The sequence below is a fragment of the Lepidochelys kempii genome, chromosome 16, assembly GCF_965140265.1.
Source record: "Lepidochelys kempii isolate rLepKem1 chromosome 16, rLepKem1.hap2, whole genome shotgun sequence".
Lineage (NCBI taxonomy): Eukaryota > Metazoa > Chordata > Testudines > Cheloniidae > Lepidochelys > Lepidochelys kempii.
Window position 1 is genome coordinate 8,068,971 of NC_133271.1, and position 70,909 is coordinate 8,139,879.

General features: G+C 51.9%; 2 protein-coding genes across 2 annotated transcripts; both read left to right on the forward strand.

Moving 5' to 3' along the window:
* The first annotated feature begins 1,496 nt into the window (after window positions 1-1,496).
* Window positions 1,497-11,642, forward strand: LOC140899123 (uncharacterized). Its single transcript, XM_073314008.1, is given in 5 exon segments — window positions 1,497-5,057; window positions 5,577-5,717; window positions 9,022-10,092; window positions 10,095-10,165; window positions 10,167-11,642. Coding segments are annotated over 4 exon segments (1,590 nt in total). The 5' UTR covers window positions 1,497-5,057; window positions 5,577-5,644; the 3' UTR covers window positions 10,542-11,642.
* Window positions 11,643-61,319: 49,677 nt separating this feature from the next.
* RNF208 (ring finger protein 208) lies at window positions 61,320-66,611 on the forward strand. Its single transcript, XM_073314536.1, has 3 exons — window positions 61,320-61,818; window positions 62,162-62,286; window positions 64,046-66,611. The coding sequence occupies exon 3, from the start codon at window positions 64,896-64,898 to the stop codon at window positions 65,715-65,717; it is 822 nt and encodes a 273-aa protein (XP_073170637.1). The 5' UTR covers window positions 61,320-61,818; window positions 62,162-62,286; window positions 64,046-64,895; the 3' UTR covers window positions 65,718-66,611.
* The last annotated feature ends 4,298 nt before the right edge of the window (window positions 66,612-70,909 follow it).

The following is a 70,909-nucleotide window of genomic DNA, read 5'->3' on the forward strand; positions in this document are numbered from 1 at the left end:
AGTGCCCGCCATTGGGTGCCATCCCAGCAGGGAGGAGTTGTAAGGAGGGATTTGGACAAGGACATTGGTGGCTTTGTGGAGAGCACCTACTATGCAAGGGATTTGGTCTGGTCCTGATCCTGGCTGCTCTGGAGGGTTCTGTACTGATCACTAGGGCCCCCCACTCTTCTTGTGTTCTGGGAGTCTCTGAGGAACCATCTTCTGGAGCAGCAGGATTGCATTCAGGAGGTGATTCCTCATCTTTCTGCTGCTTGCTGCCTCCTCCCTTGGTGAGGAGGAGGAAAATCTCTCTCCCTTGGAATGGGCATCATGCTAAGCAGCTTTCCAAATATATTTGTGTCTGTAACTGGATCCAGGGTGGTAACCATGTTAGTCTGTATCAGCAAAAACAACAAGGAGTTCTTGTAGCACATTAGAGACTAACAAATTTATTTGGGCATAAGCTTATGCCCAAATAAATTTGTTAGTCTCTAATGTGCCACAAGTACTCCTCGTTGTTGTAACTGGATCCTGATCCTTCACAGCTAGAGGAACTAGTCTGGGAGATCACTTACCTGTTCCAGGTAACCTGAGAAGGCAAGTGGAAGCCAAAGGAATAAGAATCAGAATGGGTGCTGGGTGCAGGAAGATGGTCCCAGGGAAGTGACTGGGAGGGAGAAGGTGAAGGAAGGCCCAGGCCGTTATTCTTTTAAGGGCCTGGGACCTTGAGCCTTGCAGGGTGGGTGAGGAAAAACTCCCTGTGCTGGTTCGGAGAGATGTTTGGGGCAATTAGACCCTCTCGGGAAGGGTCAAGGAGTGATCAGGTGGGTGACAAAAAACAGGCTGAGAGGCTTAGTCAGAGACTGCTTAGTGAAGAACTCAGCCAGGGCCCAGCTGCAACAAGAAGGGCTGTGAACTCCTGAACTTAAAGGGAGAGTTTGCAGGCCTTGCAAGGGATTGTGGAGCCCCAAACCTAAGGGGTGGGAATATCAATTGGGTTCTTTTGGGAGCTGGATGTTGTTTAATACAGCGGACACCGGGAGAGGGGGGACACTGTTTAATGACAGGGGGTGGAAGTAGGTTATTCCTGATACTTGGTGGGAAACTGAGGCCAGGGCTGGCGGTGGTGAGCCCTGCCGCAGGTGGGCATGTCCGGAGACCGCCCCGCTCTCCTGCAGGGTGACTGGTGGGGTTGGGCAGCGAACGCGCCCCTTTAGCCCAGGCCGCCTGGGGCCGTCGCCTGCCCTCTGGGGATGTGGAGGCTGGCGGCCTGGAGGCTCCCTGCCTCAGCTGCGGCCGGCGAAGGGGGCCGGGGCCGGGGCCTAGGGCGCTCCCCAGCGGCGGGGCCGGTGTCACGGCTCCCCGGGCCGGCCGAACTACGTTTCCCACAGGCCCTTGCGCCGAAAAGCCGCTTCCCCGGCGCGTCCCCGGGCCCCGCGCACCCTGCGGCCCGGGCTGGCTGCGGAGCGGGCTCAGGTGAGTGCTGTGGCCGGGCCAGGGGGCGTGGAGCCGGCCAGCGCAGGCGGGCCCCGCGATCCATCGCTGCGTGCCCCGGGCGGCCGGCACGACACCGCCGGGGCCGGGGCCTGGGCCGGGCTTGGGGGCCGGGGGCTGGGCCGGGGCCGGGCGGCGCGCTGCGGCACATCCCGTCTGGCTACGCTGTGGTGTTCGGAGCGGCCAGCCCGGCCCAGTGGATGGGGCTCGGCCCGGGTCTGCCACTGACCAGCTGGGTGACCTCAGGCCAGTCACTTTGTGCCTCAGTTTCCCCACCTGCCCCACGGCTCACGCGAAGGGACGGGTGGTCAGCACTGGTCTAAGGCAGCCCTCACCTGGCTGCGTAAGGGTGGGAGGTTGCCCGGTTCTGCTCCCATTGAAAGCAAACTCCCACTGACGTGAGAAGCCTTGTGTCACTTCACAGGTGTAAAGATGGTGGCCACTTTTCCCCTATTCCATTTCCAGCTTGTTATATTTTGCCTATGTAAATTTATCCTCCTCCTCCCCCCCCCCGCACCCCGCACTTTCAATTGGATATGTGAATTTTGCCTTTCTGTCCCAGTGTTGCTGTGAACAGTAGTTGCTGTGTTTCGCCTCAGAGGTAGCTACACTGCTGTATAATGGGGTCTCTAAAAATATGGACCAGATATATCAACCCCGCATCTGGTGGTGGCCTTGCCTGCTCTAGGGAGAAAGGGAACCAGTCTGTCCTTCAGAGCTATGTTGGCCTGCTGCAAGGACTACACTCACCACTTACAAACCCCTGGAGCTTTCTCTCACAAGAAACATGCCCAAAGCCCTTTCCCTGGATAGGTAGGTAAACTGTAGGCCTAAGAAGAGCGATTCATGGATTCTAAGGCCAACAGGATCCATTCTGACCCAATCGAGGAATATCAGCCAAATCACCCAGTCTGTTAAAGTTGTGGGCCAGCAGTGAAAGTGTCACTTCAAAAGGTAAACTTTGCAGCTGGTGCAGAACATTCCCTTTTAAGTAGGGCACTTACTATTGCCTGTACATGTAATATGTGTTTTTTTTTATGTAAATGCTTCCTATGCAACCTCCTGTTCTCTGCTCAATAATGTGCCTCGGCCCTCTCCAAGTCAGCCCAGTGTATCCAGCCACTCACAGTACTGCAACTTTCTGATGCAGTGGGTTCTAGCCCATGAAAGCTTATGCCCAAATAAATGTGTTAGTCTTTAAGGTGCTACAAGGACTCCTCATTGTTTTTTCTAAGTAGAATTACTTGGAAAAAAAAATTCTCTTTAAAGCAATAGACAACCAGGCTACTCAGGTCCAAAGCCATGCATGCTTACTGCCTAAAACGCAGAAGGGCATGTTGTACCCATTAATAACTGCTGTTTAAAATCCTCCTGAGATGATATTGGAATAAAAAGAGTATCATCATCATGAGATGACATCATTGTTTTTTTTCCACAAATACAGAACTGAAATATTTATTAAACCCTTCTGGCTTTTCTGCATTATTATTGATACTTCTACCATTTACATCTACTAATGGACCAATACCATTGTTCTTTTTGTTCCTGATATACTTTAAAAATTCCTTCTTATTGTCCTTAACTCTGCTGGCCATAGATTTCTCCTTGTGTCTCTTTGCTTCCCTTAGCAGTTTCCTACACTTCCTAGCTTCTGATTTATATTCAATACTATCCATTTCCCCCTTCTTCCATTTGTTGGCTTTTTGTGCATCCAGTAAAGTGTCTTAAACAATTCCCAGTTGTTTTTCACGTTTTTCTGATTAAATTCTTCCTCCCAGCTGATTTCTCATTTGTTTGCAGATTTGTGAAACTCATCCTTTTAAAGCATTAAATATATATATTGCTGTTTTGAACTTTTTGCACATTTAAAATGTGATCAGGTCGTGATCACTTGCATCTAAGCTACCATTAACTTTTAGTTCCAGATGAGAGGCTCTGAGTCATCTTGGGGGAAAGTAAAGGCAGCCCAAGGCAGAAGGCGTTCTTCTGAGACAGAGCTGGCTGGCAGCTGGAACTATGTTTTTGGGGCAGTGTGTATGCATTAATAACAGTGGGGAATGTGACTGCCAACTCAAGGTGCTGAGATCCTGAGCTGACCTGCTTTTAAATCTGCCTTCCAGGAAATCTGCAGCTCATTCCTCTTGTCCTTTGAGCCTGGTCTCCCTTCCTCTCACCCACAGCACTGAGAATACCTCCCTTTTCTGAGGTTTTGCTTCACCAAGGGCAGCCCAGACTTTACAGGCTTCTGTCCTTATAAGAGATGGGGCACTGTCTCCCCATGTCCTGCGCCACACCTCTCCCACTGACCCCTCCCCAACTCCACACTCATTGGCAATAAAGGTGCTACTGTCCTTTCAGGGGGCTGCCCTCTCTCCATAGCCTGCTGCAGCCCAGTCCCAGCCCAGCAGGCCCATCTCCTAGGCAGCCTCTTCTCTGGGCCTTGGTCCCAGCAGCCATTTCTCCCCCCGGGTTCCTTCCTACCCTCATCCTTCCTCCCCCGTACTGCCTATGCTCCTGCTAGGATATCTCACCACCAGTGCTGCCAACCTGAAGAGAGAAAAAATCCTGAGATGTTCTGGATGACTGTGTTGTGTTGTAGGGTTGGACTGCCCTGCCCACCCCTGAGGGCAGGGGACAATCAGTGCTGCCATGCTCCTAGCTGGATTGGTTGAGGGGATTTTGGCCCCTGCTGCAGGAGCTCTTGCTCCACATCTGCCCATCCCTGCCCAGCAATTAATTCTGCCCCAATCTCTGCTCCCCCTGGGCTCTTCGACCCCTCTCCCAGGCCTGGGGGGGGGGGCTGCAGAGGGGTCCCCTCTACACTTTCCAGACTGGGGAGTGGATCCAGGGGTTCAGCCCCACCCCCCACCTCAGGCTGGGGAAGGGGGAGGACATCCCAGTGGCTTTGGTTTGCTGAGGGGAGAGGGAGAGGGAGAGATCGACTGCCCGCCCCTTTGGGCAGAATAACCAATCAGAAGGCTCAAAATGACCTGAGACCATGGCACTAGCTGGCCCTGCTGTGCTAGGCCTCTCCCAGCCAAGGCCAGGCAGTGATTCGCTCCCCTGTGCCTGCGGGATCCTAGAGATGTCTGATTGCTCCCTCCAAGAGCCCCCCGGCAGTAGCCCCCGGTCCCCATAGCTGGATGCCTGGCGTCCATGCCATCTCTCCAGGGTCGCCCCAGGAGAAGAAACCTGGGTAGTGAGTTTGTAGGTGTTAAATGCAGGGCTCAGCTGCCCGGAGCAGGGAAAGAAGCTGGTTGCAGTGAGGCCTGGGCCCTGGGGGGCTCTGGCACTGTCTTCCTGGCCTTTTGGCTGCATTTTTGGGACTCAGCCTGGCCTCAGTACTCCAATTTCAAGTGTGTTTTCAAGCTGCTGGCTCTGCTCCTCCTTCTCCATCCCTGGCCCAGGCACCTGGGGCCAGGGGCAGCACTGGGGGAAGATGTTGCGTGGGGCTATCTGTTGTTTCAGGTGCTGCTGGTTTCGCTGAGATGCCTGTCATTCTTGGAGGCTGAGTGGGCTGTTTGGCCAAAGGGCAGAGGCCCTCTCCATCATTCAGGAGAATGACCGGACTCTGCTCTCTCAGGGTAGGGGATTGATTTTACTCAGACCTCTTCTCAGTGACATGCATGGGTCGACTCCAGCTCATACATCTTCCCTGACTCCTTACGTTTTGTGGTGATATGTGCCCGTAAGAGCCCCTGGAGACTGGGGGGGTCTGACGCTGTCCCATCAGTGACATTAAGCTTTGGGCTCACTCAAGGATGGTAAAGCACCAGGAAAGGGTGTGGGGGCCATAGATGTGACCCCTGAACAGAAATCCCTTGTGCTCACCTTAGAGCTTCCTGGGGAAAGGCCAGGTGTGTATGTGTATCGGTGTTTTCATGCTCCCGTTAATTCCCTTCTCCCACCCCTCAGACTCCAGGTCCCCTGTCCTGGGGAGGGCCTGAGCTCTGGGCAAGGTTAGAAATGAGAAACCGACTAATAGTGGTGTTCTGCTGCGTGTGGGGTCCCTGTGGGACTTAGCACATCTCCCAGCAGGTGCCTTACTTTTCCTGACGTCTCCAAGCATTTTCCCCTCCATTCAGGCTGCATTTCTCCTCCAGCACAGGATTTGGAGTTTGTAACCTGCTGCCCATTTCCTTTCCCCTGAGGAGGATTTGTGATCTCCTGGATGGAACGAGAGGAAGAGCTGCAGGTCCTGGATCCCCAGGACTTGGAGAAAACAGATATCCCAAGGCTCACAGGTGAGGGCTAAAAGCTAAATCAACTCAGGAACCATCGGTGCATGAACCCAAAAGCGGGAAAGCCAAGAAGAGCTGAGCTGTCACTTTCCTGCCCCATCCCACCAGTCTCTTGTGCAAGGGCTGAAGCCTGCCATCAGAGTAAGGATCTGGCTGTGACACTTAGCCACCTTCCTGCAATGGGGCTTTTCTGCTTGATTAGACATTGTGATCAGCCTGGAATTAGAGAATCACAGATGAAAGCCTCATTTAGTGGCAGGTCTGGTTCAGCAACCCAGTGTTCACCCATGAGAAACTTTACAGAAACAAGAGGTTAAGGGCAGAGACTGCTACATTCCTGGCCATCATCCCGTCACATACGGAGCTCTCTGAACAGCCCCTCCCAAATGCTATACAAGGCTCTTCCCCTTCCACCTCCAGTAGATACCTCAGAGCAGCGCTTCCCCCAGCTTCATCCAACTCCCGCTTTACCACACAGCTTTCACTCCAAGCCTGGTACTAAGAGACCTTCACACCATCCTGTGGGTAACTCTGTTGTGCCTGAACGCTGCCCAGGTTGTATGAGAGCGCGAGCTGGCTGGTGAAGGGGGACGTGCTGCTTTTCGGTGTCTGATAGAGGTGGACGGGAGCGCTGGACAGTGCTGCTGACAGTACTGTAGTGAGCCTGAGTCAAGGACAGGGAGCGCTGTAGTTCATGTAGTCCCCTTAATGCCGGGAACAGGGAAGAGACATCGGTCTTCCTCTTTATTCCTATCAGAGATGTCATGATTTTGGTTGGAAGCCAGCTCTGCCCTCTGCAGGGGTTGGGAGGAAAGGTCCTCCGACAGTGCAGAAAACCAGCTGTGTATTCTCCACCAAGTGAGCAGCACCATATTGGAAGCAAAAGGCTGGACGGCTTCTGTCAGGAGTCAGTCTTGCGAAGAAAGTGGGGGATGAGGAAGGGAACAGCCAGCTGGCCCCTTCCTCCTGAGCAGGATTTTCAGGGGGAGAGGTTTTCATGCTGCATCTTCTGGGTTGACCATCTTCTGGCAAGAACCTCCATACTCTGCAGTGCTGCCAGGAAGGGAGGAAGAAGGGGAAGTATGGAAGGGGGGAAGAGAAGCCTAGGGGGTGAGGGAGATAGGGGAGGGGGTAAGAACAAAGTGGTTGAAGGGCAGGAACTCGGGTTGGGGAGGGTAGCAGGGGGAAGGGCAGGAGCCATGGCAGAAGAGGTGGGTATAGGAGCAGAGTTGGGGGACAGGGCAGGAGCTGGGGAGGGACAGAGACCATTTGAGGGGACTGAGGCATCGGGGATCTGTGAGCCCTATAGCATCCCCAGGAGCCCTGAGCCTCATCCCATTCTCGGTTTTCACGGGACCTCAGCCTGTCAGAGCACAGGATGGACAGTCCTGTCCCTGCCTCTGATGCACAGTTCCTGTGTGATGGGCAATCAGATAAACCAGCATTTTCATAGGTGGCCACTGTTTGTTCCTCATTTTCTGGGTGCCCAATTGAGACACCTGGGGCTGGAGCTGCAGCAGTGCTGAGTACCCCCAGCTGCAGCTGATGTAAATGGGGGCTCTGCCATGAACACACAGTGCTGTAACTTGCTGAGTACTCTGAAAAATCAGGCCCTCGACATCCCAAATTGGGCACCCACAGTGAGTTGACATTGACACCTTTGGTCTCCGTTCCCCAGGTGTAAAATGGAGATAATTCCTCCTACCTCAGAGCTAGTGTTGTACCACCATTCATGAATTAAGGCAGTCCTTGAAATCAATGGACGTTTGGCGCCTAACTACCCTTGAGGATTGGGCCTAAGCTGCTGCCATGAGAGCAACCTAGAGAAGCTTGTGAAGAAATGAATAATTCTATATTTGGGCAGGGTTTGGACGGGGTCGTATAGTACTGCATAGGGCCACACACTGGCTGATGAGGGAAAGAAGAAATACTGAAGTACCTGTTCTCTGAGCACCTTCTGTCCCGCACACTGAATGAGGCAGGATCCTGTGGGAAAAATAGCATTGGGTCACGTAATTAAAGACTGTCTCCTAGTGCATACGCCCCAGGGGGCAGGGTAAGGCTGCCAAGCAACCTTCATTCTGCCATTTCCTAACTTCTGTGGGGTTGACTTGGCAACCTTAATGGTTTGTTAATGTAGTTTAGACATATTTATAAGCCCTTTCCAGGTGCCCTGTCCCGATAATTAGAACACATTTTGCACAATACAGTAGGAAGAGCAGCTCATCATTCCAGGGCTGACTGGGGACAATAAATAAATCTCTCTCTCCCCAGAAGCCTGGAATGGAGACAGGCATTGCAGGCTCGCAAAGCCAGGCTCTGGTGGGTCCCAAAGAGAGCAAGGTCCAGCACTGCTGGAGGCCATCCCAGAGGTTCCGTCAGCCCTTCCTCCTCATCCATATTGAGGGGCTCCACCTGCAGTGCCTGTGTGCGTGGCTCTCAGCTACGGCCCTGTGGCTGCCTAGGGCTTTAGAGAGTAACGCCACCCCTCAGATTCCAGCTGGAAGCCTGATGGAGCAGAACTCGAGAGATGGGCTAGTGCTTCTCAGGGGTGGAAGCTGCCAGGAGAGGCAAGGGGAGGGCCAGGAGAGACCATCCCGAGGTGTGCTGTAATATCTGGGGCATGTGTCTCAGCTGGATGGGAAGCGGGTGTGTAATTGGGCACAAGAAGGCAGCTTGCCTTGTGTGGTGTGGGCACTTCATGGCGCAGAGGAGCGTGCACAGGAGGCAGGGATCTCAGGACTGAGCAAATGTTGGGGCAGACATTCCCAGCCTGGAATGAGCCTGTTCCAGAAGGAAGGTGAAAGGGGCTTGTTGTTGAATGTCTCTTCGACCCAGAGCTCTTCCCAAGTCCTGAGGGGGCTCTGGGAGGACTCTCATCCTTGCTCTGGGTGTTAAGACATGATGTTGGCCTGTGCGCTGTCTTGGGAGGCTGTACAAATCAGCTGCTGATGTTCAGTCTTCTACACTAGGAAGTTGCTGTGTGTTCACTTTAGGAGTGAAAACCCATTTAGTGAAACTGGTGCAAACTCCTGTGTGTGGACGCTCTGATTTTGCTTTGAGTGCCTTAAAACCTATGCCTAGTTGACTTAAGCTAGACTGAAATAAGCACATTCACACAGCCTTTGGCACAGGTGTGACCAAATAGATTTTGGATCACATCTTAAGTTAGACAGGTGCCACTCTGTGTGTAGACAAGGCCTCAAACGGGCTGAACCCCCTTGCCTGTGTCTGCATGCTACCCCTCCCCCCCCCAAGGTTGCCTTGGCACATGGGCTGAGTCATGGCCAGATTCTCTTTGTTCCAGCAGTAGATGGATTTTTGGGTGACAATGTGGTGGAGACGCCTGATCCTGAGAAAACTGATCTGCATGGGACACTGCTAGGGGGATCCAGCGGGGCCCTTCTCCAGAGTCCCAAGAGTGACTGCGAGGCAGGCTGGGAATGGCAAGGCCCTCCGAGCCAACACACCCCCGGTGAAGGAGCTACAGGGAATCACCATGATGCTGCTGCCCCACCAAGAGCCTTCACAGGGGATAAGCCCTATAAATGCAGCAAGTGTGAGAAGGGCTTCAGCCAGAGCTCTGACCTCATCCGGCACCTGCGCACCCACACGGGCGAGCGCCCCTACCAGTGCCCGGACTGCGGCCGGGGCTTCGGCGACAGCTCCACCCTGCTCAAGCACCGTCGCGTGCACACGGGCGAGCGCCCCTACAAGTGCACTGAGTGTGGCAAGGGCTTCATCCTCAGCTCCTACCTCATCCAGCACCAGCAGGTGCACAGCAGGGAGAAAGCCCACAGGTGTGCCAGCTGTGGGCGCTGCTTCGGCCAGAGCTCGGAGCTGGCTCAGCACCAGCGCGCCCACCTGGGCGAGCGCCCCTACCAGTGCAGCGAGTGTGGCAAGGGCTTCAGCCAGAGCTCGGACCTCATCCGGCACCAGCGCACCCACACGGGCGAGCGCCCCTACCAGTGCCCGGCCTGCGGCAAGGGCTTCGGCGACAGCTCCACGCTCATCAAGCACCAGCGCACCCACACGGGCGAGCGGCCCTACGTGTGCCCGGCCTGTGGCCGGGGCTTCGGCGAGAGCTCCACCCTCATCAAGCACCAGCGCACCCACACGGGCGAGCGGCCCTACGTGTGCAGCGAGTGCGGCAAGGCCTTCAGCCTCAGCTCCACGCTCTTCAAGCACCAGCGCACCCACACGGGCGAGCGGCCCTACCTGTGCAGCGAGTGCGGCAAGGCCTTCAGCCTCAGCTCCAACCTGCTGCAGCACCAGCGGGCCCACTCCGGGGAGCGCCCCTTCGCCTGCACCCAGTGCGGCAAGCGCTTCGCACAGAGCTCCAACCTGCTGCAGCACCAGCGGGCCCACTCCGGGGAGCGCCCCTTCGCCTGCGCCCAGTGCGGCCGCCACTTCAGCCTCAGCTCCAACCTCGCCCAGCACCAGCGGGCCCACTCCGGGGAGCGCCCCTTCGCCTGCGCCCAGTGTGGCAAGCGTTTCGGCCTGAGCTCCAACCTGCTGCAGCACCAGCGGACCCACACCGGGGAGCGCCCCTTCGCCTGCGCCCAGTGCGGCAAGCGCTTCGGCGACCGCTCCACCCTGAGCAAACACCAGCGGGCCCATGTGGGGCGGTGCCTCTATGCCAGTGCACCGTGCACCCAGGGTTTTGGGGACAGCGCCACGCTCCTGCAGCAGCCGCACACCCACCGGCATGAGCAGCCCCGCCAGCGCGCCCAGTGCAGCAAGGCCTTCAGCCAGAGCTCTGGCCTGGCCCAGCACCAGCATGCTCACAAGGACTGGCCCCTCTGTGCCATCGCGCCCTGCCCCTAACCTCAGCCATCAGGTCCTGGGAAGCGCCAAGGGGCCCTGCCCCCAACCTTGGCCGTCAGGCCCCAGGGAGGGAAACATCCACCCAAGGCCCTGCAGCCCTCTGGCAACACCATAGCAGCATGGGACAAAGGCAGACCTCAGGCAGCCAGCCTTGGGCTCAGTGTCCCAGTGACTGTCCCCATGGGCTGTGCCCCCATTGGCTGGCATGCACTGATCACCTGCAGGCTACCAGCGGTGCACTCCCAGAAGCTGTGCAGGAGCAGAGGGAAGTTCAGGCTTCAGCCATGCAGAGCTACTAACTCCTGCAGAGCTGGCTGCGAGAGAGGCCCGACATGCAGCAGCACATCCTACTGCACATTGCAATTCACCCCGGGGCACTGCCCCAACCAGACACATCCCTCTAGGAAATTGGGTAAGAACCTGTTCAAACGCTGTGGGTCTCAAAGGTCGACTCACGCACAGACATCGGCATTGGCTTATGAGAGAATGGACAGAGATCATCTAGTGGAATGAAGCAGGCAGGGTGAGACTAATTCCCACTTCCCAGCAATAACGGGATAAAACTAAGAAAAAGAAAATCTAGGCCAAACACTGGGGGAAAACTTTTGCCAGTGAGATCCGTTAGGCTGTGGGTCATTTCCCCAGCTAGGGGGCTGGGGCCCCATCTCTTGAGTTATTTAAAACTGAACTGGATAAAAAGAGCTTTCTTTAGAAGTCACACACACAAAATTGTCTCTAAATGCAGGGAAGGAATTAGGCCAATCCCACACGGCATGACTCAGGATGGCAGCTGCTGTCCACCTCCAATGTGAAACCCTTGTAGGGTGTCAGAAAGGTCAGCAGAGTCGGGAGAGACTATCGTCCAGTGGCATTTTGGTAAGAATTGGAAAGGAAAGGACCTGCTCATTCATGTGCAGTCAGTGAGGTGACACAATTTGGGCCGGAGGTTTCTGACCTGGAAGTAAAAATTTGTTCTCTTTATTCTCATTCTTTTTCTGTGTCCTTCCCAGACAATGTGTGGTTCTGTGTGAGATGTTTCTGTGAGGTCTGCATTAGAGCTGTTTAATGTATATACAGTAAAGAGACTTGTTACATTTTAAAGCACAGAGCTGATTTTAATTTTTCCCCAGTACCTGGGAATCCTTTCTTTCTATCATCTCCATCATTTATATTCCCTGAGAGCCCCAAAGTATGCCAGATATATATGTCAGACCTAGAAGAAAACAGGCCCCTTCCCCAGTGAGTTCAGAAGACTCTCTTAATAGCTCTGACCCAACCCCCAGAGCAGACACCTGGCCTTTGGACCCTGCTGGGACACTGGCTCACCAGTATTTCTGGGAGTTGCTAGAGGAGGTGGTGGTGAGAGTAAGCAGGCCATTTGGAGGATCCCTGCTGCTCCAGCCAGTGAAAGTGTTATACCAATAAAATAAAAACCAGCAGGATCTTATTAAAGGGGAAAAGACAAAATACCACATTTATTGTGAATACAGAAAGAATCATAGTAAGCAGTTAGTTATAGCTATAACATTCCATTCAATCTCATATTTATTCACACACACACATGTTATCATAGTTACCAGGCTTAGAGTTGCTCATGCCAAGCCACTGGCCAGGTGGCCTGGACATGAGGAGGGAGCAGGGCCTAGTCAGATGCACATCTGATGCTCCTGGAAGTTGGTTTGCAGAATCAGACCCCAAAGTTCTCACTTTCCAGAGTCCATTTTTATAGGAATTTCTTCCTATGTCAGTCTATGAGAATTGCTTCATCGTGCTGTTGCTGAATCAATCAGCAGATGGCACATTCCTGACGGCTCTGTGCTGCCAGATGTTATCTTGTTCTTTGGTTCTCCCATTCTTGAGGCTGTTGGATGGACTCCAGTCTGCCCTCTGGGGGTCCTCTGGTTATTTCCACTTGACGCCTTCTTCAGCCGATGGACGCTGGATTCTTAGGCTGGCACCTCCCTGATCATTCAGTTATTATCCACACCAAGCATCCATCCACATACATACCTCCATCTCTATTTTAATCACAATTGTTAACAAAGCGAGATGAATACAACAAAAGGGCGGGGAGTCTCTGGGTGCTGTTTCTGTTGTTACAGAGTATTGGTATGAGTCTCTCTCTGTGTGAGTAGTTGTTACAAAGAATTGCTTTGAGAACAGACTCTGTCTTAGAATGTACTAACACAAATAGCAGCTTGCAAGTTTCACACATAGAGGGAGAGAAACAGTACCAAAAACCAAGAGACCTTTTAATTAGTAATACCCTGGAATTTAAACTATGGGGAATCAAACTCATTTGTGATTTTAATACAGAACTTCTTTAATATGATCCAACAAAAGTTTAACGCTCCCTGGGAGTGGCTGAGTAGCTGGATTAGGACAGACAATAGCAGCTGGGAGTGTGCACTAATGGAAACAGCACAGTTGGGTGAAAGGTGCCTGCATGCAGTGCAGGGGCAGGGAGCTGCCCCAGAGGCCAAGCACCAGGAGGGAGCTGTGCAATAGGACTGGCGTTGGGGAGTGGAAGCTGGTAGGTAAACCTACCCTCAGAACCCCCCAGATTCCTGAACATTACTAGAATGTAATCATTTCACGTCTTACAGATGGTAAAAAAATTGGTCCATTCTGTAAGTAATGGGATGGGATATTTAGTAGCGCCAGGTAATTCCATGTGATAAAATTGAATGATTTAGTCTATGGTAGAAATGTCTAAGTAAATCAGTTACTTAGAAAACACAACCCTAATATAACTGATGTGAATTACTGAATATCCTTAAAATAGACAAGTCACAAGTAACCTTAAATCATTTATTAAAGTGCAACCAATTAATAGTTCAGTTGACTAGGTACCATAAAATGAACTCCCCAAGCCAATATACGTGCTGGAGGTCTCATGCAGTCAGTAGTAAAACAGCATTAAAGTTTCTAAAACTTGTAGATGACTGTTTTCTGACACAAATGGGTTTGCAGCAACACATGGTAGGTCTGTTTCCAGGTAATGGCATGGTAACCTCTCACACCAAGGATGACCCTCCAGGGGAAGGGACCACATTATTAGGAAGCGCCAGGTAATAGTACTATAGGTAGCTGGGTTTGTGAGGCGCAGAACCACATGGCAAATCGCCTGCTGGATGCAAAGACTGCAAACCTCTTGAGACATCTAGACAAACATATATGCAGTGCTGGGGAAGAGCTGGTGGTTGTATTACATGTAGGTACTAATGACATAGAAAAAGGCAGGAGAGAAGTCCTGGAGGCCACATTTAGGCTGCTAGGTAAGAGACTAAAGTCCAGGACCTCAGTGGTAGAATTCTCTGAAATGCTACCAGTTCCATGTGCAGGGCCGGTTAGACAGGCAGAACCACAGGGTCTTAATGTGTAGATGAGATGATGGAGTTGGGAGGAAGGATTTAGGTTTATTAGGAACTGGGGAACCTTTTGGGAAAGGAGGAGCCTGTTCAGGAAGGATGGGCTCCACCTAAACCAAAGTGGAACCAGATTGGTGGCAAGTAAAATTAAAAAGATCATACAGGAGTTTTTAAACTAAGGGCTGGGGTGTGGACAGGGGCAGAGAAGCACACAGTACAGACACACACATCCTTTAGGGAACGATTATTAAAGGGGATAATCTATATCCGTAAAGAGGAGAGGATAGATACTGATAAAGAACAGATAGAACTGAAGAGAGAGAGTCAAATGATGATGATTTAGTTGGGGATTGGTCCTGCTTTGAGCAGGGGGTTGGACTAGATGACCTCCTGAGGTCCCTTCCAACCCTGATATTCTATGATTCTATGAAATAAAAAAAAGTCTCATTGAATTACATTGCAGGAAGGTAAACAACTAAATATTGACAAATTTGTAAGTGCTTGTATACAAATGCTAGAAGTCCAAATACAAAGATGGATGAACTGAAGTGTCTGGCATTAAATGAGGATATTGATATAATAGGCATCACAGAAAGTTGGTGGAATGATGATAATCAATGGGATGTGGTTAATACCACAGTACAAAATATGTAGGAATGACCGAGTAGGTTGTGCTGGTGGGGGAGGGGCACTATATGTGAAAGAAAGCATAGAGTCAAATATAGTAAAAATCTTAAATGAATCAAACTGTACCATAGAATCGCTATGGACAGAAATTCCCTGCTTGAATAATCAGAGTATAGCAATAGGAATATACTGCCAACACCTGATGGATGGTGACAGTGCACGTGAAATGCTCAGGGGGATTAGAAAGGTTACAAAAACAGAAAACCCAGTAATAATAGGGGATTTCATCTATCCCCATATTGACTGGGAACATGTCACCTCAGGATGGGACACATGGATAAAATGTATAGACACCATCAATGACGGCTTCTTGGAGCAGCTAGTCCTAGATCCCACAAGGGAAGAGGCAATTCTTGATTTAGTCCTAAGTGGCGCACAGGATCTGGTCCAAGAGGTGAACATGCTCAGTAATAGTGACCATAATATAATTATATTTAACTTCCTTGGGGGGTGGGATACCAAAGAAACCCACCACAGTAACATTTAACTTTGAAAATGGGAATGACACAAACATGAGGAGACTAGCTAAACAGAAATTAAAAGGAAAAGTCACAAGGGTGAAATGCCTGCAAGCTACATGGAGACTAAAAACACCATAATAGAGGCTCAAACTAAATGTAGACCCCCAAATACTAATGATAAAAACAAAAACACTGTGAGGACAAAAAAGTGCCACCATGGCCAAACAGAGTAGAAGAGGCAGTTAAGAGGCAAAAAGGCATCCTTTAGAGGTTGGAAGTCAAATCCTACTGGAGAAAATGGCATAAACTCAGGTAAGTCACATGTAAAAGCACAAATAGGTAGTGTAAAAAAGAATTTGAAGACCAACTAGCAAAAGATACAAAAACTAACAGCAAAAAAAAAAATTTGAAGTACATCAGAAGCATGGAGCTCGCCCAACAATCACTGGGGGCCACTGGACAATTGAGGTGCTAAAGGAGCACTCAAGGAAGAAAAGGCTGTTACAGAAAAGCTCAATGAATTCTTTGTCTCATAAAAATGGCCATTCTGGGTCAATCTAGCCCAGTATCTTTTGCCCTGCTTTTGCATCACTAATTCTATCCCTGCTCCTCGTTTAAAATAGCAGCTTTCAAGGCCATCTGCTAATACAGTGGTGGGCAAACTACAGCCTGCGGGCCACATCCGGCCCGTAGGATCGTTCTGCCCGGCCCCTGAGCTCCTGGCCCCCTTCCCACACAGCTACGCCACCATGCGGGCAGGGGTTGCGAGCTCCTGCCGCTCTGAGCAGCATGGTAAGGGGGCGGCGGTGGTACATGTGCAGCGGTGGGAAGGTTGGGTAGGGGGTCCCGGGGGGCAGTCAGGGGACAGGGAGCATGGGGTGGTTGGATGGGGCGGTCAGGGGTTGGGGAACAGGGGATTGGATAGGGCGTGGGAGTCCCGGAGAGCCTGTCAGGGGGTGGGGGTGTGGATAGGTCGAGGCAGTCAGGGGACGGGGAGCGGGGGGTGGGGTTGGATAGGGGGTGGGATCCTGGGGAGTGTGGTTTGGAGCAGGGGGTCCCAGGAGGGGGCAGTCAGGGGACAAGGAGCAGGGCGGGTAGGATGGGTTGGGGGTTCTGAGGGGGACAGTGAGGAGGTGGGAGGGAGCGAATATGGAGCAGGGGCCAGGCTGTTTGGGGGGCCACAGCCTTCCCTACCCAGCCCTCCATACAGTTTCGCACCTCGATGTGGCCCTTGGGCCAAAAAGTTTGCCCACGCCGTGCTAATACATGTGGCTTTTGAAGCACTTTGAAAAACAGCCTGAAACAAAGCCTGATACAACCCTTAACTATGGTGTGGCTGGGTGACACCCCTATGCAAGGTACCTGCCCCCATCCAGCCCTGGGCCTCGCAATGACAAGCTTGTGGGAACAGCCACGTTCTGTGGGGTGTGTGTACGTACAGAGCCCAGTGGTGGGCCAGGGCAGTTGGTGTCCTGACCCTGTCTCAGAGTGCCCCTCACTGGCTCCAGAGCCAGGACTGCAGGGTCCCATCCCGCCCCCGTGTGGCCTATGCAGTGTAGTGCCTAGAGGCTTTGGGAGAGGCAGAATTGTGGGGAAACAATCCACCCCACCCTCAGCTAGGCCTGCGGTGTGTCATAGACTTTAAAGTCAGAAGGGACCATTATGATCGTCTAGTCTGACCTCCTGCACAATGCAGGCCACGGAATCTCACCCACCAACTCCTGTAACAAACCCCTAACTTATGTCTGAGCTATTGAAGTCCTCAAATCGTGGTTTAAAGACTTCAAGGTGCAGAGAATCCTCCAGCAAGTGACCCATGCCCCATGCTACAGAGGAAGGCGAAAAACCCCCAGGGCCTCTGTCAATCTGCCCTGGGGGAAAATTCCTTCCCGACCCCAAATATGGTGATCAGCTAAACCCTGAGCATGTGGGCAAGGCTCACCAGCCAGACACCCAGGAAAGAATTCTCTTCAGTAACTCAGATCCCACCCCATCTAACACCCCATCACAGGCCATTGGGCATATCTACCGCTAGTAGTCGAAGATCAATTAATTGCCAAAATTAGGCTATCCCATCATATCATCTCCACCATAAACTTATCAAGCTTTGTCTTGGCCCATCACCCCATCCTGCTCCCTCACCCCTGGGCCTGTGGGTAGGAGTGAGGTAGGGGGGCCACATGGGCAGCAGTGTCTCTTGGCAGCTGCAGCCCAGCCCTCCCTGCCCGGAGCCCTCCTGGCTCCAGAACTGGACTGCTACCTCCCTGTGTGCCCTTGGGCAAGTCTCTGGGCCTCAGTTCCCTCTCTGTGCAATGGGTATATTGGCAAAGCTCTGCTGCCCCTGGGTGTGTGAGGAGCTTAGAGACCGTAGCCAGGCGGCCCAGATAAGGACCATAGATAGCTAGGCTCTGCGGAAACCAGCCTCCACTGCCCCATGGGTCAGTGAAGAAGCTCCTTGCCATGGGGCCTGGGAGCAGCCCACAGAGGACCTAGGGACTTAGTGTGGGCTTGTATCACTGTCCCCCTCGCCCTGTCAGCCAGGCTAGCGGAGCTGGCCGCCAGTGGTGTGGATGGAGTGGGCTCCGGGGAAGCCGCACATAGAAGACATTTATCTTTAAGGAGCCCTGGAGTTGGTAAATACTGTTCCTGCTGCCGCGTCCATTCCAGAACCACTGAGAGCCACGGGCCGGGGACTGAGCGTTGCCCTGTGGACAGTGGTGGGAGGAGCAGCACAAGGAGAGATTGCTTTACAAATGCAGTCCCTTGGTCGCCTCCCCCTGCGTGGTTACCTCGGGGTGCAGCAGGGACCCCATGACAGCCACTATTGCCCTAATAGCTCACACACAGTGAATTCACGAATCAGCCACACTCCCTTCAGCCCCCTATGGGCCTGCCCTGCACTCCCCCCCACCCCCAGCTGAGGGACAAGCATGGTATTGCAGGAGGGCCAAGGGGCCACAATCAAACCACTGGGACAGATTCTCCAGCCTGTCCCGCTGCCTTTGAGCTACGCGAGTGACACGGGGGAGGAAGCTATGTTGGGGTGGGGGATCCCCAGCTGGTGCAGAGCGGGGATAGCCAGCTCTCACCCCTGCCCCCCCGGAGCCTCTCCAGCAGGGGACATGTCAGGGATCGGGGCAGGAGGAAGGGTAGTGAGCTGCTCTTTGGTTATCACATGGGCCCTCAAGGTAAGCTAGAGCAGCCTCCAGGTCCTCTGACCTGGGCCTGTTCTGGGGCAGAGGATCAGGGACCTGTAATGTGCGGGGGCTCTCAGCTGAGGGGGAAGGGAGCCTTGCTTTGCTAGGGCCTTCCTGAGGCTCAGGCAGAGCCAGAGAAGCCCCTACACTCTCCCATGTCCTCCTGGAAGATTTCTGCAGCACCTGCACCCCCAACATCAGCCTGAGCTGGGGGGTAGTCGCCTTGCTGAGGATCCTCTCGAGTTCATCGCGGAAGGGGCAGGTCCTGGATGCTACCGGAGCTGCTGCTGTGGCCCAGACCTGTGAACTTGCGCTGGGTTCAGTTTAGGAGTAGCCAACACCTGGCACTGCCTTCCCAGCTGGGCCAGGCTCTGGCTTTCCTTCCCAGAGCAAGACAGGTGCTTGTCATAGTTCCTGGGCTAACTGCCCCACTGAGCCCTCCTGGTGTCTCCGAGAGCACCCCCACTCAGGCCTCGGGCCTCACATGAGGGTAGGCTCACGCGATTCCCTCACTCTCACACTGGACCCTGGTTGCAGTCCCCTGTGCTCAACTGGGATTACCTCAGCAGGTCTGTTTTACGTCCAATCCCGGCAGTGCTGCTGGCTGCAGGAGCAGCGTCAACAGTACCCAGTGACCAGCCTCCTTGAAGCAAAGTATTATTTACTCAGGGCCAAAGTATTTCAGATATCAGAGATCTTAAAACTAGGCCACTGTGCTGGAATTGCCTCCCAGTGTTTCCTGGGAGGCTGCTTCCCTTGTGTTGCCTCTCTCCAGGGCCTTGCACAAGTCTCACCACTTCACCAAGTCTCCTCTTCCCACCCCATTCCCTGCATTTCGCACCTTGGAAACCCCTAGCCCTCAGTGGCTCCCCGAGACAGCACAGCCTGAAAAGGGAGCCTGGCTCTGCCCTGCCTTTGTGCAGCCACACTGCAGCTTGGGTCAACATTTCAAGCTTTTCTTTGCAGCCACGAGGGCTAGAAACTTGCTTCTTTGACAAATGAAAGCTGAGATTCTGACATAATCACATGCTCCGGGATCTGGTCCTTGGCATGGGGCTACAGCACCTTAACACAGCCCTGCTACGGAACAAGACTGACAAGGTATTTAACAGGTGGGAGAAAAGCAGGAGCCAGGGAATCATAGAATCATAGAATATCGGGGTTGGAAGGGACCTCAGGAGTAATGGTCTCAAGTTGCAGTGGGGGAGGTTTAGATTGGATATTAGGAAAAACTTTTTCACTAAGAGGGTGGTGAAACACTGGAATGCGTTACCTAGGGAGGTGGTAGAATCTCCTTCCTTAGAGGTTTTTAAGGTCAGGCTTGACAAAGCCCTGGCTGGGATGATTTAACTGGGAATTGGTCCTGCTTCGAGCAGGGGGTTGGACTAGATGACCTTCTGGGGTCCCTTCCAACCCTGATATTCTATGATTCTATGATTCTATGATTCTATCTAGTCCAACCCCCTGCTCAAAGAAGGACCAATCCCCAACTAAATCATCCCAGCCAGGGCTCTGTCAAGCCTGACCTTGAAAACCTCCAAGGAAGGAGATTCCACCACCTCCCTAGGTAACCCATTCCAGTGCTTCACCACCCTCCTAGTGAAAAAGTTTTTCCTAACATCCAACCTAAACCACCCCCATTGCAACTTGAGACCATTATTCCTTGTTCTGTCATCTGCTACCACTGAGAACAGTCTAGATCCATCCTCTTTGGAACCCCCTTTCAGGTAGTTGAAAGCAGCTATCAAATCCCCCCTCATTCTTCTCTTCTGCAGACTAAACAATCCCAGTTCCCTCAGCCTCTTCTCATAAATCATCTGTTCCAGTCCCCTAATCATTTTGTTGCCCTCTGCTGGACGTTTTCCAATTTTTCCACATCTTTCTTGTAGTGCGGGGCCCAAAACTGGACACAGTACTCCAGATGAGGCCTCACTAATGTCGAATAGAGGGAATCCCTAGTCTGTAGCGGTGCATGGGATTCTTCCATCCTAAGTGCAGGACTCTGCACTTGTCCTTGTTGAACCTCATCAGATTTCTTTTGGCCCAATCCTCTAATTTGTCTAGGTCCCTCTGTATCCTGTCCCTACCCTCCAGCATATCTACCACTCCTCCAAGTTTAGTGTGATCTGCAAACTTGCTGAGGGTGCAATCCACACCATCGTCCAGATCATTAATGAAGATATGGAACAAAACCAGCCCCAGGACCGACCCTTGGGGCACTCCGCTTGATACCGGCTGCCAACTAGACATGGAGCCATTGATCACTGCTATTACTGTTATTATCAAATGAATCCTGCAGTGGCGCCTAGAGGCCAGAATGCCCTTCTTCAATCAGCTAGCAAGTGACGGTCCCTGCCCCACAGCGCTCACAAGCCAAACCCCAGGACAGAGCAGGGGGATGAGACTGACGCGTCACAGCCCAGGAACATGGTCAGGTCACTTGCTTAGAATCTGGGGGCAATCCCAGGACCCCGGAGCTTCGTGGTCTCTCACCTGTCCTGGGTTGCCATGTACACTGGTTTGCTCATGGCCTTATTGGCATCCTCCGTGCTGCCGCCCACCCCCCAGCTTGTCCACCTCAGGTGATGGGAAGGACGCCCACTCTGTCAGTCTCTGAGGACAGGGTCCTGCCTGGAACCGCACCTGACATAGGTGACACTCCGGCCGTGCCAGCACCCGAGTGCTGGGACATCACCATGTGGCAGGCTTTGTGTTGTGTTGCAACCTGGCACCCAGGCCTGGAGCAAGACCCTTTGTGCCAGGCACTGTGGAAGTTGTCCCAGCTGGCCTTAACGGGCTTCAGATCGTTCTCTTCTTCCCTGCCCGTATGTCTGTGACCGGCTGCTCTGGGCCCGGCGTGGGGCTGCTTTCTGTCACCGTGGACGGGGCCGCACTCGCAGACTGACACACACCCCCGCGCCCCCCCCCCAGCGTGGCTGTGCCCATTGCCTCAAATGTGGCAGGTAGGCCCTGGGGGCAGCGGTGGGCGCGGTGGCACCTGGTGCTCGTGCAGATGCCAGTCCTACCCCGCCCAGGGCCCAGGGCCCGATTGCTTGATTCCTGCTGGCTGATGCTGGGATTTGCCCCTGCAGTCAGGGAGGTGGGTCTGGGCCCAGGCACAGCCGTTGGCTCCTGGTGGAGAATGTGCACCAGTGACTGTTGGCAGGACCGATGTGCTCGCTCCAGGGGAGGGCAGGCTGCCGTGGGCCCTAGGGAGCTGGCCTGTCGTGTGGTAACACTGGTATTTTTGCAGAGCCTTCCCCGTGGGGGTGGATCTCCTCTCCTGGGAGCATGGGGCCTGTCTGTATCCCACAGGGAATGAATTGGGTGGCCCCAGCCTGAGCCCAGCCCCAAAAGCCGGGGCAGAATCAAGCAGATCTCCCTTCTAAAGGGCTGGAAAGGGGCCTGCGCCTTGGGTGGCTTTGGGCAGGGTCTTCTGCTCATCTGGAATCAGCCTCCTGCGCCAAGAATGCAAAGTCTGCCCCCCTCCCCCACATTCCCAGCCCCAGAGTCCTGGGATAGACGGGGGGGCGGGGGGCAAGAGGCAGCAATGCTCAGGCTAGAAAACAGTGCTAAGTCCGCCATGTTCTCTGTGGGCCATGCTTTGTGTGGTCTGTGTGTGTGAATGTGTATGGGGGGGGGGGGGGTTGTGTGTATTTCTGTCATGTGCGGTGGGTGGTGCTATGTATGTCTGTGTGTGTGCAGTGGGGAGGAGGGGAGGGTACGTGCTGTGTGCTCATGCATCCCAGCCTTGGAGCCTGTCTCTGGCCCAGGCGGGGACATGGCTGCATTCCCTGTACATACACACTGTCAGATAAATAATTCAGAGCATGAGTCCCTCTGGGCTTGGCCTGGGCTCACTGTCCCCCTTGCTTTCTGCTGGCCTGCAGGCACTGGAGACAAACTGATTTCCTTATCACCCCGCCCCCAGTCCTGTCCGAGCCCCTGCAGATGAAGGCTAGGTCCGTCCAGCCCTTGTGTCAGGCAGGGCCTTGGCACAAGTGGTGTAAGCGTGCATTGTGGCTGCCCACTGTGTGCCTGGCTGGAGCAGAAAGCGAGGATTTCCTGTCTTGGAGCAAGTGCTTCCCATCTCCTCCCCAAGGGCTGTGTGCTGGCAGTAGGCTGCCAACATCGTATTTGAAAAACATGGAACAGACCTCAGATGTCCCCAGTCTTGACGTGAACCACCGGAGGCAAGTCCCTCTCTCCCCCGCCCCCCATGCTTCCTAGAATTTCTCTGGCTCCAGTGCTGGATGCTGGGAGCAGAGGTGACAAGTAACTGTTGATAGTGTGGGGGGATTCAGCTGCCCTCCTGAACAGCTCATTTCACAGCCCCTTCCAGGCAGGCCCCCCCAGCTGGGGGCTCCTGCACATTAGTCACCCCATGACCCTCCAGGTTCCTGTGCGAGACCTGAACAAACACCAGGGCAGGTGCCTGGCCCCACGGGCCAGCGGTGACCCCACGGCAGGCCCAGTCCTGAAAGCCTTGGGCAGGAGTAGAATTTACTCCCTACCCACAGCCCTGGTGGCCTGGCTGGAGAGTCACAAAAAAAGAAATTAAAATGTGAACATGGGCAGAAATCTGGGAGCACATGACCCCGCATGCTCCCCCCCCCCACACACACACACTGCCTCTGCCGAGAACCCAGGGCCTCAGGTGCTGAGCTAGCGGCCGCTGCGACTCCTGGTCAGGGTCTGCCGGGGAACCAGGAGCCAAGCTGGAGGCTGCAAGGCTGGTCTTTGCCTGCTGCGGTGCTGGACACCATGCTGGGGACATTGGCAGAGACTCTGCGAGCGGGGAGGCTGCACCCCGGGAGCACTGACCCCCGGCCAGACAGACAGAGCCCCTTCCTGACCCCGGCCCTCAGCGCAGCGCCAGGGCAAATGGCCCCATCCACTTGACCTGCGACACAGAGCCTGCCAGGGAAAGCTCAAGGGCTGGAGTCAGCAGGAGACACAGGCCAGCATGGGTCAGGTCTCACAGGTGCATCTTTCCACTCCCCTCTGGCCCTGTCTGCTTTCCCTGTGCAGCACTGAAGGGCTGGGGCCTTGAGGGGAGTGGGAAGATGCACCCGGGAGCACTGGCCTCCTGCCTTTGACTGACGGGCACTGATTGAGTATGGGACAGGCAATTTTCTACTTAAATAAGGGACGTCCCCTGTAATATGGGACTGATGGCACCCCTAGCTGGGAGCCAGGAGCTGCCCCGTGTCCCTGTACAGAACTCCCTTTGGGTCATGCCAGGGGTGCTCTGGTGGGGCCTGTGCTATATGTAAGGGGACTGTTGGCCCCTTTACTAAAACTCAGTGGGGCTTTTGTTTGGCCATTTCCCAGTACCAAAAGGAAGGAGAAGGGTCAATGAGAAACCAGGACCCTGTGACTTGACAGTCCCCGGGGGCAATGAGGAGAAGCCAACTCTCCAGGTCAGCCTGATTGACAGGGCAGGCTAATGAGGGAGTCAGGACGGGGGTCCCGTCCATGTGAGCTGGAGCTGCCTGGGGCTGAGCTAAGGGGAGAGCAGGAGCCCGAGCTGAGCTGGGAGCAGAGCCGCATGGCCAGAGACAGAGGGGCCAGGGGCACAGCCCAGGGAGCGGTGCTGAGGCAGAGTGGGGCTGGGGCTGGGGCTGGAGCTGGGTGCAGGGAGCAGCTGGGGGGGGACCCTGGGCAGGGGGCCCAATGCAGGGAGACACGCCCAGCCAAGGGGCCCTGCAAACCGGGCTTGGTGGGGGGGGGGACGTAACCCCGACAGGGCGGAGGTGACACTGGGAAGAAGGGTCCTGCCACCTGGAGCCTGAGGGCATGTGGCCACCGCCAGAGCGAGTGTCCGACCTGCAGCATCCCTGCAGCACAGCCAGGGCCTGGGCAGGGGCTTGGGCTGGGGGAGGGACACTGTGAACTGCCCGGACGCTCCAGAGACGCTGGTTGTGACGTCCCCGGGCCACAGAGCGGGATGACGGGTTTTCCTTTCACCTTTCCCATTCTTTCCTTATTTTTAAAACTGATTCCTGTTTAATAAATTGTATTTGCTTTGAACCGTATGGAATGATCAGTGGGGTCAGGGACATGCCAGAGCAGAGAGAGCACCCCGGAGTGGGGACACCCTAGTCTATGTCCTACGACAAGGTGGGGGGGGTCGAGCCTCCTAGGAATCCTGGGCCCAGCCTCATTGGGGTTACAAGGACTTTGCCACACAGGAGAGTGGAAGCGGAGACCTCAAGGTCAGGCAGACCTCTGGGTAAAGGGAGTGGGAGCGATGACTCAGATCCTTTTGCCAGCCAATTCCACCGGGGTTGTGTATAAGACAGGAAAGTTCCCCACAGTAGCGGGACCATTCCCCCGCTTACATATAGACAGGCCCTATGTATCATGACTGGACTGCCAGGGAAATGGCTGCTTTACTCCCTGCTTGCCATGTGCCAATGCTCCGGAATCTCAGCTCCCAATCCACAATTGTCAGCTCAGAGCCTTCCAAATGTGACTCAGACATGACATGACCTGCTGCGGGGCTCTGCCTGAGGCTGTAGAGAGCCTGAAACAGCCTCGCTGAGCTCTGTAACACTAGAGTCATCATAGGGTCACCCTCTTCCTAGCCCAGTGTCCTGCTCTAACACTAGCATCCCCTCTGCTGAGCAGTATCAGATTCCTGGGGCCTGGCCAGCCAGTTTGCCAATGGAGGAGCAATCAGTGTTGCAGAGTCTGGGTATAGTCACAGTGTAACTTGCTTTATTCACACATACACCAGTCCTGGAACACAGAGTCAAACAGCATGCAGGAATCGCAGCCCAGCACCAATGCCCAGTTCCCAGGGAGCAGCTCTGCACCAAGAATTGACTCCAACCAGAGAGCACAGCAGAGCAAACTCCTCTCCCTGCTTCTCGCACGGCACTTTCTACCCAGAATTAGCCTAACTAAAACTGTCCATGCAACATGTCTTCCTGAGACTGAACATTTGCTTGCACGCTAAGAAAAAGACTGTGTGTAATAGCACCACCTGGGGATTCCTGCCTTAACAATAACAAATTATATTCAGAGGATGGGAGATACTGCAGAACTGGTCTGGAATTAGGGAGTAGGGGAGAAAGTTGGTCAGGGGCAGTGCCATGTTAAGCTGGGGTCCCCGCTGCATGGCTTAGGGCTCATACAAACCACAGGGCTTTGGCTGTGATAGACGCACGAGTTGTGGTGCCATAGTTAAGGAAGAGTTGAGTTTTGAAGCAGGAAGTCCCCCTTTGTTTTGGCTGAAGAATGCAGCATATCCTCCCTATGTCTTGGAACATCGAATGATTTTTCTGAGCATTAACAAGGAAATCCATTAATTAGTCTATCAGTTAAATTAATTTAAAATAGGTTCCTGAAAGAAATATAGTCCCCTGGGTTGGACTATTTTTTGTCCCAAATTATTGTAAGAACCGAACAGCGCAGACACTTCAGCCTTGTCATACACATACACCTCACTGAGACCTCATGCCTAGGACCACCGGGAGCCGTGCTGTAGGAGCAGTGGGTTGCCTCTATCAGCGACTGGAGGATAATGTTCTCTCGAGAATGGCGTGAAGAACAGCCCTCATTCAAAATGGCTGCCAGCTGCTCTTGGGTTCGGTGGGCCAGGCTGCAGGCAGGTGCCCTGGCTCAGTATTGCCAATCCCAAATGTTCAAAAATCCTGAGTCAGGCTCACCCAAAATCATGAGATTGGCTTTAAAATCATGAGATTATGTACAAATGATAGCGGTGGGCTTTTTTTCATCGCCTTCTGCTTCTTGAGCCTGTCGGGTACACTGGGGTCACATTCTGAAGCTTTCTCCACAGCCACAAGGACTAGAAACTTCATTTTTCTTTAAGACTGAAGGCTGAAATCATCACATATCCCACTTGACTCCAGAAGCTGGGGCTTTAAGGAAACAATAATTATCATGAGACTCAGGACAAAAGCAGGAGAGTTGGCATCCCACTGATCACTTGCTCCCGGGGGGAGTGAGAAGTGAAGCCGTTGCCCCTGACAGCAGCGAGGCAGAGTAGGCTAAGCTCTCCCTGAGCAGTGGGGTGGCAGTTCCTTGGAGAAGAACCCAGGGCTCTAGCCACATGGGAGCCCTGGGCTCAGAGCACAGCTTGGCTCCCACTCTCTGCTAGCAGTTGGCCATTTGCTGACCCACTGTCCATTTGTTCTTCCTCTCTTCAAACAGCCCACCTTTTTTTGGCACTTGATGCCAGCTAGAACTGGAGCCTTTTGTCTGGGCCACCCCCTGACAATGGCTCATTGTTTCCCCTCTGCTTGCTGGACTTGCTCCCTCACTTGCCTGTCCCTTGTCTGCTTTGGCAATTATCCCAATTAACACAGCCCTCTCCGAGGCCCTGCCTCAAGAGCAACTCCAGGACATACCACACACCTCGCCCTCCCTGGCAGATGCTGCTGGCATGTGAGTGCAGCACACCGCCATCTTGGGGCCCAGGCGTGCATCAGGCACACCTTCCTGGGGTGTTAAGGGGGCAAAACCTCACAATGTGCCGAGGGGCTGCCCTGGGGCCAGGCCATGCTCAGCCTGCTGTAGCCAGGGCCCAACAGGGCACTCGCAGAAATGTTGTTGCTGAGATTCTGGCAGCACGAGGGTGTGAAGGTGCCCGGCCTGGGGCCCAGTGCTGGACCCAAAGGCCTGTAAAACTTGTTGCAAGGGCTGAAGAAGGTTGGTGACTTTCCCTTCCAGGTTCTCCCATCTCTGCTCCCTCCAGGCTGCAGGACAGGCTCCTTCTTGGGCTTCTCCCAAAGTAGCCTTCCAAGCCACGGCTGGCTGGAGCTGCAGACGATGTGTGACAGCAAGCTGGTTGCCCATGATCTGGCCTCCATCCTTTAGAGCAGCCCCCACAAGGAGGAAGGTGAAAGGCACAGGGCAGGTTGCATACGGTGCTGAGAGATCTCGCTGGCATGACTCAGCACTGATGCAGCTGGGGAACATGTGGTTGTACCCCCGCTCTGCATTCACAGGGCAGGAAATGGATCCCTAAGCCTTCCCTGGGCAGTCCTCCTCTTCTAGCTGAACCAGCCCCATGCCTAGAGCTGTGGGGGGTGCTGCTGCAAGGGGCAAGCTCAGATGAGACCTAACCCCAAGGTCCTGGCCCCTCTCAGTCAGAAAAGCTCCCATGACATCTTATGTAAGGGCAAGGAGGGAGTCCTGGCCAAATTCCAGTCTGTGCAATTACATCCTGTGTTTCTAACCCCCTGGAGCATCAACCCAACGCAGCATTTAGCATCACTCCTCCTCCTAGTGTCATGGAGTGTTGCTGTGCACTGTTAACAGCTGCCTCCTTCCACCCGCGCTGGGCGCATCTCTGGCGGTGCCCGCACTGGACCCTGGGCAGACGTGACGTGCTCGCTCTGACTGAGCCAACGCACTGCAAACAGCAGCCCAGGCGGCAGGCTGGTCTAGCCAGGCCAAGGACAATCCCGCCGAGGAGCCGAGGTCCGTCGTCAGGTGGTTCGCCTGTCCCACCGCCCGCGCTGCTGCAGCTGTCCAGCTACCAGGCTGGGAAATACACCTCCAGCTCCAGCGGTGGGGGAAAGGAGGCTGCTTCCTTCGAGCTGTCCGTTCTGCGCTGACTGGAGCTCCTCCCCTCTGAAGTCAGCTAAAGCCTCAGGCGCGGGGCGGAAGTTTCCACTGGCAAAGCTGGGTTACTGCTAATGCTGCTGATGCTGCGGCTGCTCTAGTTTTCCAACCCGTGGGAATCGGCAGCATTTGCCACGCGGGGAAATTGGCTGTGGGGGCGTGTATGACCCTGACACAGTGAGCCTGTGCGGAAGCTCCTAGCTGACCTTGACAGGCACTCGTGTGCCATGGGGGGGGCGGGGAGGCGGGAGCCGGAGATGGAACAGGCAAGCAAAGGTCTTGAGCAAGAGACCTGCCCCCCGACAATGACCCTAGGAGCGAGCCAGGTGCGGGGATGGCTTCCCCCTGGGCGTGAGCTCACCTCCAGCCAGGGGGAGCAGCTGGTGACCCCACAAAGTCCTGAGAGCAGAGCTGCTGTCATTGCTGTGCTTCATAGAATCATAGAATATCAGGGTTGGAAGGGACCTCAGGAGGTCATCTAGTCCAACCCCCTGCTCAAAGCAGGACCAATCCCCAACTTTTGCCCCAGATCCCTAAATGGCCCCCTCAAGGATTGAACTCACAACCCTGGGTTTAGCAGGCCAATGCTCAAACCACTGAGCTATCCCTCCCCCTTCAGCACCTAGCATCACGGGGCCAGGTCCTCCCGCCCCGGCACCTTGCAGAGTCATTTCCCTCTGGCAACGTGTGTGGCAAATGCTGCCCCTGAGGGAGAGAGGGGAAGACCCTGATTTGTCAGCACTCTATGCCCACTTTGCCTATGTTGACATGACCCTTGAGAGGCTGGGCAGAGAATCGAGCCATCTCTGGTTCTTCCTGCAGCTCCCCACCCCAATGGTACAGTCACCCCAGCCCCATGTTACACTCCCACACCAGGAACAGTTTTAAACCTGGTGCTTTATTCAACTCAGTATAACCCCCTTTCCCTCCCTCAGCCAACTTGCACGAGGCCCAGTGCTGCTCAGGCTGTTCAGAGCACGCACAATCTGCTGCTGCAGCAGAACTGTCCCCTTTGCCCCCTCCACAGACCTTCCATCCTTGAAGGGGCAGGGCACGGGCATAGCTAAGCCTGACATTCCTTTATGAGTGCTACCCCCAGTGCTGCAGGGCGACTATACCTGAGCTGCAGCCCTCCACCATCAAACTATAGCCCCGGTGCTGTGCAGGGACCAGCAGCCCTGCCACGACAACCCTACTTGGCCTGTGCAGCTTCCCAGCATTTTGCAAACATTACTCGTGGGAGAATTCTATGCCACTGCTCACATGCAAAATTCATGTTCCCCGCAGATTTCTTTGCATCCTCGCAAAAAAATGGGGAAGCAAAGAAATCTGTGGCGGACATGCACCCCTTCCCCAGCAGCCTGAGCACATCTGTTCAAGCACCTGGTGCAGCTGGAAGAGACATAAATCAGTGCAGTGAGGGGAGGGGGGCTGGGCATACATGCATGCATGGGGAGATGTCAATCACCAATGGGGGGGAGGAGAAGAAGGAGGGAGGGGTTGGGTGTGCAGGAAGAGAGACTCTCTCCCTGTCCCCTCAGCCAGAGCAGAAAATGTAGTGACCTGTCTGAAGAGTTGTTCTGATTGTTGTTAGTTAATTGTTCCCATTCTTAGTGAATTCCCCCAGGAGCATAAAACAGGGGTAAAAGTATTAAGGCTCCTTTACAGTGTCAGAGTGGTGTAAAGGAGCCTTATTGTGAATGACAGGAAGGGAATCCTCAGCTCGGAAGATCTATGTTCTTTCCTGCTTTTTTCGTGGGCCCAAGTGGCACAATGGAGTTAGATTACAGCTCAGCATCTATTTTACTTACCCATTGAAAAAAGACTGTCAGGGCAAATAAAACGTTGTAAGAGTGCATTATTTTGACAAATAAAATATGAAGAATTTTTAAATTTTTGGCGCAGAATTCCCCCAGGAGTAAAACATGAGCTCATCATGTGAGTTCAAGTGGCACCTCCCCTGTGCCAGGCTACGGCTCTGCCCTCCAGGGAGGCAGGGAAGCCCCAGTCCCAATGCAGGGGTAGAGATGCTGTGAGCATGGCAGCTGAGGAAGCCAACAATCCTCAGTTCCAGACTAACCCCACAGCCACTCTTTCCCTCCCAACACGGCAGCCACAGGATTCTGGAATTTGCAGATAAACCATTCAGTTGGCTTGTCAGTTTCCAATGGCATCCTTCGATCTGGAAGAATGGTTACTGCAGAGGAGCTGCAGTGCCCAGCACCAGTGCCCCCATGACCCACGGGGCCAGCTTGCACCCAGCTACATGGGCCGTCTGTGTGACAGGTGGCCGGGCCCTGCAGGCTGGTCCCTCATCACTGATTCTGGGAAAGGTAAGGGGATGGTGGTGAATAAGTGAATGAATGTGAGCTCCCAGTGAGAAAACTGTGGGCAAAAGGGCTAATACTATCCTTGAATGCATAAACAGGGGAATCTCGAGAGGTTATTTTACCTTTGCGTTTGGCACTGGGGCGACACTGCTGGAATCCTGTGTCCAGTTCTGGTGTCCCCAGTTAAGGAAGGATGTTGATAAATTGAAGAGGGATCAGGGAAGAGCCACGAGAATGATTACAGAATTAGAAAACCTGCCAAACGGTGAGAGACTCAAGGAGGTCGATCTATGGAGCTTAACAAAGAGACAGTCAAGGGGTGAGTTGATCCCAGTCTGTAAGTACCTACACAGGCAACAAATATTTAATTTTGGGCTCTTCAGTCTAGTAGAGAAAGGTCTAACATGATCCAATGCCTAGAAGATGAAGCTACACTGGAACTAAGGCGTAAATTTTTAACAGTGAGAGTACTTACCCACTGGAACAATTTCCCAAGGGTTGAGGTAGATTCTCCATCACCAACAATTTTTAAATCAAGACTGGATATTTTTCTACAAGATCTGCTCCAGGAATATAGTAATAGATCCCAAGGCCAGAAAAAAACATTGTGATCGTCTAGTCTGACCACCTGTATAGCACAGGCCAGAGAACTGCCCCCAAAATAATTATTTTTGAACTACAGTATATATTTAAAACTTAACCAGCCAGTCTTGATTTTAAAATGGCCACTGATGGAGAATCCACCACAACCCTGAGCTCCAACGGTTAATTACTCTCACCATTAAAAATTTACACCTTATTTCCAGTTTGAATTTTTCCAGCTTCAACTTCCAGCCATTGGATTGTATTAGACCTTTCGCTGCCCAGCTGAAGAGCCCATTGTCAATATTTGTTCCCCAGGTAGGTGAGACTGTGATTAAGTCACCTCTGAACCTTCTTTTTTTGAGTCCAGTAGATGGAGCTCCTTGCGTCTCTCACTACAAGGCAGGGTTTTCCAATTCTTTCATCATTTTTATGGCTCTTCTCTGAACCCTCTTCAATTTATCACCATCCTTCTTGACTTGTGCACACCGGAACTGGACACAGGATCCCAGCAGCAGTCCCACCAGTAAAATAACCTCCCTACTTCTACTCAAAATTCCCCTGTTCACGCATTCAAGGATCGCGTTAGCCCTTTGGCCACAGCATCACATTGGGAACTCATGTTCATCCACCACCGCCCCCAAATCTTTTTCACAGTCCCCTACCCTGTAAGCCTGCCCTACATTATTTGTTCCTAGATACACACATTTACATTTAGCCATATGAAAATGCATATTGTTTGCTTGTGCCCAGCTTACCAAAGCATCTGTACTCAAAATCCCCTGAACCTTGTTTAACCTCGACCCTTGTACAGTGCCAGGGACTCTCTGGGCCTACACAACAGCACCCTGTAGCCCGGCAATCAGACTCACATAAGGGGACAGGAAGAAGGCCATGCTGGCAGTGCTGGGCGATGCCATGGGCAGACGAAGGGATCCGTGCTGGACACTCTATCATTAGCCTGCAATGCTTCCAGCCATGAGCTTCTTCTGACACCTGGCAGGGTGACAGAGCTGTCTTCAGCTGGCTCTCCACATTTCTCACAGAGATGTCCAGAGGGGGGATTATGATGAAGCTAGCTGTCACTCCACCTCAGGAGCTCCCGCCTGTGGAGTCCCACAAGGCTCAATCCAGTCTATTCAAACCTCAGCTGTCAGCCCCCTAAGGGAGATGATGAGATGCTATGGGCTTAGTGCTGGCCTGATGCCAACGGCACACAGAGCTACATCTTGCTGGCAGCAAACACGGATGGGGCCATCACACCAGAGTCTCAGCACCAGGTGCCAAAAGGAGCTGGATGGACATTTGAAAATCTGGATCTGTGCATGCACAGCAGGAAATGCCACTGGCTTGTGGCTAGGGTGGTTAGGGAAGGGTGCCAGGCATATGTGTGTGCAGCTATCTCCTGGCAGCACTGCACTCTACCGACAAAGCTGTCGCCCCGACCTTACTGTACATGGCATCCAGATGTCTACAGGGCTCTGCTACATCACCATCATTCAGCTCGGGTCTGAGTCCAGTACCGTGACAACTGGATGGGACTAGGTCACCGGGGCCAATGGCACTAACTGTCTCCCAGACTGTGGTGACCATGGTCACTGGTGGGCAGGAGGCGAGGGGGTGGGGTGGGGGGTGCACACTGAGTTTGCTCAGTCAGGGCAAACTGCAAAGAATGGGGCAGACAATACCCAAAACTGGTGGTTGTTCTAATACTTAGATTCACCAAGCCAGCAACAAAACAGCATCTGCAATACCTTACTGGTTATCCAGAAGCCACAAACACAGTTCCCTTAAAGCAATCCAGCCCTGGGCTCCCACCCAGACAGCCCAGTCAAATATGATGGAACAGTAGTAACAGAGGAAAATGATCAGCAACAGTCAGCATGGATTCACCAAGGGCAAGTCATAGAATCATAGAATATCAGGGTTGGAAGGGACCTCAGGAGGTCATCTAGTCCAACCCCCTGCTCAAAGCAGGACCAATCCCCAACTAAATCATCCCAGCCAGGGCTTTCTCAAGCCTGACCTTAAAAACCTCAAAGGAAGAAGATTCCACCGTCGCCCTAGGTAACGCATTCCAGTGTTTCACCACCCTCCTAGTAAAAAAGTTTTTCCTAATATCCAACCTAAACCTCCCCCACTGCAACTTGAGACCATTACTCCTCGTTCTGTCATCAGCTATCACTGAGACCAGTCTAGATCCATCCTCTTTGGAACCCCCTATCAGGTAGTTGAAAGCAGCTATCAAATCCCGCCTCATTCTTCTCTTCAGCAGACAAAACAATCCCAGTTCCCTCAGCCTCTTCTTATAAATCATGTGTTCCAGTCCCTTAATCATTTTTGTTGCTCTCTGCTGGACGTTTTCCAATTTTTCCTCATCCTTCTTGTAGTGTGGGGCCCAAAACTGGACACAGTACTCCAGATGAGGCCTCACCAATGTCGAATAGAGGGGAACGATCACATCCCTCGATCTGCTGGCAATGCCCCTACTTATACAGGCCAAAATGCCATTAGCCTTCTTGGCAACAAGGGAACACTGTTGACTCATATCCAGCTTCTCGTCCACTTTACCCCCTAGGTCCTTTACTGCAGAACTGCTGCCTAGCCATTCGATCCCTAATCTGTAGCGATGCATGGGATTCTTCCGTCCTAAGTGCAGGACTCTGCACTTGTCCTTGTTGAACCTCATCAGATTTCTTTTGGCCCAATCCTTCTAATTTGTTTAGGTCCCTCTGTATCCTATCCCTACCCTCCAGCATATCTACCACTCCTCCCAGTTTAGTGTCATCTGCAAACTTGCTGAGGGTGCAATCCACGTCATCTTCCAGATCATTAATGAAGATATTGAACAAAACGGGCCCCAGGACTGACCCTTGATACCGGCTGCTAACTAGACATGGAGCCATTGATCACTACTCGTTGAGCCCGACAATCTAGCCAGCTTTCTATCCACCTTATAGTCCATTCATCCAGCCCATACTTCTTTAACTTGCTGGCAAGAATACTGTGAGAGACCATGTCAAAAGCTTTGCTAAAGTGAAGGAATAACACGTCCACTGCTTTTCCCTCATCCACAGAGCCAGTTATCTTGTAATAGAAGGCAATTATGTTAGTCAGGGATTCTGACAGTATTCTTGCCAGAATTTTAAAGAAATATGGGCTGAGATGCAGAAGTTCTTTCCAGAATCAATTAATCAGGTTATAGTCCAAATAGGGAATCAATATACAGAGTTTGTTCAAATTCTTCCATGCCAATTAGCAGGGTGGTCCAGATTGGAGCTGGAGACCTCAGTCTAGAGACTTAAGCTTCCCCTGACTAAGACTAAGCTGATCTGAGATAACATGATCAGGGCTCTAGACTTTGTCAACCTCAGGGAACTGGTGGGCAGGATCCCCTGGGAGAATAACATGAGGTGGAAAAGAGTCCAGGAGACTGGCTGTATTTTATAGAATCCTTATTGAGGTTACAGGGACAAACCATCCCAATGTGTAGAAAGAATAGTAAATATGGCAGACGACCAGCTTGGCTTAACAGTGAAATCCTTGCTGATCTTAAACACAAAAAAGAAGCTTACAAGAAGTGGAAGATTGGACAAATGACCAGGGAAGAGTGTAAAAATATTGCTCGGGGATGCAGGAGTGAAATCAGGAAGGCCAAATCACACCTGGAGTTGCAGCTAGCAAATGATGTTAAGAGTAACAAGAAGGGTTTCTTCAGGTATGTTAGCAACAAGAACAAAGTCAAGGAAAGTGTGGGCCCCTTACTGAATGAGGGAGGCAACCTAGTGACAGAGGATGTGGAAAAGGCTAATGTACTCAGTTCTTTTTTTGCCTCTGTCTTCACGAACAAGGTCAGCTCCCAGACTGCTGCACTGGGCAGCACAGCATGGGGAGGAGGTGACCAGCCCCCTGTGAAGAAAGAAGTGGTTTGGGACTATTTAGAAAAGCTGGACGAGCACAAGTCCATGGGGCCGGATGCGCTGCATCTGAGAGTGCTAAAGGAGTTGGCGGATGTGATTGCAGAGCCATTGGCCATTATTTTTGAAAACTCATGGTGATCGGGGGAAGTCCCGGATGACTGGAAAAAGGCTAATGTAGTGCCCATCTTTAAAAAAGGGAAGAAGGAGGATCCTGGGAACTACAGGCCAGTCAGCCTCACTTCAGTCCCTGGAAAAATCATGGAGCAGGTCCTCAAGGAATCAATTCTGAAGCACTTGGAGGAGAGGAAAGTGATCAGGAACAGTCAGCATGGATTCACCAAGGGCAAGTCATGCCTGACTAATCTAATTGCCTTCTATGACAAGATAACTGGCTCTATGGATGAGGGGAAAGCAGTGGACGTGTTGTTCCTTGACTTTAGCAAAGCTTTTGACACGGTCTCCCACAGTATTCTTGTCAGCAAGTTAAAGAAGTATGGGCTGGATGTATGGACTATAAGGTGGATAGAAAGCTGGCTAGATTGTCGGGCTCAATGGGTAGTGATCAATGGCTCCATGTCTAGTTGGCAGCTGGTATCAAGTGGAGTGCCCCAAGCGTTAGTCCTCGGGCTGGTTTTGTTCAGTATCTTCATAAATGATCTGGAGGATGTTGTGGATTGCACCCTCAGCAAGTCTGCAGATGACACTAAACTGGGAAGAGAGGTAGATACGCTGAGGGGTAGGGATAGGATACAGAGGGACCTACACAAATTAGAGGATTGGGCCAAAAGAAATCTGATGAGGTTCAACAAGGACAAGTGCAGAGTCCTGCACTTAGGACGGAAGAATCCCATGCACCGCTACAGACTAGGGATCGAATGGCTCGGCAGCAGTCCTGCAGAAAAGGACCTAGGGGTTATAGTGGATGAGAAGCTGGATATGAGTCAACAGTGTTCCCTTGTTGCCAAGAAGGCCAATGGCATTTTGGGATGTATAAGTAGGGGCATGGCCAGCAGATCGAGGGACGTGATCGTTCCCCTATATTCGACATTGGTGAGACCTCATCTGGAGTACTGTGTCCAGTTTTGGGCCCCACACTACAAGAAGGATGAGGAAAAATTGGAAAACGTCCAGCAGAGGGCAACAAAAATGATTAGGGGACTGGAACACATGACTTATGAGGAGAGGCTGAGGGAACTGGGATTGTTTAGTCTGCGGAAGAGAAGAATGAGGGGGGACTTGATAGCTGCTTTCAACTACCTGAAAGGGGGTTCCAAAGAGGATGGATCTAGACTGTTCTCAGTGGTAGCTGATGACAGAACGAGGAGTAATGGTCTCAAGTTGCAGTGGGGGAGGTTTAGGTTGGATATTAGGAAAAACTTTTTTACTAGGAGGGTAGTGAAACACTGGAATGCGTTATCTAGGGCGGCGGTGGAATCTTCTTCCTTAGAAGTTTTTATGGTCAGGCTTGACAAAGCCCTGGCTGGGATGATTTAGTTGGAGATTGGTCCTGCTTTGAGCAGGGGATTGGACTAGATGACTTCCTGCGGTCCCTTCCAACCCTTATATTCTATGATTCGATGATTCTTTTATAGATCTCTGGCAGGCTATCAATAGCCTCTTGACAGCAGGTGTTCCTTGGGTGAAGAATAGAGGCTTTGAAGTAAAACCTCCTATTGCCTCTTACACAGATACTTAGTTGCATTCATTAGCATAAGGTAATTTCCATTAAGTAGTTCATAGACAGTTTACTAAACTTCAAAGAGAAATATAGACAATGATATTATTACTCCCAAATTTCATCTAAACGTTAATATTCCCTTCTGATCTCTGAATCAATAGAATATAATAACAGACAGCAACTGTCTGGTTACATCGTTAACCTCTAGCAGGATATATACAATTACAATCACAGACAAATACAATTACTATCTTCTAATTATCTAACAATACAAGTCTACATTTCAAAGCTCTGGTCTATCTAACATGGCTTTGTTAGCTATTTATAAGGAATGGCCCTAATTACTATTTACATACTTCTCTAATATGTCTTTAAAGTAGGGTGAGCAGACAGCAAATGTGAAAAATCTGTACGGGGTTGGGGGGTAATAGGAGCCTATATAAGAAAAAGACCCAAAAATCGGGACTGTCTCTATAAAATTGGGACATCTGGTCACCCTGCTCTAAAGGTAGAATTTAGGTCATTTAGCCTGCAAGTGGCATAACCCTATTTGGCTCAGTGCCACAACTGTGTTCCCCAGTCCCTGGCATGCGCTCTCTGCACAGAGGGTGTTTTCAAAGGGAAGTTAACATGCGCCCATCACAGATACTGACTGAGCTCCCAAGGGTGCCCTGGGATGACCCTCCTGAACATCTGACAAGGGCGTCCTAGTGAGTAAAAAGAGCCAATGAAACATTTATATCTCTGGGGAGATCCTTCCTCTGTGAAGCTGTGAGCTGCCTGTGGGCAGATGTAATTGGCTGCCATTAGCCAAATTGTGCCCGGGGGGTGGGGCTACTGCATGGCAGCTGCCTGTTGTGAGTGACGATCATGTTACAAGGACAGCCGTGCAGCAAACGGCATGAACACTTGGACCTGACAGACCGACAGATGCTTCCCTGCAAGAGACAGTCTTGCTGTCCCCCTGACTAGGCCCGCACTGAAATCAATGACTCTGTCCTCACTGGTCCCAAAGCAGGGCTGCCATTTGAACATCTTATATATGGTCATGGGCCGCGTGCCATTTTCCAGGAGGTGGGTGGGTTACTGCAGATATATCAGATTGTCCGTAACGGGAATCAGTTCATGTGCATGAAACAAAGGCCCCCGCAGCGTTAGGTAGTAACCGGAAAGTCGTGACTATGACCAATTGTTCCCTGACCCCCAGGAGTGCTACAGCCCATTAGCACGCATTCCAGGGCTCTTGGCCTGCTCAGGACATGCGGCTTCTCGGCCTCATGAATCACTTACCAGCACTCCAAAGGACTTGAGATCATCGGCTCCCTGGGATTTTCCCTGGGAAAAGTCCACTCGTTAATGATTGGAAACAGTGCTCAGCGTCGCCCCTGCCAAGGGGAGCCTGGCCTGTCCCGGCAGGAGGCATGAGCCGCTGCTCCCAGAGCACACACCCTGCTCACAAGCTGCACGCTTCAATGTTGCAGGATGTTTTGCTCCCTTTTCCCACTCTCCTCCTTGGGCTCTGGCTCCTCTCAACATCAACCGCTGGCAGGGAGCCCCCTCCCTTCCCCGCGCTGTTATTCCGTGTAACAAGGAAGACTCAATCTTTCCTTTTAGAAGCTGTTCCCTCCAATCTTTCTTCAACACACTGGCCTACTGGGCTCAGGGGCTGGGCGCATAAGCACTGACTTTTACTTTTTCCAGGGGTGCTGCACCCCAGCTCCACCCTTAGGCCCTGCCCCCTCCCCGCCACTCCCCACAAGGCCCTGTCTTTGCTCTGCCTCTTCCTGCCCCGCTCCACCCCTCCCGCAAGGCCCCCCCCACTCTGCCTCCTCCCCAAGGCCCCCACCGACCCACCACTCACTGCTCTCCGCCCTCCCCCAAACCCCTGCCCAAGCCACCAAACAGCTGTTTGGTGGCGTCCCCATCAGCTGGTCAGCAGTGCCCCACTTAGCTGATCAGCGGCGCCGCCAAGCAGCTGTGGCTGGTGGGTGCTGAGCACCCACTATTTTTCCCCCAGAGCAACCATGGAGTCGGCGCCTCTGGCTGGGAGAGCTAACGGCTGGGAGGTTCTGACCAGGACTGGCCGCTCTCTAGCCACTCGTCTCAAAGAGTCTGAGAAATGAGATGGGGATGAAAAGAGAAGGAGCTGTGGGACTAGCTGGCCCGGGGGTCAGGCCTGTGCTCAAGCCAGCCTGTGGGTAAGACAGGTGCTTGGGCTGGCCAAGGGGCAGGGTGGTTTGGACAGGGCTCCTCCAGCCGCATTGAGGGAGGGGGTCTTGGGGCTCTGAGGGCCCAGGGGAGTGGAAGGGGCAGGGCCGAGGGGCTAGCCTCCTCGAAGGGGGGTTCCCCCCGCCGCCCATGCTCCCCGCTCACCAGCCCATATCCCAGCCCATCCCTAGCCACCTCTCCGCTGTCACATATGGGATGTGGCTGGAGACACATGTGCATACGTAGGCAGTTGATATAAAGAGCACCATCCGCTGGTGCACAGGAAAATGTAACATCGTTCGTAAGGGCTTGTCTAGACGTAAACCGCTACAGCGCACTGCAGCACTGCAGTGAAGACCCCACGAATGCTGATGGGAGAACCTCTCGTATCAGTGTAGGTCGGGGTGGGCGAACTTTTTGGCCCCAGGGCCACATCGGGGTGCGAAACTGAATGGAGGGCTGGGTAGGGAAGGCTGTGCCTCCCCAAACAGCTTGGCCCCCCCACCCCCTATCCGACCCCTCCCACTTCCCACCCCCTGATTGCCCCCCTCAGAACTCCCCACCCATCCAACACCCCCCCAGGCTCCTTGTCCCCTGACCGCTCCCTCCCGGGACTCCCGCCCCTAACCGCCCCCTGGGACACCACCCGCTATCTAACCCTCCTGTTCCCCATCCCCTGCCCCCCCCAGAAGCTCTGCCCTATCCAACCGCCCCCTGTTCCCTGTCCCCTGACTGCCCCCCAGGACCCTCTGCTCCTTGTCCAACCCCCCAGCCCTGGCTCCCTTACCATACCGCTCAGAGCAGCATGTCTGGCAGCCGCGCCGCCCGGCTGGAGCCAGGGACACTGCCATGCTGCCCTGCATGAGCGCGCAGTCCCGCCACCCAGAGTGCTGCCCACGCAGCGTCGTGGCTGCGGGGGAGGGGGAACAGTGGGGGAGGGGCCAGTGGTAGCCTCCCTGGCCAGGAGCTCAGGGGCCGGACAGGACGGTCCCACGGGCCGGATGTGGCCCTGGGGCCGTAGTTTGCTGGTTTAGGGTCAAACAAAATGTTTTGTTCAACCCAGATAAAATGGTTTCTTTTTTTGTTTTCCTTTGTTTCGTTTTCGGGTTTTTTACCATTTGTTTTTTTAGATAAATTGCGTTACATTTCAAAATTCCATGTGATTTCAAAATGAAAGGTCAAAACGTTCCATTTAGAAAACTTCAAAATGAAACCTTTCAATGTTTTCAGTATTGTTGCCAGTTTTGACCGGAGTGGCTAGTCAAAGTTTGGGTGTTCTAGTGGGGAGCAGAAATTTGTGGTTGGCCGGTATTTCTCTGCTGCAACTGTGTTTATTTATAATGTACAAAGTCCAGTGTCTCCGAACACAGAAGAAATCAAACTGCAAGAAACAGCGTCTTTTGTTCACAGCACCCCGAGCACTCTTTTCTGTGGCATTGCGACCCAAAAACCTCTCCCCACGTTTCTTCCAGGGTCAGCTACTTGCTTTGAGATGCTCCTGAGAATGTCCCCTTCTTTCTTATCTGTTCATTTTCTTTGTGTTCTGCCCCCCCACCCCCATGCCTCCCACCAACCCAAAGCAACACTGAGCCAAAGCTTCTGGGTGGATTCACACATCCTTTTGTCATAGGTGGGGACTTACAGTTCTGCTAACTGAAGGGTGACTTCACCCCACACATCTCAATTTCACAGCAAGGTTCACCCAGCTAACAACAATATTTTTTCCAGCCAAAACTATTTGCCAAATTTGACCCAAATTTGCAAATAGTTCCAGTCAACCCAAAACTGCATTTTTGGTGAATAAATTGTTAATCAAAAAATGTAGCCCAGCTCTCACTTACATCCAAAGGCAGGAAATCACCAGGAAGAACCACTCTGCACAGGCAAGTGTGCTCCATCCCCTTGGGGGACAACTGGTGGGCAATGCCCAAATAACACTGATTCTAAAAGGAAAGATTATTCAGTAACGAGTGCCAGGAGCAGCAGCAGCGGGAATCCATGCAGAAATGGAGCTAAAGAGGTGGCATTAGAACAAGCCAAAAGCCTACTCTAGTGCAGTCCCCTGTGTGGACACACTTAATTTGGTTTAAGACAAAAGTGTCATATGGGGTTTGGCACCAGTTTAACTAAATCAGTGTATATGCACAACTGCAGCTAAACCAGCGCCACTTTCTCTTGTAGACCTGGCTCTACTAATGCAACTGACGCACATCCGGCCTTCTCTTTCCTATTGACCCAGATGTGAATAGCCCTAAGTCCAAGTTCTCAGCCCACTATGCCCCAATGCACCAAGCTCTGTTGGAAATATGGCACTCAGCCCTTAACCTCAATGTCACAAGAAAGGTATTATTCACTTGCCCCTGTCTGCTACTCACTGTTTGCTATTCATTCATTATTGCCTTATTTAGAACTTCCAGTCATCCAAGCAGAAGCAGAAACCATGTAATTCAGCTGATCAGTCCCAACCCACAAATCGCCATCAGTGGAACTGAACAGTCAGCAAACAGCCAGGGATTGAAAATCCTTCCTCCAAACTCCTCAGTGAATCCTTTTACATAACCAAGCTATGCCCAGGCAGCAGGTGAATCACAAACCTGCACTGGGGATTGGGCTCAGAACGAATTCTTTGACAGCTCTCTAATTACAAATCACAGCAGGGCTGGTTCAGACACTGATCGGCCAGGGGGTCTGTGGGGTTCCAGGCAGCTCCCTGAGTGGAGCTTCCAGAGCAGAGCTTAGCAGCTGAGTCTCTGGGTGGATGTTTGAGATACTACAAACATTAATCCCTGTTCCCAGGTGTCTCTGTTGATAAGAGGCCCAGGTACAGAGCTGCTCAGAGACCAGCCCTGTCTAGCATCTCTCCCAGCCAGTCTCCCAAGGCATTCACAGACCAGGCAGAGGAGTGGCAGGAAGGAACTTGGGCAGATCATGAACAACTCCTCAAAGCAGGGAGACTCAGTTGTCTTGTCCTGTTGAGCAGTGGTCTCAGTTACGAACATGATCAGCATTAACCTCTTAGAGGGAGTCGCCATAGCCTTCACTATGATGCCTTCTGCAATTGCACCAACACTGTGTTTCCCTCTAGCTCTCCATGCCTACATCTCTAGTACTCTTCCAGCACCACAGACAATGCCAAATGCCATTTGCAGCCATTTGTACCTGCCTAAAGAGCTCCAGAAGGTCAAACAGCTGCTTTCTTCATCAAGTTTACCTGCCAGAAACCATCTCTGGCCTTAGAATGCTCAGGTATCAATTTCAGTACCTTGGTAATGCCTGGATTCGGTGCGTGGTGGAGATTCTGTCCAGCTGCCCTGCAAAAGGCCTGAATCTTGGCATGACTATATGCGGATAGTCTTTAAACGCAGACAGTCAGTTCTAACTTAATTGCCAGGGCACAATTTAAAATAAACTGGCTACTTGAAAAGGCAATTCCTTTGTCCCTGGCCGCCATTTTGGAAGGGCAACGGAGGGGTGGAGGAGGGCAAAAGCGGGAGGGGCCCATGAAGAGAGTAAAAAGAAAATGGAAGTGTGCATTAAGACATGTACTGAACTCCCTTCCCCTTCCTCGCTGGGCTGTGTCTGGGCATGGGACAGCTGGGTCTCAAGCTGTTCCTGGCTGTCCAGGGGCTATGCACCCTCTGCACCCCACTCCTCTTCATCCCTGGCCACTGGCAGGCTTCCTTCCTCTAGGTCTGACATAGTGGGAAGAGGGTCCTTGCCAAATATAGCATGCAGTAGCAGTGGCAGGTGCAGGGGCTGGCTGATTTTCGGTTGCCCCCCCGCCCTTATTTTTTGGTAGGATTGCTGAGCTCCTTCTCCTTCACCCAGCTCATCCCTGTTGTACTCCAGCTCGCTCCATGCCCTCTGCAAGGTCTGACTAGCTATCTTTATTTTGTCAGTTATTCCACAGCTGGGCTTGCACTGCCCACAGGCTCAGGAGGTCTAGGACTTCTCTGCTGGAACACGCAGCTGCAAGCCGTCTAGCCGTAGCTTGATGTGAAGCCATACCTGAGTGCTTGCCAAGGTGGAGAAGCAGGAAGAGAGACATTTTAAAGGGGGTGGGGGGCTTGCGGTCACAGTGACACCTGGGCAGCAGAATTCAAAACTGGAATCACAGCAGTCACTCTTGTGGGGATGGGGGCACTATGGGACTGCTGCCAGAGGACTGGTTTGACGGGTACAGGTAATGCAGAATGCACATTGGCATTCTACTGGTAAAACAGTGCCAGCGGATGGTGTATGTCATTCAGGGAGGTTGGATTCAGCCGCCAACTGAAAGTCAGGGTTTTATTAGCAGGACCTAAAACTGGTTGAGGACACACAAGTTTTAACTGGTAAAACTTTCTAGTCTAGACCAGGCCTAACACAGAAAATCCTGCGCTTTTGGAAGTCTGGGCAGAATCTCTTCAAGGGCTGGTAAAAGATAATGGGAGCATTCAGAGCATCAGTTAGGTGTAAGGGGTCGGTACATACGCAGAGTGTGCCTGGCTTTTGAATAGCCACCCTACTGCTGAGCCAGTCTGTCCAGTGTATGAATTCCTTGGGACTTTCTCATGACACATGCATTCCCCCCCGCCAAATGTACAGGTGCAAGCTAAGCCAATTTAAGCCAGGTTTAGACTCATGGAAGAGTGTCCGCACACGCAGGTGCACCAGTTTAACATTACACCTCTAGTCAACCCCCTGCATCTTGGGGGTATGAAGCAGGCCTGTGCATGCACTGTTGAGTGGAGATTTTTAATGCATGACAGCCATGATCAACACTGGGGCCAATTCTGCTCCCACGTGCACAAGTGCACATCTGGAGAAAGTCCACAGGAGTCACTGGATTTAGTGCTGGGGCGTGGCAGTGGGAGGAACTGAGAGTCTATGTTTTTGAGAAAGAGCCAGTGACCGCTGCTCTTCCTGCTGATGGCTATTGTCACATTGTTTCCTGGGGCTCTCCCAGCTCCCTCTTGTATCCACCTGTTGTCTCACATCTTATACTCCAATTGTACGCTCTTTGGAGCAGGGACTGGCGATTACATGTTTATACAGCACTTGGTGCAACTGCGCCCTGATCCATTACTGGGGCTCCTAAGTGCTGTCAATCATTATCATTGTCACGCTGTCTGGAGTGGCTCACAACAGCGAGTGACTATCTCAGGGCAGGCTGTCGGAAAACAAGGGCAGACACCCCAAGCTGGTGGTAGGTTCTATAATTAGATTTCACCAAGCCAGGACCAAATGTGAATTCCTACATCACTGTACCAGTCTCACCATGGAGTCACAGACAGTCCCTTTAGAGTCTCCAGTCTCTCCTGCCACCCAGACAAACTGAACTGTGTGATTACAGTCACTTAAACCAAAAATCACACCACAGCAAGCCGCTCCCAGTCCCAAGAGACAAGTCACTTACCCCAGATCAACTGGAACTCCAGATCTCACACCAAAGATAATGCTGGCAGCCAATTCCATAGTAAACTAACTAAAGGTTTATTAACTAAGAAAAGGAAATTAGAGTTATTGAGAGGCTAAAGCAGGTAAAATATAATAACAGGTGAGCCACAGTTTGTAATTCCAAATGGCAGCAGAGATGTTGTAAATCTGCCAGTTTCCCAAAAGTCTCTCCGGGCTATTAAGAATAACTCTGGGGATCTCTGTCTTCTCGTTCAGTTAGTCCTCCTGATTAGAATCCAAGCAGCCCAGAGATGAAGGATCTTTCTTTGAATCCATTCTTAGATCTTCTTCTGACAGGACACAAGTTGACAGTGTCTCTACTCATGTGGACTTTTCCTTTGATGATGATGAGTGAGGAATGCACTTAATCTTTTGACCTCCAACCATGATACATAATGGCAACTTGCTTTGAAATGAGCATTTTCTGTTAAAGTCCTTCATTAGCATGTCACAAGATTTTTTATTTAGTTATCTGGGTATACACAATGTAGATGTGTGCTATTACATTATAACAGGAACAGATAAGTGAAAACAATACAAGTAACATCCCATTAGTTTTCATGCAGTTTAACCATCTGAATACACACTTATACATTACTCACTTTGATCTATACTAACACACAAGTGAATTGGCCTGTGGCCCTGATCTGACCGGGTCTGCCAGCGTCACAATCATCATCACTGTCGTCGCCACGAATCTATCAACTCTTTGGCTGCTCAGTGGACTTTGTAATACCATATTCCTAAACGTACGGGCTTCGTGGTCATTATAAAGTCTGCCACCTGCCCAGGGGAGTTTATAATTGTCAGAATTCCAGAAAAAGCAGGTTCCCAACCTTTCTGGATCTGACAGCGTCTTTGCAGAATGTGCCATGAGCCTAGGAACAACCACTGTACTTCTGAACTACTCTGAGCACTGTTTATTTCTCAGGAGAGGCTGTAATCCTAGAAGTAATCAGTTCAGAACCATTACACACTTTGTGAGATTGTACTATAAGCACATAACTGGCTAGATCTTCACCATTATAAACTTGTGGGTCTCTATGCTGTTTTATAAGAGCTGCCAGAGCAGAAACAGCTGGCTTGCACCCATACATTCTGCTGGCTTCTTGGCAGACTTTTTAATAGCTTCCAGCCTTGAAATATGTTTACTCCCCATGCTAGAGATCACTACATTATGAATTACAGCCAATTTATTCAACTGGGGGTTGGGCAAAACCTCACTGAAGCTGGTGACATGCCAGGAGAAATATAAGAAGCAAGTAAACTCCTTTTTGGACTAAGGTAGCTGAAGAAATAGGAGCTACTGCCCAAAACACAGGACACATGCAAGGCTGCTCAGAAGCCGAGTGGGCAGAACAATTTCTTTGGGGGCTGAATGGAAACACAGGTGCTAGATATTGTTTTCATGGAGGTGAGTATCTGGGAGCAGAAGCAGACAGCAAGAGGAGCACTGATAACGTGGCTCTGAGAGAAAGCCAAGACGGAGAGCTTTTTTGACCAGAGTGCTGGCTGGAAAGGGGCTTGGAGCTATGAGCAAAGAAACCGCCCCCTGTTGTTTGAGTCCCTGCTGTGCGCAGGGTAACAGCACTTTGTGGACATTTTTGTAAATAAACAGGATTTCATCAAAGAAATTCCTTCGTCTGTCATCAACTTCTCCTAATGGAAACAACCCGCGAGGCCCCAAATATTGGCTAACTGCCCGGGTCAGAAGGGATAACACAATGTACGGCAGCCATTTTTCTCTTTGGGGATCCTTTCTGAACACACTTTGTTCTCGATAATCATGTTTGTTATTCAAAATTGCTTGGCACACACTTTACACTAGCTGAACACAACCTCACTTCATCCTCTGGGTTCTTCAAGAACTTGTCACCGTGGGTATCCACTATTTGTTATTGCCACTATGTACTTGGTCATCTTAGTCACATGGCATTGTTTCCGTTTCCTGACCGGTACATGTGATTGTCATAGAGTCTGAGGGCATGATCAGCTGGCTGGGCCTTTGATTCCCTCAGGGAGTGGGTGGGAATAATGTGCAGTTAGGAGCAGCTAGTCTGGAAGGATTAGAGAATTGTAAAGACATTTTCAATCTTTCCCTTGCCTGAGACATCACTGCAAGAAGAATCAAGCTATTGTAATATTATATGCAGAGACAGATTTAAAGTTAATTTCTCTCACCACATTCCTAAAATGTTCCTGAATGCGGGACATGTATTCTGGTCCCAGCTGCAAAGAATGTGGTGAATCTTTCTCTGTCTCATTTAATTGAGTCTGTGATGTGGTTCTGGCCAAGAGCTCTCCACAGTTCTAGCCACAGACTGGAATCACATGCCCTTGTTCGTATTGCCTACCTGTGTTAAGGGCTGATCCATGTCCCATTGATGTCACTGCAAAGATGCAGACACACAGACTTCAGTGGCAGCTGAATTGGGCCATGTGACAGGGCATATCTGGCCCTTCAAGGCTCCCTGCTGGAGGTCCTGCAATCCTACTACAGCCTGCCCCAGGAAGGAGCAGCGGAGGTAGGTCCTCCAGACCTACCTAGAAAACCTGCACAGAAGCAGCCAATCAGAGAGCAGCAGGCTCAGATAAAAGGAGCTGCATGGGCTGAGGAGGACAGTTCCTGGCTGGGGGCAGAGGTTTGAGGATGTGGGGATCGACTCTGGCCAGAGGAACTTGACGGGCTGATTTACTGGCCCTGGGAGTGAGAGGACCTGAGAACTGTAACCCTACAGTAAGGGGTGGAAGGAAATGGGTTAAGTTGGAAAAGACCCAGGAAACAGCAGCAGCTAACTAGAGGCAGCAGTATGGGGCTGCTGTGTATAGGGTCCCTGGGTTGGGACCTGGAGTAGTGGGTGGGTCCAGGTTCCCCCACCAGCCACTGGGAAAGTGGCCTAACCCCCAAGAAGGGCGCAAAGTTTGTTGAGAAGCCCGAGGGTTAAAGGGCCCAGAGACAGGGCTGAAGACCCTGGTGAGGGCCAACAGTGGGTTGGACTTCTTGCTACCCGGGAAGGGTTCATCCATTTGACTGTGTGACTTGGCTGGTGGGCTAAGCCACTGAAGACTTGCCTAGCGAGGTCGGCAACCTACTGGGGGCATACAGGAGTGGGATAACGATTGCAGCACTCTCCCAGCCGCTAGCAGGCCTCAAGAGGTGAGTGCCCCATCACAGGCCCGCAGGCCTAAGGCTCATAGTGCTGGGATGATGTTCTGTGTCCTATACTATATACAAATATTTCATTTATAATAAAAGTAGATTTAGGGCCTCCTCCAAAGCTGTCACAGTGGGAGAGACACCACTGACTTCCATGGGCATTGGATTGGACCCTCCAATTCTCCGTCACCAGCGATGGCCACAAAGCGATTAGTAACCGTGCCATTGGCATTTGCGCACGACCCTATTCTGTTCCCCTTAGTGGCCTGCAAAGAGACTGGGGAACATTTCAATATGTCTGTGCTTCTGCCAGGTAATTAAAATTGCTTGCTTTGTAAATGCCTTTCCTGGTCATCAGCGCACTGGGAACTGAAATGGCAGCCATGCAGGGACACATATAGGCCTAGTGCAGGCGTGAGAGACAGTGCTAACATGAGCACCTCCAGGATAGCTCCCAGCCTGCTCCTGCTGCTAGCAGCAGCCACACATGGGTGGTGGGTATCAAAGGTGGGTTTCCCCAACCCAGGCTGTGGCCCCACCCACACTCTGCCCTGAGGCCCCGCTCTCACTCCCCCTCTTCCCTGAAGCCGGGGGCTCAGCTGCAGTTGGCAGCCTGGAGCTCGGGGCTTGAGCCACGGGCTGGGAAGGTCAGAGGTGCTCAGGCTGGTGCTCAAGCCAGGGCTCCTCCAGCCACGAGGGGGCTGGGGGCCTCAGAGCTCCGACCGCGGGGCGGGGGAAGGCTAGGGCCTCTGGCGGGGGTGGGGCCTTGGGCAGAAGGGGCTAGCCTCCTCGAAGTGGGGGCGGGGGTCACCTGCCACCCATGCAGCCACAGCAACCTGCTGTGTCAGAATATCGTTCTGGTCTGCACGCTCTGACTGGGCAAAGCAAGAAGCCAGGGCCTGGGGCCCTGGTGGGAGAGATGGTGCAGGCTGTTGTCCATCCACAGGCTGATGCAGATGCTGTCAGTGTATCTGAAGTGAATGAGCCATGACAACATGTTTCTTCAGCAGCAAGACAAGTGTTAATGGTGCCAGTTACTCCTGAGGAAGCAGGAGCAGGAGAGAGGTGCATGAGAGTCACTGCAGGGAGGCCCAAGACATGGAGGAGGAGAACAAAGAAGCACTCTGAGCGTGATGATCATCAGCAGGTGCTCTGTGCAGAGAGCCTGCCAGCCACTGTCTTAGTCCCATGGAAAGCACATGCCGCCTTTATTCTGCAGGCTGTTTGATTTCAGATAGCCAATTTGTGGGGGCCTCAGAGTAGGAGCACAACGGACGGGATCTAGTCTTGGTATTTGGGAGTCAGCATGTAGCAGGCAGACCGGACAAGAGCCAGCCTTGCATTACCAGGCAGCATGGCAGAAGTCCCTCTCCACTGTTGCCATGCCACTGGATTACACAGTAGCTGGGTTCAGTTGCATTGTTGTGCACATCTCAGAAGCTGTGATAATCATTCATTGTAAAATAATCTGTACCTGAATCTTGAGCAGTCGGGCTCAGCTTTCCAGCCAGAATGATTTGAAAGGAGCCTACTGTGGCCTGGGTGAAGTTCAAAGAAGTTTGCCCCAAAGATCCACTCACCTCTCTTTTCCCCTCCATGAGGCCTCGTGTGTGGGCCCCCCCCCCCCCCCCCCACTGATTGCACATGCTCCGCGGCATGTCATCTGAATTCCACAAGTTCTGTTCTATTCTAGTTCTTATTCCATACCCATCACCATAAATGTGGGAGCCAGGTCCTCTTACAGAATAAGGGGAGCCTTTCACTTACTCCCTGGTGACCCAGTTTCCTATCTTTCTGGGAACAGGTTTTCAAATTTGGGCCAACAAACAATTATTTATTTTTTCAATTTAGACCCCAAACCTGGGATATAGTATGTGCAAGCTGCAAGACATGGGCCTAGATCTTTTTTTGTAGTGTATCCAGGCATCACCGGGACTTAGTGATACAGTAAGAGAATCACCACAACAAAAATCAATTGAAAAATATAATATAGGGCTCAGTGGTCATCCAGGGGTGAAAACTGGCTCAGAATCTGGCGGGATGCTCATAAGATTCTGTCTGTTGAAGGTGCAAAGGATCGTCCTTGTGGCTTGTGCAAAAGAGGAGATACTTGGTAGCATGCTGGAGTGGCTATGTAAAGGAAGGCAGGTATCTTCATTGTTTGTGGTCTTGCCCCCAGCTGCATAATGTTTGGGATCAGCCCTATAAGTTTATAAAAGTGAGAGCTAGTTGACAAGTCACCTAGTTAGGTTGTTAAATCTGCATACCGTCCAAGGTAAAGGAACGTCCAAATGAAAGAAACTCCTTCAACCAACACAGACTTTCACCTCCCTGGGCCACAGCCCTTTCTCTAGGTCCTGTGGAACTGTCTCCTCTCTCTGGATGCAAGCATTCTGGGATCCAAGCAAGAACATCACTAGGCAAAGGTGAATTTTCTTTACAGAAAACGAGCTGTCAGGTGAGACTATTGCCTATTACATTACAGAGCTACATATTAAAGCTATGCTATGCAAATCTGAAAAGTTAACAGATGGCCTGATTATTTGTGATATAACTGATAACCAGAACAATACAAGATTCTTACAAGAAATAGACTGGATTTAGGAAAGAACAGTGGATATTTACAGGACTAGTAAAAATTTTACTTCCCAAATGAAAGTGTTAACAAACAATGGAAAAACAGAAATGCATCCAATGATAAGGCACAAAGACAGAACACCTGGGACAAACAAACAGTAAAGACCAGCCCTGTTCACAATAAATGTGGAGGCAATCACAACACGACACTGAGAGCTCACCCTGGGGGAAATGACAAACATTTGTATCCGATGGACAAACATCTGGGGAGTGTCCAGATTAATATGTACTATGGTGTTGGCTAAAACTCCAGCCTAGACATTCCAAGAGGGGTCCAGCCCAGAGTGATGGAATTAAAGCAGACATTTTGTAAGTGCCTCACTCTCAGCAAAAACTACAAAGAAGTGCAAAAGCAGAATAAATTCCTGAAAATGCAGCTAAAGGACAAAGCTCTGATGATGATGATTGATATTGATGATGATACAGGAATTTAGAGCCAAATTCTATTGATCTCAATGGAGTTATGCCAGCAGAGAACTTGGCGCGGAGTCCTTTGTCTCTTAATAAATTTACAAAGCAAGGGTCTGCAAAGGATTGGTCTTTGACATTAGAAACATGATTTTCCAACTTGATGCTGGAGTGGAGTGCAAGGAATCACAGCAATCACAGAGAAATCCATGAGCACCTGATCTTAAAATAAAAACTGTTTTGTATGCCTGGAATAAAATGAGTACATGCCTGTACAAGGATAGGTAGCACTCAGGAGAGGTTGAATAGTTGAACAGAAAGCACCAAGTGTGCTTGACCTGAAGAGCTGTCTGCAAATGCAGATGATCAAATGGGTGCATAGTTTGTCTGTGGAAAAGGATGCAAATGATACTCTTAAAGAATTCAATGCAGTTTGTTAATGGACTGAAATGCATGAACAATACAATACTTCTGTCACACTGTCTGGAGTGGTTCACGACCATGAGTGCCTACCTCAGGGCAGACTGTCAAAAGCTGGGTAGACACCCCAACATGGTGGTGTGTTCTATAATTAGATTTCACCAACCTGGTAATAAATGTGAACTCCTGGATCACTGTAACTGTCTTACCACGGAGTTACAGGCAGTCCCCTTGGGCTCTCCGGTCTATCTTGCTACCCAGGCGAGCTGGACTTAGTGCAGTCATCTCCAACCTTTTTATGCACAAGATTACTTTTTGAATTTAAGTGCAACCCAGGATGTACCAGGATTCAAAGAGACATTATTCAGGGCACAAGAGCAAACTATCCCAGTGCGTAGGAAAGATAGGAAGTATGGCACGAGACCACCCTGGCTTAACCAGGAGATCTTCAATGATCTGAAACTCAAAAAAGAGTCCTACAAAAAGTGGAACTCAGTCAAAGTACAAAGGATGAATATAAACAAATAACACAAGTATGTAGGGACAAAATTAGAAAGGCCAAGGCACAAAACGATATCAAACTAGCTATGGACATAGAAGGAAACAAGAAAACATTCTACAAATACATTAGAAGCAAGAGGAAGACCAAGGACCGAGTAGGCCTGTTATTCAGTGAGGGAGGAAAGACAATAACAGAAAATGTGGAAAAGGCAGAGGTGCTTAATGACTTCTTTGTTTTGGTTTTCACCAAGAAGGTTGGTGGCGATTGGACGTCTAATATAGTGAATGCCAGTGAAAATGAGGTAGGATCAGAGTCTAAAATAGGGAAAGAACAAATCAAAAATTACTTAGACAAGTTAGATGTCTTCAGATCACCAAAGCCTGATGAAATGCATCCTAGAATACTCGAGGAGCTGACTGAGGAGATATCTGAGCCATTAGCAATTATATTTGGAAAGTCATGGAAGACGGGAGACATTCCAGAAGACTGGAAAAGGGCAAATATAGTGCCCATCTATAAAAAGGGAAATAAGGACAACCCGGGGAATTACAGACCAGTCAGCTTCACTTCTGTACCCGGAAAGATAACGGAGCAAATAATTAAGAAATCAATTTGCAAACACCTTGAAGATAATGAGGTGATAAGTAACAGTCAGCACGGATTTGTCAAGAACAAATCATGTCAAACGAACCTAACAGCTTTTTTTGACAGGGTAACAAGGCTTGTGGATAGGGGGAAGTGATAGATGTGGTAAATCTTGACTTTAGTAAGGCTTTTGAACATGTCTTGCATGATCTTCTCATAAAAAAATTAGGGAAATACAACCTAGATGGAGCTGCTATAAGGCGGGTGCATAACTGGTTGGAAAATCGTTCCCAGAGAGTAGTTATCAGTGGTTCACAGCAACGTTCCCTCTAATTTTTGCCAGGCCATGTGCGCAAAAAATTTCTTCTGTGCAAATTTTTGCCAGGCCGTGTGTGCAAAAAATTTCTCCTGTGCAAATTGTTGTGCTTCTGTGCAAATTTTTGTGCGCACGGTGTTTCGCCTTGTGCACGGGGTAGGATCTATGTGCACGCATGCGCAAAGCTTAGAGAGAACAGTGGATTGCAGTCATGCTGGAAGGGCATAACAAATGGGGTCCCGCAGGGATCGGTTCTGGGTCTGGGTCTGTTCAGTATCTTCATCAATGATTTAGATAATGACCCATAGAGAGTACACTGATAAAGTTTGAGAATGATACCAAGCTGGGAGGGGTTGCAAGTACTTTGGAGGATAGGATTAAAATTCAAAATGATCTGGACAAACTGGAGAAATGGTCTGAAGTAAATAGGATGAAATTCAATAAGGACAAATGCAAAGTACTCCACTTAGGAAGGAACAATCAGTTGCACACATACAAAATGGGAAATGACTGCCTAGGAAGGAGTATTGCAGAAAGGGATCTGGGGGTCATAGTGGATCACAAGCTAAATATAAGTCAACAGTGTAGATTCATAGATTCATAGATACTAAGGTCAGAAGGGACCATTATGATCATCTAGTCTGACCTCCTGCACAACACAGGCCACAGAATCTCACCCACCCACCCCTGCGTGGAACACTATTGCAAAAAAAACAAACATCATTGTGGGATGTATTAACAGGAATATTGTAAGCAAGACATGAGAAGTAATTCTTCTGCTCTACTCTATGCTGATTAAGCCTCAGCTGGAGTATTGTGTCCTGTTCTGGGCGCCACATTTCAGGAAAGATATGGACAAATTGGAGAAAGTCCAGAGAAGAGCAACAAAAATGATTAAAGGTCTAGAAAACATGACCTATGACGGAAGATTGAAAAAACTGGGGTTGTTTAGCCTGGAGAAGAGAGGACTGAGAGGGGACATGATAACAGTTTTCAAGTATATAAAAGGTTGTTACAAGGAGGAACATTGTTCTTCTTAACCTCTGAGGATAGGACAAGAAGCAATGGGCTTAAATTGCAGCAAGGGTGGTTTAGGTTGGACATTAAGAAAAACTTCCTAACTGTCAGAGTGGTTAAGCACTGGAATAAATTGCCTAGGGAGGTTGTGGAATCTCCATCATTGGGGATTTTTAAGAGCAGGTTGGACAAACACCTGTCAGGGATGGTCTAGATAATCCTTAGTTCTGCCTTGAGTGCAGGGGACTGGACTAGATGACCTCTTGAGGTCCCTTACAGTTCTATTATTCTATAATTCTACCCCGCCCCTTCTCAGAGGCCCTGCCCCTTCTCCAAAGCCCCACCCCTTCCCCAAAGCCCCACCCCACTCACTCCATTCCCCCCCTCTCTGTTGCTCACTCTCCCTCACCCTCACTCACTTTCACCCAGCTGGGCTAGGGGTTGGGGTTCGGGACTGGGGGTGGGCACTGGGCTGGGACTGAGGGCAGGAGGTTGGGGTCAGGGGTGCAGGAGGGGGCTCTGAGCTGGGGCAGAGTGTTGGGTTGCAGGAGGGGGTACAGTGTGCTGACTCTGGGAGGGGGGTCAGGGCGGGGCAGGGGGCTTAGGGTGCAGGAGGGGGTTCAGGGTGCAGGAGGGGGTATGGGGTGCTGACTCCAGGAGGGGGCTCAGGGCTGGGGGTTGGGGTGCAGGCTGCTGCCCGGCGGCACTTACCTCAGGAGGCTTCCAGGCGGTGGCGCAGCAGGGCTAAGGCAGGCTCCCTGCCTGCCCTGGCCCCACACCACTCCCGGAAGGGGCCAACGCACCCCTGCAGCTCCTGGGGTGGGGCACATGGTTCCATGCGCTGCCCCTCTCTGCAGGCACCGCCCCCACAGCTCCCATTGGCCATATGGGAGCTGCGGGGGCGGTTCTTGCAGGCAGGAGCAGTACGCGGAGGGAGACCCCTGCCCCATCCCGCCCCGAGGATGTGCTGGCTGCTTCCAGGAGCGACGTGGGGCTGGGGCAGGCAGGGAGCCTGCCTTAGCAGCAGCCCCACTGCACCACCAGACTTTTAGCAGCCGGAGATCGTGATCAACTTGGAGAGTTTCCAGGATCGACCGGTTTGTGACCACTGACTTAGTGATAAATCGTCACTTACACCAATAATCACAAAATATTCAGGGTGCTTCCAGCCCCTAGCAGCCAGTCATTTACCCCAGGCCAATTTGTACCTTAGATCTCAAACAGAAGACAATACTGTTAGCCAGTCCTATAGTAAACTAATTAAGGATTTATTAACTAGGAGAAAGAAATGAGAGTTATTTACAGGTTAAAGCAGGCAACATATATACACAAATGAGTTCAGTCTATGGTCCCAAAAGGTGACAGAGATGTAGTAATCTGTCAGCATTGAGTGTCTTTTCAGGGCTAACCCAGGTTGACCCTGGGGATCTCTGCTGTTTGTTTCTTAGCTCCAGCCCTTGTAAGAGTCCAAACAACAAAGAGATGAAAAGTCTTCATGTCTACTATCTTTATTTCCCACTTCCGGCATTCCAACCGATGGGACAAAGTCTTCTGCACGTACTTCTCCATGGGTTGATGGGGCAATCAGTAATACTTTTGTCCCACAATGGCCACTCTTGGACAGGTCGGGGGAGCCACTCCTCCCGTCTGAGTTCACAAGTTCAGCGCAGGCATTTTTACCATTATATAACAAACATATTTTACCTTCCAGTACAGAATACAGACATTAAATGTAAGATTCAGCTGACAATCAATTTATTGAGTCTAAACACATCCTTAACAAGTCTAACACCTGTCTTGAACAATATTAACATACAGGTGAGCTGGTGTGGTTTCCAGCTCTCAGTTTGTCAATGCTCAGCTGATACCTACAGACGTAGCAAGAGCTGGCATCACAATATCATATTGATATAGTTCCCAATATACAACCAAAAATACATACACAATATAAAATCCCATTAGCACCAAAAGATAATGCAAAAGTGGGACTTGTCTGGATGGTAAAATTAGATGTTATTGTGTGAATTTAGACACCAGCTGCCTGAATTAACAATATAGGCAGCCATGAAACCAAACAAGTGAAAGACTGGTATAGGTTCAAAAGATTTTACATCCAGCCATCAAAAGAGAGTGTTGCCTCAAGAGAACAGTTGAGAAGGTCATGATTAGACTTCAAAAGGCAAGACTATCTTCATTTGTGGCAGGTCCAATTCAATAGAGAAAATGGAAAACTCTGGACCTTCAGCTCCCTTTTTGGTAGATATATGTTGAAGGGACTTCTTTTGGGGATTGCTTCAACACCAAAGCACCATATCCCAGATCTTTTATGGGCTGGAAGTAGGGCTGTCCAGCCATTAAAAAAATTAATCGCCCTGTTAAACAATAATAGAATGCCATTTATTTAGATATTTTTGGATGTTTTCTACATTTTCAAATATATAACACAGAATACAAAGTGTACGGTGCTCACTTTTTATTTATTTTTGATTACAAGTATTTGCACTGTAAAAACAGAAGAAATAGTATTTTTCAGTTTACCTAATACAAGTACTGTAGTGCAATCTCTTAACATGAAAGTTGAACTTACAAATGTAGAATACGGTACAAAAAAACTGCATTCAAAAACAAAACCATGTAAAACTTTGGAGCCTAGAAAGTCCACTCAGTCCTACTTCTTATTCAGCCAATCACTCAGCCAAACAAGTTTGTTTACATTTGCTGCCCACTTCTTGTTTACAGTGTCATCTGAAAGTAAGAACAGGCATTCTCATGGCACTGTTGTAGCTGGTGTCACAAGATATTTACATGCCAGATGCTCTAAAGATTCATGTGTCCCTTTATGTTTTAACCACCATTCCAGAGGACATGTGTTCATGCTGATGACGGATTCTGCTCAATAACAATCCAAAGCAGTGCAGACCGACACAGGTTCATTTTCATTATCTGAGTCAGATGCCACCAGCAGAAGGCTGATTTTCTTTTTTGGTGGTTCAGGTTCTGTAGTTTCTGCATTGGAGTGTTGTTCTTTTAAGACTTCTGAAAGCATGCTCCACACCTCATCCCTCTCAGATTTTGGAAGGCACTTCAGATTCTTAAACCTTGGGTCGAGTGCTGTAGCTATCTTTAGAAATCTCACATTGGTACCTTCTTTGCATTTTGTGAAATCTGCAGTGAAAGTGTTCTTAAAATGAACAACATGTGCTGGGTCATCATCCGAGACTGCTATAACATGAAATATATGGCAGAATGCGGGTAAAGCAGAGCAGGGGACATACAATTCTCCCCCAAGGAGTTCAGTCACAAATTTAATTAACAGTTTTTTTTAAAGAGCATCATCAGCATTGAAGTATGTCCTCTGGAATGGTGGCCGAAGCATGAAGGGGCATACAAATGTTTAGTATATCTGGCATGTAAATACCTTGCAATGCCGGCTACAAAAATGCCATGTGAACACCTGTTCTCACTTTCTGGTGACACTGTAAATAAGAAGCAGGCAGCATTATCTCCTGTAAATGTAAACAAACTTGTTTGTTTTAGGGATTGGCTAAACAAGAAGTTGGTCTGAGTGGACTTGTAGGCTCTGAAGTTTTATATGGTTTTGTTTTTGAGTGCAGTTATGTACAAAAAACCCGGCATTTGTAAGTTGCACTTTCACGACAAAGTGATTGCACTACAGTATTTGTATGAGGTGAATTGAAAAATACGATTTCTTTTGTTTATCATTTTTACAGTGCAAATATTTTTAATAAAAAATATACACTTTGATTTTAATTACAACACAGAATACAATATATATGAAAATGTAGAAAAACTTCCAAAATATTTAATAAATTTCAATTGGTATTCTATTGTTTAACAGTGCAATTAAAACTGCGATTAATCGCAATTATTTTTCTAAATCGTGATTAATTTTTTTGAGTTAATCGCGTGAGTTAACTGCAATTAATTGACAGCTCTACTTGGAAGCAATAACTGATGATCTGCAGATCTGGGGCAAAAATAAGTTAGATTACAACGAGAGACTGTATAATGTTCTGTAGTTTGCCAAAGGAGAAAACCCAACCTTAAATGGTAGAGGAACAAATGCCAGATTGGGCTGAATAAAATTGGTTTTGTAGGACATATACTCAGGGATTGCCTACATGGTGTGGCAATGTACTTTATGGGAGGGTGATTTCTAAAGTGTACTAATGTGTTGCACATCAATTGGTCTGTTTAGACCAGGGGTGGGCAAACTACCACCCGGGGGCTGCATCCGGCCCTCCAGACGTTTTAATTCGGCCCTTGAGCTCCCACCGGGGAGCAGGGTCCAGGGCTTGCCCCACTCTGGCACTCCAGCCAGGGAACAGTATCAGGGCCTTGCCCCACTCCATGCAGTTCCTGGAAGCATCAGCATGTTCCCTCTCCGACTCCTATGTGTAGGGGCAGCCAGGGGCTCCGCACACTGCCCCTGCCCCAAGCACTGCCCCCGCAGCTCCCATTGGCCAGGAACCACAGCCAATGGGAGCTGCAGGGCGGTGCCTGCGGACAGGGCAGCATACAGAGCCGCCTGGTCGCACCTCCACATAGGAGCCAGAGGGGGGACATGCCACTGCTTCTGGGACCTGCTTGAGGTAAGCGCCACCCGGATCCTGCACCCCTGATTCCCTCCCATGCCCCAACCCTGATCCCCCTCCCGCTCTCCAAACCCTCAGACCCAACCCAGAGCACCCTCCTGCACCCCAACCCCTCTGCCCCAGCCCCACCCCAGAGCCCACACCCCCAGCCGGAGCCCTCACCCCCTCCCGCACCTCAACTCCCAATTTCGTGAGCATTCATGGTCCGCCATACAATTTCCATACCCAGATGTGGCCCTCAGGCCAAAAAGTTTGCCTACCCCTGGTGTAGACCCTGCTGGTGTGAACTAAAAGTTCCCTAGCATAGTAGTTCTCAACCAGGGGTATGCATATCCCTGAGGCTACACAGAGATCTTCCAGGGATACATCTACATCTAGATATTTACCTAGTTTTACAACAGGCTACGTAAAAAGCACTAGCGAAGTCAGTAAAAACTAAAATTTCATACAGACAATGACTTGTTTTATACTGCTCTATATACACTGAAATGTAAGTACAATATTTGTATTCCAATTGATTTATTTCATAATTATATGGTAAAAATGAGAAAGTCAGCAATTTTTCTGTAACAGTGTGCTGTGACATGTGTGTATTTTTATGTCTGATTTTGTAAGCAAAAAGTTTTTAAGTGAGGTGAACCCTGGGGGTACACAAGACAAATCACATTCCTAAAAGGGGTACAGTAGTCTGGAAAGGTTGAGAGCCACTGCCTAGCATGCTTTAACATAGTATTGTTTGTGTTTGGTTATGGCTGTTATGTTAGCTGTTATGTTTGGGTGTAACTACTGGGTGTGACTATTGCTGTTGGTTGAGGGTGTGACTTTTGGGATCAGATGTGACTTTGGAGTTAGGATATAGCTCTTGTGTAGCTGTGGGGTTCGGGAGTAGTTGTGGGGTTAGGGTTTGGCTATTGAGTTCAGTTGTGGCTGTTGGGTAAGGTTGTCGCATTTGGGTGTGGATGCAGCTGTTGAGTTAGGATTTGAACTTTGGGTTCCATTGTGGCTATTTGGTCTGGGTGTGACTATTGAGTATTGGTGTGACTGTTTGGTTACATTTTGGGGTTGTTGGTTTTTTTAATTTGACTTTTTTTCTTAAAAAAAGAAGAAGAAGAAGAAGAAGAAGAAGAAGAAGAAGGGGAATTGCTGGTGTGGTTTGAAACTGAGCCCTGCCGTTTGACACATGACAGAGCTGTGAGCATTTGCAACACTGTCCTGTGTGAGATGATTGGGCCCTGGAAAAGAAGAGTCATTCCTTCTCAGCTCTGCTGAGCCCCACATCCCTTTTACCCTGGCCAGAGCTTGCCAAGCAGGCTAAACAATTTTTTAAAGTGTGTTTTTCTCCCTACCAATAGAGAGCCTGTACAGCCTACCCATCTCCAGAGCCCCGTGTATTGAATTAACTCCTTAGAGCAGCTGGACCTACCCATCCCCGAGAGCCCCGCTATTGGGACATGGCCCTGGGGCGGCTGGGCCCAGCCAGCGCAGAGAGCAGGCTATTGGGACACGGCCGCAGAGCGGCTGGGCCTAGCCAGCGCAGAGACCAGGCTATTGGGACACGGCCCCGGCGCGGCTGGGCCTAGCCAGCGCAGAGACCAGGCAATTGGAACACGGCCCAGGCGTGGCTGGGCCCAGCCAGCGCAGAGAGCAGGCTATTGGGACACGGCCGCAGAGCGGCTGGGCCTAGCCAGCGCAGAGACCAGGCAATTGGGACACGGCCCAGGCGTGGCTGGGCCCAGCCAGCGCAGAGAGCAGGCTATTGGGACACGGCCGCAGAGCGGCTGGGCCTAGCCAGCACAGAGACCAGGCTATTGGGACACGGCCCCGGGGCGGCTGGGTCTAGCCAGCCCAGACACCAGGCAATTGGGACATGGCCCAGGCGTGGCTGGGCCCAGCCAGCGCAGAGACCAGGCTATTGGGACACGGCCGCAGAGCAGCTGGGCCTAGCCAGCGCAGAGACCAGGCTATTGGGACACGGCCCCAGGGTGGCTGGGTCTAGCCAGTGCAGAGACCAGGCTATTGGGACACGGCCCCGGGGCGGCTGGGCCTAGCCAGTGCAGAGACCAGGCTATTGGGACATGGCCCCGGCGTGGCTGGGTCTAGCCAGCGCAGAGACCAGGCTACTGGGACACGGCCCCGGCATGGCTGGGCTTAGCCAGCGCAGAGACCAGGCTATTGGGACACGGCCCCGGCATGGCTGGGCTTAGCCAGCACAGAGACCAGGCTATTGGGACATGGCCCCGGCATGGCTGGGCCTAGCCAGCGCAGAGACCAGGCTATTGGGACATGGCCCCGGCATGGCTGGGCCTAGCCAGCGCAGAGACCAGGCTATTGGGACACAGCCCCGGCGTGGCTGGGTCTAGCCAGCGCAGAGACCAGGTCTATTGGGACATGGCCCTGGCGTGGCTGGGCCTAGCCAGCGCAGAGACCAGGCTATTGGGACACGGCCCCGGCGTGGCTGGGTCTAGCCAGCACAGACACCAGGCTACTGGGACACGGCCCCGGCGCGGCTGGGCCTAGCTAGCGCAGAGACCAGGCTACTGGGACACGGCCCCGGTATGGCTGGGCCTAGCCAGTGCAGAGACCAGGCTACTGGGACACAGCCCCGGGGCGGCTGGGCCTAGTCCAGTGCAGAGACCAGGCTATTGGGACACAGCCCCGGGGCAGCTGGGCCTAGCCAGCGCAGAGACCAGGCTATTGGGACACGGCCCCGGGGCAGCTGGGCCTAGCCAGCGCAGAGACCAGGCTATTGGGACACGGCCCTGGCGTGGCTGGGCTTAGCCAGTGCAGAGACCAGGCTATTGGGACACGGCCCTGGCGTGGCTGGGCTTAGCCAGTGCAGAGACCAGGCTATTGGGACACGGCCCCGGGGCGGCTGGGCCTAGCCAGTGCAGAGACCAGGCTATTGGGACAAGGCCCCGGGGCGGCTGGGCCTAGCCAGCGCAGAGACCAGGCTATTGGCACACAGCCCCAGGCTATCACGGCAATATTCCTGGCTCTTTACACCAGCATGTGTGGGTTTGCCCTATAGTTGCTGAGTCACTGCAGGCCCCTCTAAAGTGCTGGGCCCCGGCCCTGCACTTGTGTCTGTCCGGCTGTGCCTCCTAGGAGACTCCACCAGGGGTCAAAGCAGGTCTGTGCTCTGAAATGGCCTCTGCTGGCCTCCCAGAGTGGCAGGGGAGGCAATAGCCAGGCAGCATGTGCATTTGCGGGGTGCTCCGAGGCTGACCTGGGCTGCGAGGTGGCAGAGATTCATTGCTGCAGCAGCAGTAGCAGGCAGCTCAACCGGCGGAAAAAGTGTGAGGGGGAGGAAGGAAGCCCAGACCACAATCTGTGCTCTCACACCCGAGCGAGCGGAGAGCTTGCTGAGAGCTGCAGCCATCCTGCCATCGAGGGGGGAAATCCCCTTCACCCCTCCCCCAGGAAGCTTGCATAGCAAGCAGCCTGCCTGGAACCGGCTGCTGCACGAGCAGAGACGAGCAGAGGAACTGAGCTAAATGCTGCTGAGGGAGGGGAAAAGACTCATGAATGACAAGGGGGAGGGAGCTGATATTGGGCACTAGGGCTCTGCGGCCCTCTGGGCTCCATGCTGCTGATAGCGAGAAATGTGAGCTGGCTGCATCACTGCAGTACCCACTGCAGACACACAGAGAGAGGGGGAGAGAGAGCAGCAAGGAACCAGCTCCCAGCACTGAGCATCCTGGGGACAGGCTCCCTCACAGCTCCTGGGGAGAGCCTTCCACAGCAGCAGCCAGAGCAGCAAAGAGACCACCTCCAGCAGTGAGCATCCCCAGGGGACAGGGTCCGCCAGCAACAGAAAGGATTTGGCAAGGCCCTTGCTTCCAGCCAGCCCTGTATCTGCTGTGCTGCCAAGGATCTTGCCTTTGCAGAGATGATCCCAGGAAAGCTACTAGCAGATGCTGCCGCCTCTTGTAAGGTTCTGCCAGTTCAGTAGCCTGCAGATGCCGTGTGCACTTGCCGTCGCAGACAGTGTTGCATCAGCATCTTACCTGTCGAAGCAAAATCCCATCCTGCCCAGAGAGCAGGTTTGCTGTCGTACTGGTGCGAGGAGTCGAGGAGGCGAAAGCCCTGGGAAGAGGCAGTTGTCCTTCATCATTGCAGCCTGGAAGAGTCGCATCCCTGGGATCGAAGGTGCAGTCAGGAGCAGTCCCAGGGAACCTCCGCAGCAGGCCTGGAAGGGAGCTGGGCTCCCTCCTGAGCCCACTGGCCTGCAGGTACCTTGGAGGGCTGGCCATTGCACAGCATCCGGAACAAGCACAGCTGGGGGAGAGCCCTTCCTCTTTGAGTGCGGCCTTTGTGTCCTGCCCTTTAGGGGATAATCACCTCTTTGCTGGGCTGGACATTGAACAGCAGAAGAGGCTGCACTGAGCAGGCTGTTGCCAGGGGCCATCAGGAAGCTGGACTGGAATTGAGGAAGAGCCAGGCACGATTTGGAGAAGGTGTGGATAACAGAGTCATCTCCTCTGCCTTTCAGATAACCTCTAGTGACTGAGGCCTCCAGTCCGCTGGCAGTTTGCCTGGCCCAGAGAGAGGAGCCAGCCCCACAAGGCAGGAGCCTCCTTAAATAACAGAGCTTTGCAGCCCCACAGCCCATCCCAGGTAAGGGTATTTACTGCCTGTCAGTGTGTGTCAGTGGTGGGCATCAGCCTGCAGGACTGTGTGTGCGCTTGTGAGTGTGTGTGATGTGTCAGTGTGAGTGCTGTGTAACTGTGTGCATGCTGTGTGTATGCTGCATATCTGTGCTGCGTGTCATTGCATACAGTGCGTGCCATGGGTCACTGTGAACACCGTGTGGCTGTGTGAGCTGCTCCCAGCCTGTCAGCATGGAGTGTGCTGGGAGTGTGAATGCTGTGTGTTACTTTGTTATGTGTGTGTGTGAGCATATATGTCACTGTGTGTGTGGTGTGTGCCTCTTGAGCACTGCCTGTCAGTGTGTGTGCCGGGTGTGTCACTGCTGTGTTGCGTAGCAGTGGGAGTGCTGTGTGTTGGGGTGTGTGCTGGGTGTGTCACTCCTATGTTGTGTAGCAGGGTGTGTGCTGTGTATGACAGGTGTGTCATTCTTGTGTTGTGTAGCTGTGTGTCAGTGTGTGTGCCGGGTGTGTCACTCCTGTGTTGTGTAGCAGGGTGTGTGTTGTGTGCCGGGTGTGTCACTCCTGTGTTGTGTAGCAGTGGGAGTGCTGTGTGTCAGTGTGTGTGGTGGATGTGTCACTCCTGTGTCGTATAGCAGGGTGTGTGCTGTGTTGTCCCTGTGGCTGGGTAGGTAGAATGTAGCACACTGCAGCCAGGGACAGCGGACAGCCTGGTGATGAGGATTTGCTGCCTTCCAAGCCCTGGTGGCTGTGATGAAGGTGCAGGGTAGGCCCAGCGGGCCCAGCTAACTCACCAGCTCTTCCACCCGCTTCCTGCTGATCCCCACTGCATTAGAGCAAGACATTTGGGATGAATGAGAGATTTGGATGGGGTAAAATACCTTGACCAGTTCGCTCAGCTAGCCCTTTGGGCAGCCCCTTAGCCAGGTGGTCCCTTCTGGGGCTGCACCATAGCCAGACAGACCTGTTGAACGGCCTGTGGCCAAGCAGCCTCCTTTAGGTGGTTCCGTGGGTGCATGGCCCCATGATCAGTTCTTGCAGAGCTTGGTTGGAGCGTGCTGAAGGCAGCTCCCTGCTAACACAGGGTAGGAATTTGCCAGGCCTGCAATGAAGGAGCCTCCATCGTCCTCTCCAGAGGGACAGGGCTGTCTCCTTGCCACTAGGAAGGCAATACCTACAGTGACAGTCACCCTTTCACCCCTGAAACACTGGTGCCTTCTCAGCCCCTGTCCCAAGAGGACTGGGATGGGGGACACGGAAGAGAGAGAGAAGCCAGGGCGGAGCGAATGTGTGTGAGATAATGTGGGGAGAGTGACATAATCAATGGCAGGGGTCAAATGCACAAATCCAGAGGCAGAGTGGGGAGCCCCGACTACCTGAGAAAGGGCCCCTGAGACCTAGGAGGGGGAGGGGGAGTAACAGGCTACTTATGCATCTGGGATTTCTAGGGGAGACATCAGAGTCTGTCCCAGGCTTTGGTCAGGGAGTGCTGAGCCCCTCCCCAGAATCCCCCCTCCCCAAGCCCAGCCCTGGGAAACTGACAGGTAGGTACTGGAGAACAGAGGCCTGTGGGGAATGCCTGGCGACTCCCATGTCTTGCAGCTGTGCTGGGCAGCCAGCCAGGGCTCTGGGATGTGCTCCTTGGGTCTGCCCAAGGAGCAGAGAGTGAGGCGCTGGCTCCAGCCACCCAGTGATCCCCATTGAACACTTGCAGATTTCAAATCTCCCTTGAGCCGAGTCTCCAACTTCCTGTTGCTTTGTGTTTCCAGCCTTTTCCTGCGAGTGGCTGCAGGGAACGTGGAGCTGAGGCTGGGGCAGCGCGGCAGGTCTGATCGGTGGCTACACCCCCTGCATCCCCACCAACGGAGCATGCCACTGCAAAGGTGAGCCCGGTCCGCTCCTCACCCCAGCAGGACGCTTCCTGGCTCTGGGTCTGGTGCCCAGCTACTACCCTGGGGCAGCTGCAGTCTCCGCGAACCTCAGTGACTGCGAGTGGGAGAGACGAAGTCAGAGCAAAGGAATTCACACACACATTCTTCAGCCCTGCCAGGATCTTACCCAGAAAGAGGAATACAGGCTGGGTGGGGGCAGGGCACCTGTGGAAAGGTGCAGGGAGCCCTCCTTGCAGGCTGCACTGAGCATATGCCTGGTGGGAGCTGTCCTGGGATGAACTGGAGCCCTGACTCATCTGCTCCAGGGCCAGGAGAGAGCCTGGCTGTCCCTAAGCCTCTTGCCTGAGTTTGCTATTTCCAGCTGATGATGATCTGGCTTGGAAAGCGAGAGCACACAGAGAGTGGGAGATCTCTCCATGACAGGGCTGCCACAGGATTAAGCATCTGAGAAAGGCACTGCGGGGAGGAAGAACTTTGATCATTAGATTGGAACCTAGGAGCAGAAAGGCTCCGCTCAGCAGAATGCTGCTGTGACTGCAGCCACTTCCTGTGCACGCCTCCATCTGCGGAAGCAGCACCTCTAGGAATGCGGGGGAAGCTGGGGTTACTGGAATCCGGAGGGAACTTGGTTGCCTAGAGCTGCACCTTTCTCCCAGGATGTGCCCCTGCTCCAGCGGCTTTCTCCAGCCCTATCGCTTCACTGCCCGAACACGATTGAAAGCTCTGCATGCTGCCGGCGTGTTCTAGCCTCATGCAGGCTCCCCTTGCAGAGCCCAGAGCAGCGGACAGCAATGTGAAAACCATCCTCATGTCGTGTCTCAAAGGGCAACAAGTCATCATCAAAATGGAGGCGATGAAGATCATCCACCCAGAGAAGTTCTCGGAACTCCAGGCCTCCCAGCCGCGCTACACCTCAGCGCCCCGCCGGGAGCCCCCCCTCGTGGCCAAGCGCGCCTGGCCATCAGAGTCCGAGATCATTGTCAATCAGGCTTGCGGGGACATCCCTGCCCTGGACAGTAATCCTGGCTCTCTGGGGCTGCCCCGGACTCCGCCCCTGCCGCGGCGAGAGCGAATATACCAAGGGCAGCGCAAGGGCAGCTCAGAGGTCTGTTACCACCGCCAGCCGCCCTCAGACGAGGTGATCGTTAACCAGTACGTTCTGCACCCCTCCACACCGTGCGAGCCCCTCGAGTGCCCCACCTGCGGCCACATGTACAACTTCACCAACAAGCGGCCCCGCATCCTCTCCTGCCTGCACTCGGTGTGCGAGGAGTGCCTGCAGATCCTCTATGAGTCCTGCCCCAAGTACAAGTTCATCTCCTGCCCCACCTGCAAGCGGGAAACCGTGCTCTTCACCGACTACGGGCTGGCCGCGCTGGCAGTGAACACCAGTATCCTGAACAGACTGCCGGCTGAGGCCCTGGCTGCCAACCCCGTGCAGTGGAGCAGCGACGCCGACCGCAGCTGCTACCAGACCTTCCGCCAGTACTGCGGCGCTGCCTGTACCTGCCACATCCGAAATCCACTGTCTTCCTGCACCATCATGTAACCTGTGCACCCCGCCCTGCCTAGCTCTGCACCGCCTCCCTGCCCCGGGGGCCGGACAGCGTGAGAGAAGCCTGCGGACCAGTCCCAGGGGATGACAGGACCGAGTGAGGGTGGCAGGTCTGACTAGCTCCCCTGGCACTGCAGGTGCTATACACATCATCCCCCGGCCCAGCTCCCCGCTCCAGCACAGGGCATCCCCACCTGCTCAGTGCTCAAGTTTAGGTGGGGGCTGCTGGGAACACAGCCCCCTTGTAATATGAAGCCACTGGTTGAGCAGAGGTGCTCCCCTTGGGCCTGGCAGTGCTCCAGAGCAAGGGACATTCCTATCCTGCGGCTCACGCTCCCCCTGTGCATCTGGACAGGTGCCACCCAGCCCGCTGTGCTCACTCCCTGGGCAGCTTGCTTCCTGTCCCCTTCCCCTGGCTCTGTGGCCTGGTCAGGGTGGAGCAGCTCCGCCCAGGCGCAGCCCCACCACTGGCCTGGCTGACCCACGGCGCTGGCGCCCCCATGCTGCTCAGCCCACGCAACCTACAGAGGTGACACAGGTGGAGAGCCTGGGAGCTTCCCAGGGCTGAACTGGGCTGCACGTGAGACCTGAACCTGCCTCCCACAGGGATGGGACGGGGAGGTTGCCACACGTCAGTCAGACCCTCTCTGCATTATTTGCCAAAGCTTTCATCTCGGTGGCCAAGCTGGCATGCGTCAAAGTAACTGCAGCCAATTAAACCCGTTGCCATTGGCCTCCCATTATTAACGGACGTAGCCCATTTCCTCCACAGGCCCTCCAGGAAAGCTCCCATTTGTCCTCGTTTTGGAGGATCTTTGTTTGCCCATCCCTGTCTGGGGACGCCCCATCCTTTGGGTGGTTCGTGTTAATAAAGGCATTGAGTTGTGATCCTTCTTCCATGGGTTCTGTATGTCTCTGGGAGGGGAAGGGACCTGCGGATCTCCTTGCTCAGCCTTTCTGCTCCATGCTGCCAGGTGCGCAGTAGTGCAGAGGCTGAAGACTTTGTCAAAGTGTGCCATGCCATGTTCCTCCCTTCTACCCCTCCAGCAAGGCTCCTGTTCCCCAGTAGGGCAGCCCAGGAGTGAGGGCCCCAGAGGGTATCTGGCTAGCAAGCCAAGGCCACCAAAGCCCCTTGTACTACAGACTGCAGAGGATGGGGTGACCAGTCGGACTATGACAGCGTCCCTGTCCCCAAAGGGGCAGTGGTGAGAGCGGCTACCCATCACCATGCCCTCTGTTATCTCTCACACAGGTGGGAGAGCAGGGAAGCAGCTGCCCTGCTTGGAGATTTTATCTCTTCAGAACATTTTGGGGAGAGCTTGCTGCAAAAAAGCAAAAAATAAGAAAAGAAAAAAAGAATAAAACAAGCCATAAGCTGCGAGGTACGGAGGTGCGAGGGAGCTGAATGCATACTCCCTGGGGAATGCTGCCCAGGGTTGGGCCCAGATCAGCCATCCGGGACAGTATTGTCTGTGCACTTCTGGATCCCGTATCCTCTGGGCCCTCTGGCCAGGGCTGGCTCTGCCCAGTGAGCTCTGGACACGCAGCTCAGCTCACCCCACAAATGTCGGTCTGAGTTTGTGCCTACTTATTACACTGCCACAGCCCCAAGAGCCAAACGTTCAGCGGAGAGGCTCAACCACCCCCCTCTCCAGGGGGCCCAGAGCTGGCCTCGGTGCCGTTAGGGAGAGGGAAGGTGAGAGCCAGCAAGCAGCCCTGCAGGGTCCCTGGGGAAGATACTGCAGACAACCCCCCTGGCTCACAGCCAGAGCATGAGCACTCCCTGCAGCCCTGCCAAGGGTGGAGGAGAGTCCCGAGAGGCCATGCTCACTGGGCAGTGGTGGGACAGGGCTGGGGAGAGCACTGAGAACAGGGCCTGACATTGTTTCATTTTCGCTCTGCCGATTCCTCCTGTCGCTGGTTGTGACGATGCTCCTGTTTTCTACCTGGCCTTGTTAATCCCTGCTCCATCTCCCAAATAAAGATTATACTGGAACGAACCACACCGAGCATCTATAGAGTATGTTGCATGGGGCAAGGAGCTGGGGCGCTTAGCTGGGACTAGACGAGGCCAGGATTCTTGTGGAGGTATTTACAAACCTCACCAGCAGCCTGCTGCTGGCCCCTGGCTGGCTCATCCCAGTGCAGGGGAGGCCCCCAAGACAGGACCTGGCAGCTCATGGGAGTGAGCCCGGCAGGAAAGGCTTTCTCCAGGGACAAGGACCTGTGCTAGCCCTCTCCTCCCCTGAGCTCTCTGCCCGGGACTAGGCCCCCATGCCTAACGCAGGTCTCTGAGCTGCATGCGAGGAACAGGGATTGTTATGGAGTCGCTCTGGCCTGGGCTCCAGGCAGCAACTGCCGGCTCCATCCTTCCCCGCACATGCAGCCCTTGTCATGGGCAGTTAACAACCCTCCAGGGATGTTTTATAAACTATTGATACCAAGACAATTGGTGCATTAAAAATACATTGAGAGTCGGACAGTCGGACGCTACTGAGAACTGCATGGCCACCATGCTGTGGCTGAGGGTTTATTTGCATAACATGGAGAAAGTTCTGCATAAAGCCTGTACCCAACCCAGAGGCTCTGGTTACCCCCTCTGGCCCCTCCACTGCCCGCTAGTATGTCCAGCCAGACAAATGCCATGTGTGAGCACTCCAGATGCCACTAGGCCCCATGCCCAGTAGGAGCATGTCCTCCCACTATTGCCAAGTGCAGTCATGGTCAGGGAAGAACATTTGCTTCCTTTGGATTATTTTATGAATAAGGGGAAACAATCTAGACGACCGCAGCGTTACCGCTCAACATTAAAGCAGTCGGGATGTGGCGAAGCGAAGTTTCTCCAGATGCTGGTGCATTTTTACATTAACGATACCATTAAGCAGCATGTTTTACCGGGAAAAGCAAGAATTAAAGAGCCATATACATTTAAGCTTCCAGCATCAAGGTTAACTGAGGGTGCGCGCGCGCGTGTGTGTGTGCGTGTACACAGGTGCCTATACTTCTATGTGTGCATGTGTCTGTGTGTGTGCGTGCACCTCTGTGTGTATCTCCGGGTGTGTGCGCATACATGTACTTCTCTGTGTGTACATGCATGACCTCTGTGTGTGTGTGTGTGTACATGCATGACCTCTGTGTGTGCGTGTACCTCTGTGCATATGTCATGTACCGCTGTGTGTTTACGTGTACGTGCCTGCATATACCTCTGTGTGTGCGTGTGCACGGAACTGTGTGTGCGTGTGTGCCTGTACCGCTATGTGTGTGCGTCTGCATGTGCATGGACCTCTGTGCATGTGTATTTACATGTGTGTGTCTATACCTCCATGTGTATTGTCAAGAATCCTTATCGGGGCTACAGGGACAAACCATCCCGACGTGTAGAAAGAATAGGAAATATGGCCGGCGACCAGCTTGGCTTAACAGTGAAATCCTGGCTGATCTTAAACACAAAAAAGAAGCTTCCAAGAAGTGGGAGATTGGACAAATGACCAGGGATGAGTATAAAAATATTGCTCGGGCATGCAGGAGTGAAATCAGGAAGGCCAAATCACACCTGGAGTTGCAGCTAGCAAGAGATGTTAAGAGTAACAAGAAGGGTTTCTACAGGTATGTTGGCAACAAGAAGAAAGTCAAGGAAAGTGTGGGCCCCTTACTGAATGAGGGAGGCAACCTAGTGACAGAGGATGTGGAAAAAGCTAATGTACTCAATGCTTTTTTTGCCTCTGTCTTCACGAACAAGGTCAGCTCCCAGACTGCTGCACTGGGCATCACAACATGGGAAATAGATGGCCAGCCCTCTGTGGAGAAAGAAGTGGTTCGGGACTATTTAGAAAAGCTGGACGAGCACAAGTCCATGGGGCCGGATACGCTGCATCCGAGAGTGCTAAAGGAGTTGGTGGATGTGATTGCAGAGCCATTGGCCATTATCTTTGAAAACTCATGGCGATCGGGGGACGTCCCGGACAACAGGAAAAAGGCTAATGTAGTGCCCATCTTTGAAAAAAGGGAAGAAGGAGGATCCTGGGAACTACAGGCCAGTCAGCCTCACCTCAGTCCCTGGAAAAATCATGGAGCAGGTCCTCAAGGAATCAATTCTGAAGCACTTGGAGGAGAGGAAAGTGATCAGGAACAGTCAGCATGGATTCACCAAGGACAAGTCATGCCTGACTAATCTAATTGCCTTCTATGATGAGATAACTAGCTCTGTGGATGAGGGGAAAGCAGTGGCTGTGTTGTTCCTTGACTTTAGCAAAGCTTTTGACACGGTCTCCCACAGTATTCTTGTCAGCGAGTTAACGAAGTATGGGCTGGATGTATGGACTATAAGGTGGATAGAAAGCTGGCTAGATTTTCAGGCTCAACAGGTAGTAATCAATGGCTCCATGTCTAGTTGGCAGCCGGTATCAAGTGGAGTGCCCCAAGGGTCGGTCCTGGGGCCGGTTTTGTTCAATATCTTCATTAATGATCTGGAGGATGGCGTGGACTGCACCCTCATCAAGTTTGCAGATGACACTAAACTGGGAAGAGAGGTAGATACGCTGAGGGGTAGGGATAGGATACAGAGGGACCTAGACAAATTAGAGGACTGGGCCAAAAGAAATCTGATGAGGTTCAACAAGGACAAGTGCAGAGTCCTGCACTTAGGACGGAAGAATCCCATGCACCGCTACAGACTAGGGATCGAATGGCTCGGCAGCAGTTCTGCAGAAAAGGACCTAGGGGTTACAGTGGACAAGAAGCTGGATATGTGTGCCCTTGTTGCCAAGAAGGCCAATGGCATTTTGGGATGTATGAGTAGGGGCATTGCCAGCAGATCGAGGGACGTGATCGTTCCCCTCTATTCGACATTGGTGAGGCCTCATCTGGAGTACTGTGTCCAGTTTTGGGCCCCACAGTACAAGAAGGATGTGAAAAAATTGGAAAACGTCCAGCAGAGGGCAGCAAAATTGATTAGGTGACTGGAACACATGACTTATGAGGAGAGGCTGAGGGAACTGGGATTGTTTAGTCTGCGGAAGAGAAGAATGAGGGGGGATTTGATAGCTGCTTTCAACTACCTGAAAGGGGGTTCCAAAGAGGATGGATCTAGACTGTTCTCAGTGGTAGCAGAGGACAGGACAAGGAGTAATGGTCTCAAGTTGCAGTGGGGGAGGTTTAGGTTGGATATTTTGAAAAACTTTTTCACT

Bases quoted from the DNA above. Each gene is read 5' to 3' on its own strand.
- RNF208 (XM_073314536.1), top strand. From the start codon at position 64,896: ATGCTGCCGGCGTGTTCTAGCCTCATGCAGGCTCCCCTTGCAGAGCCC.